The 72,089-nt window shown below is 37.2% G+C and overlaps 3 pseudogenes; all 3 read right to left on the reverse strand.

Annotated features, from left to right (window-relative positions):
• Positions 1 to 7,027: 7,027 nt before the first annotated feature.
• Positions 7,028 to 9,807, reverse strand: LOC143587925 (AT-rich interactive domain-containing protein 1-like; annotated as a pseudogene).
• Positions 9,808 to 17,744: 7,937 nt separating this feature from the next.
• Positions 17,745 to 25,143, reverse strand: LOC143587926 (ubiquitin-conjugating enzyme E2 5-like; annotated as a pseudogene).
• Positions 25,144 to 25,381: 238 nt separating this feature from the next.
• Positions 25,382 to 57,607, reverse strand: LOC143587927 (ubiquitin-conjugating enzyme E2 5-like; annotated as a pseudogene).
• Between the last annotated feature and the right edge of the window lie 14,482 nt (positions 57,608 to 72,089).

Consider the following 72,089-nt stretch of genomic DNA (forward strand, 5'->3'; position numbering starts at 1 on the left):
GTTTGACGGTTGAATTGATACCGGCATTGCCACCGACGAAAGAAGAGTGAAACTCCTGTAACAAACGGTTTCAGATATCCGAAATTGGTGGCACCAATAGCTTCCCATGAATATAAACAAGACCCTCACGGAACTGATGATGAGGAAAACTTGAAGGATCAGCCTTTATATCTTGAATTAATTGCCGACCCGTAACATCATTAGCAAAGTACGAGCGTAGCTCATTCAGCCAGGTAGCCGTTGGATAAGAAAAAGCCAATATCGATGGATATTGACTCGGCTAAGTGCATCAACCACATTATTTTCTTTGCTCGGTTTGAAATGAATTTCAAAATAGTATCCCATCAACTTGGTGACCCATTTTTGTTGCTCCGGGGTTTGGATGGTTTGGGTGAGGATATGTTTTAGGTTGTGGTGGTTGGTATAGATTCGGAATTGACGACCAAGGAGGTATTGTCGCCACTTTATCACTGCTTTGGTTATGGCATAAAGTTCCTTGGTGTATGTTGATTGTGCTTGCATTGTGGGACACAACATTTTGCTAAAAAAGGAAATGGGTTTATTGTTTTGGGAAAGAATAGGGTGATGAGTTTTCATGTGGGACTTGAGAGAGTTAAATGCTAGGTTGGCTTCGAGGTACCAAGCGAACTCTTTGTCTTTCTAAAGGTTGATGAGGGGAGATGCAAGCCGAGCGTAACCTGGAACAAAACGGCGATAATAGCCAGTTAGACCCAAGAAAGCTCGTAAGGTAGTTAAAGAATATGGTGGCGGCCACTGTTGGATGGCTTGGATTTTATCCGGTTCCGGAGCAACCCCGGAGTTCGAGATTTTGTGGCCTAAGAATGAAATCTCTTGAACACCAAAAACACATTTTGAGGCCTTAGCATGATACTGGTTGTTGATAAGGGTATTGAAAACAAACTCGAGATGCTCCTAATGGTCAGCTTGAGTGGAACTATATATCAAAATGTCATCAAAGAAAACTAAGACAAATTGACATAGTACCTTATGAAAGCACCAATGATAGGTAATCCTTAGAGGGGATTAGGCTCCAAGCAATAGAGAGAAAAGAGAGAACACTTTGGGACAATTTTCTTCCTTTTTTTCATTATGCAAAACAGGATTTAAACATGCACTAAATCAATGGCTTAACCACCCATGATCCTTATTTTATGCCACTACCACTAAACATGCAACCACTAAGTTAGGAACATGGAAATCATACAAGACTAGGCAAAAAACTAATTAAAGAACAATAAATAAAACAGTAAACGATGTCTTTATGTCTGGAAACGGGCCGGTCTGTTAATCTCTCGTTTGGGTCGGATCTGGTGTAGTGCGAGCCTGGTCCGTATCACTAAGGTTATCCAATGTGTTACATGTATTGAATAGAATAAGTTAAAAAAATAGAAAGTAGAATCCATGATGATCTAAAAAATCGTAAAGTGCAATGAATTTCAATGAATTTCATTAAGTGCGTTTTAATAAACTGTTAAAACCTGACTAGCACAATGCGGAAGTGTAAAACGGGAATGTAACAGACACCTTTGGTATCAACAACATTGTTTATAAAGAAACATTACAAACTAATTTACAATATATTACGTTGATCTATCTTTGTTAACAAACTAGGTCTTACAACAAAATATGTTCATTAAACTATTCTATTCGTACTAATAACCTTGCGCCTATTCACATAGCATCAAGCACGTTCCATGATAGATAGCACGAAATCACTTTACTCCAACTTTGGTAATCCTGAAAAGCAGTTTAAAAATGGGTCAACTACTGGAGTTGGTGAGTTTCACGAGTTTCAAGAAAACAGTTATGAATATTCACAATTTAACACTTGTAAGTATGATATAAATATGCATGTATGTAAATGATGTAATTATGCTAAGCTACAGTGAAGCCTTGACTGTATGTGCTGCGTGCATCCCTTCCGCCCACAACATGCCCCGTTAGCTATGTCTAACACTACACAGCCTGTGTTGTATAAATATGGTCATGTGCAAACGGTGCTATGTGAAACGGCAACCAGGTCGATTCCGTTTGGGTTTGTCAAACCAATAGTACTATTCACAAGCCACCGGCTCGAAGTTAATCACTGTGTTAGTGGGGACTTTCATGTGTTAGTACTTAGATAATTCACATAATTACAGGTTTTAGATAAGTATACATAATCAAACATGCATTTCACCCCAAAAGTTCGTAAAACAGTTCAGAAGTGGGGTCAGGAAACTCACTGTTTAGTATATAATCAGCACTGTGTCAACTTGCGGTTTGTTCAATTCGCTATCACTAGTTCCTATAATCAATATTATAATAATATTAATATAATCTCAATAATAAACTGGGCTGTATATCTAATCTGGGTATAGTTGGAACGCCCAGAAAGTGTCAATAGGCTAGGTTGTGATGTTGTTCAATGTCTAATACTTAAAACCGAACTTGGCTCAGTTTCCCCGTTTTCCCAGCTGGGCCAAGTTGTTCGTTTATACGTTCAGAAAAAAGTTATGGGAAAGTAAGCTTGGGTAAGTGTGTTGGTCAATAAAATGATTAAGTTATAAAGAAAGATCACATATTGGGGTTCTGGATTCACTATGGGGCCCGTTTCCGTTTATTCAGTTTGATTTGAGGAGAAACGCGCACAATCTATCCAGATTGTCCAGGTTTCTCATAAAAAGTTCGTTTTTACTTAATTGATCCAAAAATATGATTTTTGATCACTCTTGGTGTTCTGATATTCCCGCAGGTTCGTTAATCATGAATTTGCCGGTTTTTATCATAATTGAATTTGTTTAAATTCCAAATTAGCATAATTAATTAAACATTAATCATTAAATTATGAAAATTTAGCCACTTATCAAATAAAAATGTAGATTTTTTATAAAAATATTTTTGGAATTATTTACTGGATTATTAATTTATAAAAATTCATTTTACCTGCTATATTTAGCCTGAAAATCGTCAGTTTATCCCAAACGATTTCCAAAAATCTCAAAAAAATTCCTGGATGCTCAAATTATATCCCAAAACCATCTGTATGAATTCTAGAATGTAACAACCTTGCTCAATATTCTTTTCGGGCCTAAACGACTATAAAAATTCAATTAAATGCGAATGCATAAAACCTACTTAGGCTTTTCCAAATGTGCCCAAATTTAATGTGTGATCAAAATATACAAAATCTGAGTTCCCCAAATATTTTTATAATTTTCCAAGCAAATTAACTATTTTTCCCAAATAAACGTCCTAATTCGGTAATAAATTCGCCAAATATTCTCGGATGATCAAAAAATTACCAAATTTGAACAGGGACTGAATGATATGGTCCCTGATGTCCCTGCAAAATTTCATAACCTAAATATATGTGCATCACAATCGAATCCTAAACAGCCCGTAATCGAGTGTTTCGGTATTACCTTAGCGGTTTCGGTTCGTTTTCGCCTTTCTAATAAGGTTTTCGGGTTCTTGTGCTCCTATGCAAGCTAGATAAAGGTCCTATATCACAAACCAAGCAAATTTCATCAACGTAACAGCCCTTTAACTTAGGGTTTCGACTAGGGTGTAAAAACGAACTTTTGAACCGTATAAATGCCGTTTCAACCCTCTAATCCGTGTTTATGGCCAAAAAAACTATCAAACCAGGTTCCTTACCATGTGTATGATCAAAACATGTTTATGGACCATTTTTAGGATTTTTAAATGGTTAGGAATGATTTTTGGCAATTAAACCATGTTTTTATGATATTAAAACATGGTTAAAACTAGTTAAACATGATGAGTTTAGTATAAATTACCTAGGTTTTTGAGAGGAACTTTGAAGGCAAGCTGATTTTGGGTTTACTTCTGAAACAAGAGTCTTAAAAAATATCTTGTATTGTTTAATTTATAAATGAAACCTCAAGGGGGGGGGTTCCCCTTGCTTGTGGTCGAACCAACATTTAGGCCCTCCCTTGGGTCCAATTTAGCCCATATATCAGATTTTACAAGCCCACATGCGAAAGCCCAAATCCAATTTTATTTCAGGTTCGATTTTTGGCACGAAAAACATATCGGGTGCGTTAAACAGTGCGAAAACGAGTGTTTTTCGGCTAGTTTTTGTGTAAATTCATAAAAACATACTATACGTTTGTAAAAATCGAAAATATTTTCACGAATCACTTACAACATTTCAAATAAGTGTTTGGTAAATCTTTTTCGTCTTAACGGATGATACAATGCTTGGTTTCCGACTATCTTTCGCGTTAAACTCTATAGCGGGTAGTTAAACGAGCATGTTTTCGTTTAACGTGTTTGCTATGGAACTAAGGCTATAAAACTAATATTTTAGCTTATATTAAACGTATATCACTTATAGATGGTCCCCCGGGATATCTGGGTTATAACCCGACCCGTTCGGTTAATCGTTCGTTCGTTACGTAAAAAGCGTTTATTTGCTTAATCGATAAATACGTACTGAGGTGTACCTTGTTTTGGCTCAAATGTCACATAAACATGTATAACCAGTTTTAAGTAATAATAAACAACAAAAACCGTATAACCATATGTGTGTAGTGTGTCAATAATAGGGGTGTATATGGGTCGGGTTGGTGCGGTTTTGAACCAAACTCATAACGATAACTGATATGCCGGTTAATGGATAATCATAACCATAAATGACCCGTTATGGTGGTTTCGGTTAATCGGTTTTGAATGTTATAGTGAGTCGGTTATGGGTCGGTTAACCATAACCAATGTAAGTGGGTCTAAAAATTTGGTACCAATTATTACAAAAAACGGCATGACATAATCCAACAATGTATATAATCAATAATATTAATACCAAATATTTAAAAAATGACATTATATAATCCAACAATTATATTCAACTTAATTTTATAACAAACGTAGAACCAAAAACATCAAAATAGTATAATCCAACAATATGTTTGGTGGAAGTTAATCGCAAACATATTTTTGGTTAAATAAATTGGTCTGTTCGGTTATGGTGGTTTTGGATATATATTTAACCAAAACCGACCCATATACGGCGGTTTTTAAGAATTCATTAAACGACCCATCAGTTATGTCAATCATCGGTTAAAATCGGTTTAGTTATGTTGGTTATGGCGGTTAAGTTACTCACCCCTAGTCAATAATATAGTGGAGGAGGAAGAGAGACAGTTATGCCATTATCTATTGCCTTATGTATCACATGTAAAGCAATATGTACATGCATTATTTAGTTCTGGTTCTCTGCCTACTAAGAGGAAGGGGGAGCCCTCGGGATGGAGGATTGCAATGCTTGCCACATCAACAAAATGGTACGAAGAATTTCAGAAGGTCGGTGTGGAGAACCCGACCTAAAGGTAAAAATGTAAAGAAAAGGAGAAGATTTCGGGGAAAAGGGAGAGCGGGAACACCGCCCCTCATGCGATAATGTTCAAAATTTCCTTCCGAATGAAAGTCCTTGAAGGGCACTCGGTGTGACCCTAATTGTTTCTATAATAAAAGAACATCTTAATATATATTGAGTTAGATCACTTAGTATTTGTGGTATAATGCAGCGAGGGGTTGGGTCGGTCAATGATAGATCATTTATGTTTCGTTCTGAACCTCCATTTTTATTTTCACCCTTGTTACTTTTTGTGTTTTATTAACTTGTAGCTTTGTTCCTGTTTTTGTGAGTCTATTGAAACGGATTATGTTTCGTCGTTTTTATTCCTTTATTACTAATGAAGTACTTTTAATATATTTTTTTGTCGTTCAATATACACACATATAATATATATAATAACTTCTACATATAAAGTTTCGTAAAGCATAATTACCAAGTGCCACAGATAATCTTACCGTCTCCTAATCTCATACAAGATTATGAGGATATCGCACGAGGTAGTGGTAATCCTACTTTTATGTGTAGTTATAATTTTTGTTCCATGCACATCTAATACCCATTGGATACCCTTTACTCATTACCTATCAGTTCGCAGGTATCATATATATCCCCGCTTATGGTATAGAGTGGTTAAAAATTACCTGTTGAAATGCTCATTGGCCATTGCCCACAATCATTTATTTGAAAAGCCAGGTTTAAATTTCAAATACCCAACCATATTCTAATAATTCTACAATATTAATAATTTCAACTTTCTAAGGATTCAACATATTATTTGGGAATATGTTTTTAGCATTATACATTATATAATATATTCAATATAGATACCAGTAAGCGAGTCCAATTGATCATACAAGTATCACTTAATACCATACGGGGGAAGGTTCATGTGCATTTTAGTCTTAACATGAGAACGTAGGAAATAATATAAATTTATAAAAAAAACTGAGAATGTAAGAACCAATACCAACTACAATACCAATCCACATAAACAATTATTTATAATAACAAAGGAAAAACCTAAAATTACAACAAAAGAATCAAAATCAAGAACAAAATAATAGCAACAAATACTTATATCAGGAAAAGAAAAAATCTAATAACAACAAGAAAATATAAATAAGTAAATACTTATAACGCCTCATAATCGAAAATTAGCAAATACGAATAAAAAATAACAGCAAACACTTATAAAAATAAACCTAATAATAACAACAAATTAATTCTCACTCTTTTTTCATGTTAAAAATAAAATGTATTTGATCATGTTCCTATATATTCAAACCTGTATTTTTCTTAAACTAATTTGATATCTAAATACCTATCTTAATACATTGTTAAAATAGTCCTTGTGGTTGGACTCTAGTTTTGCCATCTATACAGTTATGGTTCACAAAACATGTAACAAAAGACTAGGCTAACTAATCCTCAAATGCTGCTAAGATGTTGTAATTATCAAAGAACCAAAAGCAACAAAACCAGCATTATCTTCTCCATGTACATTCATAACATAAAACTTTCAAAACACTTAACCCTAGTATTTCCTTGTTTCCGGTCAAACTTCGAGTCAACAATCTTGTTAACAAAACCGCATAGAAACATGAAAAAACAAGCAACATGCACAAAAAAAAACCTCGAACAGCATCATCTCCCGTTTAAATGCGCCTTCTTCGGAGAACAAAAGATGGATTCAGGATCATTGCTGCTCGCCTCATTTCCAACTTTGTCAATCTAATCATCGTCACTATCAATGTTGCTTGGATCGGATCGGTTCTGGTGGGCCCTACGCCTATTAACATACACATTTAAATAGTAACTAACCAAATCCTTCTTGCTTTTGTGCTTGAATAGCTCGTTAGATCGTCCCAAAAGGTTATACCCGCAGACGGAGGGTTTGACTTTATTATATGCTCAAACAGTTTTTCTTCATTAGGTTTCCAATTAAGAGCAACACTCTCACCCATATCATCAAACTTCCATTTATAAAAAGCGGACCCCACTTCATGTTTGACCCGGTTTTGTTTTTCGGAGACATGAAACCACACGCATTCTAACGACCCCGGAAACTGGCAACCACACGAATCTTGCCTTCCTTTCCCGATTCTTTCAAGCTCGATTAAACTACTTCTCGGTTCGCTTTTATCTAGAGGCCAAACTGGGGTCCCGAGCCATTTGGTGTCGGGTTCATAAGTCTGTTCGGTCCACTCGGGTACTTTGGCTTGAAAATGGCGACCCAATGGGATCCGTTTACGCTTTAACTTGTAACCCCAGAAAGAATCTTCATCCTCTCGGTCACTCCGGCTCCCGGTGGATGATGACTCAGAGGAATCCTGAGGCTTCGGTTTTCTTGGAGGGCTTGCGGGTCGAGTCTCTTTGGCAGAAATGAGCTGGAATTAACCATTGCATTAGGGCTGTTCACGGTCCAGTTTAGCCGGTTCTAATAGATTCTCTCGGTCAAACCATTAACTACAGTATTTGGAAAAACCAAACCAAACTAGTTGGATCGGCTGGACCAAACCAGTTGCCGGTTTGGGCCAGTGTTTTATATATATCACAAGTCAACTTAAATCTTATAAATTCAATGGAATTGTATACTTAAAAAAAAAAAGAACGTTTTACCCTAAGTATTAAAGAATTAAAATAAAAAAGGTAAAAAAAGTTATAGCATAAATTCAGTTAAATTAATAATCTATACGTACTGTAATAAAGATTACTTATACGTATAATAATTTTTATATTCATATGCATGAAAACTTTTTATGCTTTTATTTAAAAAATATATAAAAAAGATTTAAAAGATAAATTTTAATATCTTGGTTGGTTCGACTTACATCGAGAGTTCTAAACCTGTAAACCAAATCATGAAACCCGGTTTTTCAAAAGGTAAAACAAATGGTTAACTCCAAACCTATGCAGTCGACATCGCCGAGATATCAGTGATATATCGGTTATTGGTCCCTTGGCGAAATATCAATCAAAATATCGGTCAGAATATTGGTACTGAAAATATCAACAATATTGACCGATTTTTGACTGATATTTGACCAATATATTACTTATATTCCCGATATCTATGTTTTAAGTCTTAATTATCAATATTTGGAGTTCAATGTTAGTGTTTTAAGTCTTAATCAATTCTTACTTACCACGATTGTTAGTGCTATGAAATTTGCAAAAGGTTAATTTGTTAATGGTAGGAGACTATACTAAATTATTAGTGTTAAAATGCTATATATATGAATTTTACATGATAATAAAATTACCGATATCACACTGCCATAACCGATATCTCAGATATCGGTCCTTAACCGATATCCGATATTTTTCCGCATTAACTGCTTAGCTCCAAACCCAGCCAAACCGACCAACTTAGCTCAGTTTGGACTGTTCATGTGGTTTTGGCGGATTTTAAGAAGCCGTACATTACACCGGATAGCAATATCCATCACTATACACATAGTTTAGTTCAGACAAAAAATTGATTTCTCAATAGCAATCAAATCAGTTTCAGAACTTTAATGCCAGCAGATGAAACTAACCGAATACGTAAGGTAATGTTATTCTTCCCGGTTTAGGTTCGGTTCTGGATCTAAAGAAAACTACCTTAAGCATTACAGATAATGTTTTCTACACATGACTATCAGAACAGTTTCTCAATTTTCAACATTAATCATATTAGTTGCACTATAAATTAAAGTGAACATACAATGACCAAATATAAAGTACAAACTAAACGCAAGTGCACAGTAAGAAACAATATATAAGCATAAAGCATATTAATATCTAGTCCATCAAGAACATATAGAAATTCCAAATTGCATCAAACAGTAAAGTTTCAGTAGTTCAGATAACAAGATTCATATATAAGCTATTGAAAAAAGATAACTAAAAATGCCTGCCACTTAAGTTTGATCTTCGGGTCAACATTAGTCTGCAAAAGTCGTGCCTCTCGAGCCGAAAGAACCTGCTTCCACACATGTTCACCTCCATAAGTCTTCCATTTTGACCTTTCAGGCAACGACCCAATAGCAAGATCACACGGGTCTTTTGACATGCGCTTAACTCAATCCAACATTGGCAAATAACGTTCTCGTGTCCTCTTTCGACTCAACTCGGTTTCTTCTTTGGTATCAAACCATCTTTAACACCTAATCCTTCAACCGACCTGACACAACTCTGTGAATCTTTAACATCCAGCCCTCTCTCCAAAAACTCCTTGTAATCTTTCATATCAGCATCCGGAAAAAACATTATAGAATCAGAAACTTTCATCTCAACATCTGAAAAAAACTTTCAGAACACGATGATTCGCTAACTAAATCTTTATCCTTAACAGTTTTCAAAAACATGTTGGTAATTTCCAACTTATTAGGGTTGTCACGTGTAGGTGACCGGATTAGACTTATTGGGCCTATGGAATTCATTAATGATGTAATGGGTTTATGGAGTTAAAATTGGGCTTTTATATTTGGGCTTTACTTGTTGGCCAAGTTAGGGTCTCCCTATAAATACATAGCTATGTTAGGGTTATGGAATTGTGAGGAAGATTATTGTATTTAAGTTTTGTGCTAGTTTCTTGAGTATAATAATACGTGAGGTTTACCCTAAATATTGTGTGCTCGTTTGTGTTTCCATTATCAATCGTTCTTGAATTGGTATCAGAGTAAGGTTGAAGAAGCAGCCGATCAACAGTTCCGTCACCTAAATATTGCCGTCCACAAAAGGGTTTGTCAAGAAAGTACCATCGGCTTAATAGTTTTGTCTTTTCTGGATTTGATTAAAGTATCGAATCTTTATTTTTAAATTGATTGCATTCATTGTTGGCAATCATCAATTCATCACCAGTGGTATTAAAATTTAAATATTGCATACTTATTTTGGCAATATCAATCAATCATTGTTCAAGTCGAGAAGGGTTTGAACCCAGTTTTGGGTTTGACGAATTGGTAACATTATTATTTAGCGGATCGAGCTTTGGGGGTTTAACGGAGATTAATGGGTGATAAAGAAACAATGAAGACGAGCGGGAACCCTAATGCATTCCAAAGTCCCATGCTTACCTCTACCAATTACACTGTATGGGCTATTCGAATGAAGGTACTCTTGAATGTGCATAAGGTTTGGGATACCATTGATCCGGGTGCAATCAATGATGATAAAAACAACATCGCGATTGCGTTGATTTATCAGTTGATCCCGGAAGCAACAATCATGCAAGTGGGTAATCTTGATTCGGCCAAGGAGATTTGGAACGCGATTAAGACGCGTAATCTAGGGGCTGATCGGTTAAGGAGGCAAGACTGCAAACTCCCATGAACGAGTTTGATGGTATGAGGATGAAAGAGACGGAGACCATTGATGAGTTTGTGGTTAAACTCTTGTGTACGGCGTCGAAGGCGGCAAGTTTAGCAGAGATGATAGGACGTTCCCCAAACGGGTACTGTCGGGTCGGGTGAATTCAATAATAGACGCCTGTTGGCGTTCCAGCCTTCCTTCGCCTTTCATGGACACATATCTTTCCGGCTAAGGAATGGGAAGATCAAGACCCCAAGCACTACACTTAGATTTATTAGATTTGTTGCTAAAATATTGGTATTAAACCCGAAACTCCCGGCGGATGGCCAGTGGCCCAAAGAAACGAAAGAATCAACGAAAGTTTCGTAAGGGGACTGGAGCAGGCTACCATGAGACAAAAGATCTTCTTTCTAAAGAGATTCGATTCGGAACTATTATATGTCTAAGGTTCAATATTGAAAAAATTTCAAAGGTTTTTCCCTGACTTTGTCCGTGTCAACAAACAATTCGAAATAGAGTTTTCCGAAAAAACCTGCTAGTGGAGGAAGACCTCCTAGGGATAAGAGACATAGGGCTAAAGGGAGAGCCAAAAAAGGATCTTTCGTGTATAATCCTGCATAATCTCGAATGTTCTCAGTTCCGGTACGTAGACCAAATAAGACAATGCAAGCAAAAGTTCCTAGATTCATGGAGATATAGAACAGCATGAGGAAACTAAGATGGTCAAGATGTTTCTTTCAAGTCTACCCCGAAGGAAGTTTATTCAAATTGTTGCATCCTTTGAACAAACTTTGGATCTCAAAACTGTTGGGTTTGAAGACGTGGTGGGACATTTAAAAGCTTACGAGGAGCGGATTCGGGAAGAAGACATGCATTCCGAAACGCAAGGTAAGTTTATGTTTCAAAAGTCTGAATCCTCAAGTAGTCGGTACAATGATCATGAGTCCACTCGTGGAGGTCGTGGACGTGGAGGAGGGCGAGGATGAGGTGGTCGCGGGTCGGGTCAAAATTGTGGTCATTAAGAAAACGCCATGAACCGAGGAAACCGTGAACATAAGGGCAAAACCCGGGACCTCTCAAAGGTTCTATGTTATTGATGTGATGAGTTTGGACACTTTGTCCACAAGTGTCCCAACCGAAAACAAAAAGTTTAAGGCAAAGTAAAGTTAGCTGAAGCATCCGAGACAAGGGATCCATCACTGTTTATGATTAAGAGTGTTCAGGAAACGGTGTTCTTGAATGAAAAGAAGGTTATACCTGGAAACTATGAGTCCAAAGATGGCGATGAATGGTATTTGGACAACTGCGCGAGTAACCACATGACAGGTAACATATCTTTCTTTTTTGAACTTAACAATCGTGTTACGGGAAAGGTTAAGCTTGGTGATGACTATTATGTTGATATAAGCGGTAAGGGGCCGATTTTATTTAGGGCTAAAAGTGGTGAACATCGTTTGCTTACGGATGTTTATTTTATACCGAGTCTTTGAAGCAATATTATTAGTCTCGGCCAAGCCTCAGAACACGGGTGTGATATTCATATAAAAGATAACTACCTTACGATGCATGATGGGCAAGGCAGTTTGTTGATGATGGTGACTCGTTCCCCTAATCGGTTATACCGGATTCAATTAAAGATTGGTAAACTGGTTAGTCTACTTAGCCGAATTGAAGAAACAAGTTGGTTATGGCATGCTAGGCTTGGTCACTTGAACTTTGAGTCATTAAAGCTAATGGCTAGGAGGGATATGGTTGAAGGAATCCGTGGCGTTACCCATGAAAAAAAGTTATGTGAATCTTGTTTGGTCGGGAAGCAAACGAGGCAATCCTTTCCTAATTCGGCAGCGTTTAGGGCAACTCAGCACTTAAAACTTGTGCACAGTGATTTGTGTGGACCGATTACCCCTCTAACAATAGCGGGTAACGAGTACGTGTTTGTTTTAATCGATGATTACTCACGACTTGTTTGGATGTATTTGTTGAATGCTAAAGATGAGGCGTTTGAAGCTTTTAAGAAGTTTAAGGAATTGGTTGAAAGTGATGACAGGAAAAAGATCGAGACGTTTCGTACCGACCGAGGTGGTGAGTTTACCTCACATGAGTTCAACTAGTTTTCTGACATGGAAGGCATTCGAAGACATCTAACGGCACCATACACACCTCAACAAAACGGGGTGGTTAAAAGACGGAACCGAACTTTATTAGAGATGACATGAAGTATGTTAAAAGCAATGGGTGTTCCGAATTACTTATGGGGTGAGGCAATCCAACATGCAACATAAATCGAGAATCGGATTCCTACTCGTGCCCTAAAGGATAAAATGCCATACGATATCCTAAAACAAAAGAAACCGAATATTGCTCATCTTAAAGTATTTGGTTTTGTGGCGTATGCAAAGATAGTGGGCACTCACTTGAAGAAGCTCGACGATCGTTCAAGAAGTTTAGTGCATATCGGAGTCAAGGCCGGGTCCAAATCTTACCGTTTGTTCAATCCAAATACCCAGAATGTTGTGATAGCTCGTGATGTGGTTTTTGACAAGAAGAAGACGTGGGTTTGATCTAATTCGGGTCAAACCAATGAAGAAATGGAGCTAGCACCGGGTATATTTTGGGTTGATTAAAATGGGGTTATTGATACCGGAGTTTGGCAAGTTGTAACCGAGCCTATGGGAAGCAACAACATTAGCGACAAAAATTCAGTTTTGTCGCCAAATTCAGCTACAGAATCAGCGACAGCTTCTGTCGCTAATTTAGACAGCCCATTAGCACCTTTAGCGACAGATTCTGATTCTCTGGTCGTTAATTCCAACAACTCAGCAGTGGGTACTGTATGGAGGCGTTTGGTTTCTAAGGTGGCTATGAAAGGGGTTGGCAAAGAAATGACCAAATACCTTAATGATTTCCAGTTTGGGGTTGGTGTGTCGGGTGGTGCGGTGGCCATATTACATAGCGCCATCAGGGTATTGAGTGAGCGCCACACTGATGGGTCTCTTGCAATGCTTACAGTTGATTTTTCTAATGCATTTAATATGGTGGATAGATCAGCTTTACTTCATGAGGTAAGGATCAGATGCCCTTCTATTTCCTTGTGGGTGGAATTTTTATATGGGCAGCCATCAAGACTATATCTTGGGGATGATAATATTTGGTCCACCACAGGGGTTCAACAAGGAGACCCATTGGGACCACTCCTTTTTTCCCTGGTTTTACACCCCCTTGTGCATCAGATTCGAGACAATTGCAAACTTCTTCTTCATGCCTGGTATCTTGATGATGGGACAGTCATTGGAGATTCAATGGAGGTGGCTAAAGTGCTGGATATCATTAAGGTGACGGGTCCAACTTTGGGTCTTGAACTGAATATTAAGAAAACTGAGCTATTTTGGCCTTCTTGTGATGGTACGAAGTCTCGTGACGGTTTATTCCCTGCTGACATCGGGAGACCATTATTAGGGGTGAAGCTTCTTGGGGGAGCTGTTAGTAAAGACACCGGGTTTATTAAGGGTTTGGCAAAGAAGAGAGCTACTAATGCTGTTGATTTGATGCGTCTTCTCCCAAAACTTGGTGACCCGCAGAGTGAGTTACTTTTGCTTCGATCATGTATAGGTATTGCTAAACTTTTCTTCGGTTTGAGAACATGCCAACCTGTACACATGATGGAGGCAGCGGTGTTTTTTGACAAGGAATTGCGTGAGGCGATCGAGGAAATTGTAGTTTGTGGAGGTCCTTTCTTTGGAGACCTCCAATGGCGACTTGCTTCCTTACCCATTAAGAATGGGGGTTTGGGGTTGTATTCGGCAGTAGACGCTTTCTCTTATGCGTTTGTGGCCTCGAGAGCCCAATCGTGGGTGCTTCAGGATCAAATTTTGCGAGACAGTGGTATATGTGGGATGGATTTTGATTATTCTTGTGCTCTGGCTTGTCTTCGTGATATGATTCCAAGCTTCGATTTTAGCAGTTTCTCTAACAAAGAGACCGCCCCCTCTAAAGCCCAGCATGCATTGGCGAGCACTCTTTTTAGTAAAATTGTTCACGACATGGAGTCACACTTTAACATGACAAGCAGACAAAAAGCCATTTTTGAGTGTCTACAAGCACCACATGCTCAAGATTTTCTTCTTTCTATCCCTATAGATGGGTTAGGCCAGCATATGTATCCAATGGAGTATCGTAGTATCCTTAAGTATCGCCTTATGATTCCTCTATTTCCGGTTGATGAGATATGTCCTGTTTGTCGTAAAGCGTGTTTAGACTCATATGGGGAGAACGCGGTGCACTGTAAAGAGCTCCAGGGGTTCAAGTATCGACACGATCTGGTTAGGGATGTGCTCTTTTATATAATCAGGCGAGCTGGAATTTCTGTTAAGAAAGAAGCACCTGTGAATTTCCTGACTGACCCGTCAGAGGGAAGATCATCTCTTCGACCGGCTGACATTTTGGTGTTTGGATGGATAGGAGGGAAACACGTGTGTGTGGATTTAACAGGGGTTTCTCCTTTGGTGGGCTTAGGGAGTAGTGGTTTCGCGGTCGGTCAAGCCGCATTAAAAGCTGCTTCAGGTAAGGTGGCAAAACATGAAAAGGCGTGTCTTGACAACCAACATGTATTTATTCCTTTTGCTTTTGACACTTTTGGTTTCCTCGCGCCTGAAGCTGTGGAGCTACTTACCCGTGTTCATCGGGTCATGCATAGTAATGTTATGTCTCCAAGATCAGCAAATATAGTTTTTAAAAGATTGGGTTTTGCGATTCAAAAGGGGGTAGCGGCGCAGCTTGTTGCCCGCTTGCCTTCTGTTTCGATGTAATCCAAAAGACATTAATCACCTTTATTTTTATATTAAGATAACTCAGCAACCTCTTTAGTGACACCAGCAGCAACTGGTTTAGCGAAAGCAGCACTTGACGAACCAGAAATTACCCTATGAAGATCTACATGTGTTCCGATTGCACCGGTTAAGTTCAATGATTATGTTCTATGTTCGGAAATGGAGGAGATCGAACTTCTTTTGTTAGAAGAAGGTGAACCAAAGAATTTTTGTGAAACAAAATCCAAGCCAGAGTGGATAAAGGCTATGCAAACGGAACTCAAATCCATTAAACGAAACAACACGTAGAAGTTGACTGAGTTACCGAGAGGAGCTAATGCTATCGGATTGAAGTGGGTTTTCAAGGTGAAAAGAAATGCAGATGGTTCAATTAATAAATATAAAGCAAGATTCGTGGCAAAGGGTTATGTGTAACAACCCGGAGTTGATTTTGACGAGGTCTTTGCTCCGGTGGAAAGGCTTGAAACCGTGCGTATGCTCATTGCCATTGCAGCTACTAAAGGATGGCAATTACATCATTTAGATTTAAAGTCGGCTTTTTTACATGGGGATCTACAAGAAGAGGTCTTTTTTTCTCAACCAGATGGGTTTGTTAAACCCGGGGAGGAAAACAAGGTCTACAAGCTAACCAAGGCTTTATACGGTTGAGACAAGCACCGATGGCGTGGAATACCAAGCTTGACGGTATTCTAATGGGTTTGAAATTTGTGAGGTGCTCGAAAGAACAAGCGGTGTATCAGAGATTGATTGGAACCGATATTATTATTGTCGGCGTGTATGTCGATGATTTGGTTGTTACGGGTTCGAACAACGATCACATTAATCAATTCAAACTTGCGATGTCCAAGAAGTTTGAAATGTCTGATTTAGGAATGCTCACTTACTATCTCGGAATCGAAATCTCACAGTCGGAGAATGCGATTCAAATCCATCAAAGTGCTTATGCTCGACGGTTATTGAAAGAAGCCGGGATGGAGGATTGTTATCCTAAAAGTGTACCCATGGATCCTAATGCGAAATTGTTTAAAGCCGAGGATGATGTTGATGCAGATGCAACAGAGTACCGAAAGTTGGTTGGGTGTCTTCATTACTTGCTAAAAACTCGACCTGATTTGGCGTTTTCGGTTGGCATGGTTAGTAGATATATACAAACTCCAAAGAAGTCTCACTTGGCAGTAATTAAACAAATTCTTCAGTTTATTCAAGGAACTGTTGGATAGGATCAGGTATAAACGAGGTGGATCAAAGGAGTTGATCGGGTACAGTGATAGTAGCCATAACATTGATGAAGTTGATGGAAGAAGCACTACCGGTCATTTGTTTTATTATGGGGGAGCCCCGATTTCTTGGTGCTCCCAAAAGCAATGTACCGTAGCACTTTCATCATGCGAGGCTGAGTACATGGCGGCGAGTTCGGCGGCGGGACAAGCTGAATGGTTAGGTGAACTGTTGGCAGAATTGACCGGATGGAAATTGCAAAAAATGGTGTTAATGACTGAAAACACATCGACGATTTCCTTGGTTAAAAATCCTGTTTTTCATAGTCGGAGCAAGCACATAAAGTCCCGATTTCATTATAAACGAGAGTGTGTGGAGCGGAATGAGTTAGCGGTGGAGCATATTAGTGGCAAGGAACAACGAGCTGACATTCTTACGAAAGCACTTGCGAGAATCAAGTTTGACGAGATGAGAAGATTGCTCGGCATTGAAGATCTCCTAGTTTCGAGTCGGAAATTAGGGGGTGATTGTTGGAAATTTCCATCTTATTAGGGTCGTCACATGTAGGTGACCGGGTTAGACTTATTGGGCCTATGGAATTAATTATTGATGTAATGGGTTTATGGGGTTACAATTGGGCTTTTATATTTGGGCTTTACTTGTTGGCCAAGTTAGGGTCTCCCAATAAATACATAGCCATGTTAGGGTTATGGAATTGTGAGAGGAATTATTGTATTTAAATTTTGTGCTAGTTTCTTGATTATAATAATACGTGAGGTTTTCCCAAAATATTGTGTGCTCGTTTGTGTTTCCATTATCAATTCATTCTTGAAAACCACTCATACCCAACTTATTAATAGCAAAAGCAAAATAAGCAGCTGAAATAAAACCATAAAGTTTTCAAACAATCTTTATTACTAAACTTGTAATTTCAATATCTTCATTAGTGATATGATTCATGCAGCTAAAGTCACTATGGCCTTTGTACAAACCATAGGAGCAAACCTGATTAAACGAGCTAGCTATGGGTCAATAGGGCCTAAATTCGTTGCTTCATCTATAGAATCTGCTCATCTTCACTAACCTCACCATCGCTTGTTTCCTCAGGGTTTACCACACTCACATCCTTCGGCTTTGCGTATCTTTCGCAATACTCTTTAATAAAATTTCACAATAGTAAGTACAATATTAGTTCTGATTATTTACAAATATATAAAATAAGAATGGCATACCTCTGACTCTTTGTTCATATGTGGCTATCTCACCACTTAACATAATAGTAGCAGCTTCTTCGTTTAATGGGTCATAAGGATTCTGGTCAATCAAGAGTTGCGGCAGGAAAATTTCGAACACATGAACCAAGTCTACAAAACATAAAAACGAAAGTTGCTTTAGCATCTTGCTAGTTTGCCGTTTTTAATGAAAGTTGTCGTTTGGTAAATAAATTAAAAGGGTCTACAAAACCAGACTGTTATCCTTAAACAATATAGCGTTATTAACAAACAATGTGTTTTCTATAATTAACCAACTTACCAAACATTGGACTCCATCGTTGATTAAGCACATCTAAACAAACTGTTCCGGACCTGAAAAAAGTTTATAAAGTTAAATGTCATATTTTAATTTCATTAATAAATTAATGTCTCATGATTACATGAAAGGGAAAAGAAAGGACTTAATGTTCATCAATGTTTGGCTGGTAAATCTTGTTAACAAAACCAACTGAAGGCGACGAGTACGGGTAATTCTCTGGAAGCTCCACATATTCCAATGACCTCCACTGTAAGGACCTGCAGCATTTGTATTCATCGAAAGTTAAAACCGAAAATACAAACTATTTACAAATATTAATAACATGAGTGTAGTTATAAAAACCATAATAGCTGCAATAATAATGTATATTTTAAGTATAGCATTTGTCACATAGATATGAACATATCCCAAATCGACCTGTTCATAAATTTTGCTGTTCTTTACCATATTTGGATCATGATACGAAAAATATAAACAAATTAATTAATAAAAACACAACCAAAAATATCACGCGCTCATCATGACAATGTGCATTTACTTTAAGAAGTAGCGGTGAGGATTTTCGAGGACTTGATTCAATGAGTAATCATTTAAACCAATCTCCAAAACTAGATACACATATAACCGATTTAAAATCAAATCAAGATAATATTGTATAACAATTAAGATTTAAAAAAATCATAATTATGATAGATCTTTCTAGTGGTAAAGAAAAAAAAAACAAGTTCCCTATGATCATAAAAGTAAAAATTATCACAAAGTTCAGTAAATTAAATATGTATGACACATCCTTGCTCATATTTCACCATAATTGCGATTAGAGGGATGTTTGGATGTGCATTTAAACCGATGATTACCATTTTTGAATATAAACATAACCAAGCATCCCACTTTTGAATCAAACAAGAAACAAAAAGTTGATTTGGAGCTTAGTGAATTTACTGTTTGGAGGTACCTTCATAAGCACTTTAAACTTTTTAATTACATCCTCGATTAGTTCGACTTCGTAGTCTTTCATCAATCTGAAATTAAATTAATCCAGTAAGAAAAAAAAAAACAATTTAAGAAAATAATGAAGAAGAAACAACTTTTAACAATTATAATTTTGATTTTAAAAAATAGAAGTAGACAACTAACAGTTTCGTGAGGTCTGACTCGTACGTCTCATTAGAGAAGACATAATTTTCTTACAAATTTCTGTGAATTTCTCAGTATTTTTGAAAAATATTCAAGTGAAAAATGTGTTTAAAACCAGGAGATATATATAGGCCTTCATTAATGGGAAAGCACACAACTTGTCAACTATTTTATTTAATTCTTTTATTTTAATTTTTTTTTGAAAAAAACAATGCTTTCTGTTTTGAAAAGTGTTAAGTATGGAAATTATTAGAATCTTTTTGTAAAATTATAGCTTTGAATAAAGCCCTAGAACATCAGTTGAGACAAAAATAGTTGAAGGTTGGACCGTTGACTCGTATCCTTGTCAACTATACCGATTCGAGATAAGTTTTACATCAGTTGACTCATATCCTTCTTCCAATCAAAAGCCCTAAAATATCGGTTTGAAACCCAGGAACAAACGTAATGGCGTTAATTGTTTTCTAATGGAGGATCACTGAGAAAAACATAGTTGAAAGGTTGGACCGTTTGTTGATAGTGATTTCTAAAGTTAGGATTATTATCAGCCAAGACACAAAAGATGGGATTATTTAATTTCAATTTGCCTAAATAAAATAGAAGACTATTTTTTTCTATTTTTATTGAACTTTTTTATGAAAAATAATTTGGATGTAAAGAAAATAAAATCGTAAATAAATTAATCTTAAATTGATTTAAGATAATAATAAGTTAAAATGTGTTAATAATATAAATGTTGGTATAAATAACAAAAATAAATTGCGTTGAAAATTAATACTTTAACCGTCTTACACATCATCAAGTTTGAATTTAAAGCAGACATTAAGTCCGTAAAACCTGACAATATAAGGTATGATATTATTCGATATATTCTATATGATATGATATGCATATTACAAATGTAGATATATACATTCAACAGTTACACCTAGGTCGTCTTCGAGCATATATGCAATACATCGACTTTTTGTAATGCATATGTACAATAGTATGTAGTTTGATATATGCTTTGGTTTTGAATATCAAGTAAATGTAATATGGTCAATCAACAATAACCTAGGTAATATAATAATAAGGTATAATTTAATTATTTTTGTCTATTATTATATAAATGATAATGCTGATCATATATAAATACATATATTTAGTCTTACATTATGCGGATGAACCCTAACTTATAAAACATATTTCTTTATTATGGTGACAAACCATTTATCTAAGTTGAAAGCTCGTAGATATCATCCATATGTCTCTAACCAGTCACCTGAAACATATTAAAAATATTTGATCAACAAGAAATAATAGTGAGTACATTCATTTGTAGATGACACTTTTTTATAGTTATGGCATTAAGGTTTTTACATCTCCCTACTTACATATTAATGAAAGGTACTTGTCACTAGATCGTATATGTGACTTTAATCATATTAATTATTGGCTAACACTTGTCCAATAAGTAACATGCAATAGCCCATTAGACAAGTCTTGTATACAAAACCCTAAAATACCAGTAGTAAAACCCGGTAATATAAGGTATGATAATATTCGATATATTCTATATGATATAATATATGGATTACAAATGTAGATATATACATTCAACGGTAAGCCCATGGTCGTCTTCAAGAATCCCCTAAAAGTTCGCTTTTTTAATTATGTGATAAATAATTTGGTAATTCTATTAATCGGGTTGAATTTCCTAAGCCCAATACGAACCAAAGCAAAACATCAACACAATATTAAAATGACTCTTATAAAACATAAAAGAAAGTTCATATCTAATAAAAAAATAAATAATAAAAAACCCACTAATGTGAATCGAAACGAAGATCTTTGGTTAGCACTCTTTCCATTAAACTAAGAAATAATTTAGTGGGCTTTGTTATAAAACAAATTATAATATGTATATATATATACATATATTTATATCTTTGGTTGGCAATTGTTAAGTTTGATGCGTTAATCGATCGGATGACTAACCGAATCAGTTTGTACAGCCCTAGGGGGGTTTAAGGGCTGTGGGAAAATTATTTTTTTGATGCTCGGGGCTGTTTTGGTTGGTGCTTGGTCAATCGAGTCGGCGGTGCGCGAAGTTTCGTTTAAATGTTAAATTGAGAGTTGTAAAAAGGAACTGTCAACCCTATCAACTCGGGCGACATAATTATGATGAATGAAAAGATTAAAATGGGAATTTGGTCCATTTGGGGCTGATTCGTTTAACAACTGGTTTTAAGGTTTATTACGCGCGTATTCGACTCGATTTGATTACCGGCGGGTGAGTTGTGCATCATGGTTAGCCCCGGCGATAATCGTAGGGTGGATTTGGTTAGTTGAAAGGTTTTAGGGGCTGAAGTGAAGTAATTGGGTTTGGGTTGGGCCTCGGCCCAAGTTTTTGGGCCTTGGGCCAAGTGTTGGGCCTTGGGCCAAAGTATTGGGCCTTGGGCCAGTGGTTGGGCCTTGGGCCAAGTTGTTGGGTCTTGGGCCAGAGTGTTGGGCTTGAACGACCCATTAGGCAAGAGTGTTCTTATGGTCTAGTTTAGTAACGAGTTGTGTATAATTTACAGGCCCTTGCTTGTGATTGTGCACTTAGGGATTTCCTAGCTCGTTGCAGGTGTTCGATTGATTCAGGTGAGTTCCTGATGCCCTTTTTACTCTTTTTACGTTTTGGGCTAGCATACACACCGAAATCAAATTTTAAACGATTTTACCCGTTACAACTATTTGAATGGTATTACTTGGTCTCACTCGTGATTGTGCATTTTGAAAGTTATATTTGAATTATTTTACATGCTTTAGGATATTTTAGACTTGTTTATGGTCTTGCATCCTTTAAGGTTACATACATTATTGATGGTCTAGACTCGAGGATGTTAATAGACTTGATTGAAATTGAATACGAGTAGACCTACTTACTTGGTTCACGTTGGGACGTTTATATATATATGTATGGAGGTATGTATGTATGAGTATGTGTTACCTTATAGCCTACGGTTGTGTGATGATATTTAGTTCCTCGTGACTAAGAATGATGTGAGTAGGCTTATTGATGTGTGTGTGCATGGTGATCACGTCCGGGTCAAATATATTACTCGGGTTTTCAAATCCCGTGGTGGAGAGGCCCGTGTGGCGTGATCATCATTCTGGCGGGTCAAATATATTACTCGGGTTTTAAAATCCCGTGGTGAAGAGGCCCGTTGAATGTTGAGCCGTGATCGGGTCAAATATATTACTCGGGATGTATCGTGGTGGAGAGGCCCGTATCACGTGCTTGGATGTTTAAGCTGTGACCGAGTCAAATATATTACTCGGGTTTGACTCATGGTGGAGAGGCTCGTGTCACATGCTTAGGTCTTACCGCGTCCGGGTCCAATATATTACTCGAGTCTTGACTCGTGGTGGAGAGGCCCGTGTACGTGTGTTTGAAGATGAATGTATTATTTGGTGAATTATATTAATTATTTTATTATTATCCTCTCTATTGTTTAGAACTATAATTTTGAGATAAAGTATGAAATATTGTTTATGAAAACTTGAACTCGCTCAGCTCAAGCTGACTTTGTGTGTATGTTAGTTTGACTTTCAGGTTAAAAAGTGGATGCTACCGCTTGGACGTGCTGGATGCTACTCGGGAGGTTGAAGGCATTTCTGGTCAAGGATTTCAAATAAAACGAATATTTTATTTATAATTGGTTTTGGACACATGTACCTGTGTTTTGGGACTTTTAATACTTAAACTTTCCGCTGTTATTTATTCTAAACTGGTTTTAAATACAAAGAATTGTTGGGTTTTAAATTTTTGTGAATTTTGGATGTGATTACCAACTGTAGGATTCCTGGGATTCTGGGTCTTACAGATTAAGGGGAATTGACGGGTTAATTCGACTCTAAACTGTTTAAGGGCGTATTGGTCAACAACTTTGACCGATCGTTTTCTGTCACTTTTGGTCGGAACCGACTTTCAGTCTAGAAAACTTCTATTTTTGTTTTTAGATTATAAGACTACTGACCAAAACCCAACTTCCAACTCACTGTTCGGATTCTGGTCAGTATCAGCTCGCTTAAACGTTATATATCTCATAACCGGAGTTCTAGACATCCACTTGGATCGATTCCAGCGGCTATGTTCTCGGTTTTAACTATGTTTATTTTCTCAAAGTTTCAGGTCTGTTTGGTTTATCTCAGATGACGCGTTAAAGAACGATTTACTTGTTTGTTATCATTTTATTTTTATTTCTCGCACACTCGCCTAAGCAATAAGGTGAGATATCATTCCTCTCCTATTTTACTGATTTTTACAACTTTTGTGGGCATATTCGTATGTAATTAAAATTTTTATATTCTATATAGTATATACGCACAAACTCGCAAATATAAATATTGTGTGTATTTCAATTAAATGCTAATTGTTACTTGTTTAAGTGTTTAATTTATCTCATTCGGAGAGGTCCATCATATTCCCATTATAGTATAATCATGCGCCGTCTTAGTAACCAAAGCCCGATTCGCATGGCGATGGTCAACCGACACTCACATTTGTATGCTAGTCATAGTAGCCAATGCCCGATTCGTAAAGCAAAGGTCAACTGACACATTATTTGCTCACGGTTTGATTGGATTATTACTCATATTATTTTGTTTGCTCATATGTCATTTACCATTTATCATTTATCATTTATTATTTATTACATATATGCTAGTGTCAAAACTGGTGATTATCTCACTCAATATGTGTTGTTGACAAATTCTATGTTTATTTTCTCGCATATGCAGGTTATCAGTTGATTTGAAGCTAAGGTGAAGAACGCATAAAAAGACCTTAGACATTAAAATAAAGAATATTTGCTCTATTTCTCTTAGTTTTGGAATTATTAATTGTTTTGAATTATTGTTGTCATGTTTGAAAACGCGTGCACTTTATTTTAATTTTGAAATAAATAAATTAATTAGATATTGTCATGTTTTATATTGTATGATAGTACTTTGTAAGCTCTGAACCAACCGTTCGCATCCCGGCATTTTCGCCTTAGGTTGGGGTGTGACATTAATACACTTACCTTCGGTGATAAGTGTATGCTATATGAATGGCTTGTGATTGATATATGAATGGTGTAGAAATGTAGAAAAGGTTAGAAGTATGTATATATTAAGATGTACAAATGATGTATGATGAATTTCATGTAGTGTGTTTTAATAAACATGTATAACCAGTTTTAAGTAATAATATACAACAAAAACCGTATAATCGTATGTGTGTAATGTGTCAATAATATCATGGAGGAGGAAGAGAGACGGTTATGCGATTATCTATAACCTTATGTATCACATGTAAAGCAATATGTGCATGTGTTAATTTGTTCTTACGGTTCTCTACTTACTAGGAGGAGGAGGAACCCTCGGGAGGGAAGATCGCTATGCTTGCCACATCAACAAAATGATACAAAGAATTTCATAAGGTCGGTGTGGAGAACCCGACCTGAAGGTAAAAATGTAAAGAAAAGGAGAAGATTTCGGGGAAAAGGGAATAGGGAGAGCGAGAACACCGCCCCTCATGCGATAATGATCAAAATTTCCTCCCGGATGAAAGTCCTTGAAGGGCACTCAATGTGACCCTAATTGTTTCTATAATAAAAGAACATCTTAATATATATTGAGTTAGATCACTTAATATTTGTGGTATAATACAGCGAGTGGTTGGGTCGGTCAATGATAGATCGTTTACCTTTCGTTCTGAACCTCCTTTTTTATTCTCATCGTTGTTACTTTTTGTGTTTTATTAACCTGTAGCTTTATTCATGTTTTTGTGAGTCTATTGAATGGGTTATGTTTCGTCCTTTATTACTAATGAAGTGTTTTTAATATTATTTTTTTTCGTTCAATATACACACATATAATATATATAACTTCTACATATACTTAAAATTTCGTAAGGCATAATTACCAAGTGCCACACTATACAAACCATAGGAGCCAACCCGATCAAACGGGCTAGCTATGGGTCAACAGGGCCCGAAGTCGTTGCTTCATCTGCAGAATCCGCTTCATCTTAACTAACCTCACCATCGCTTGTTTCCTCAGGGTTAACCACACCCACATCCTCCGGCTTTGCGTATCTTTCGTAGTACTCTTTAAAAAAATTTCACAATAGTAAGTACAATATTAGTTCTGATTATTTAGAAATATATAAAATAAGAATGGCTAAATAAGAATGGCATACCTTTGACTCTTTGTTCATATGTGGCTATTTCACCGCTTAACATAAGATTAGCAGCTTCTTCGTTTAATGGGTCATAAGAATTCGGGTCAATCAAGAGTTGCGGTAGGAAAATTTTGAACACATGAACCAAGTATACAAAGCATAAAAACGAAAGTTGCTTTAGCATTTTGCTAGTTTGCCGTTTTTAATGAAAGTTGTCGTTTCGTAAAAAAAAAAATAAAAAGGGTATACAAAACCAGATTGTTATCCTTAAACAATATGGCATCATTAACAAACAATGTGTTTTCTATAATTAACCGCCTTATCAAACATTGGACTCCAGCGTTGATTAAGCACATCAAAACAAACTGTTCCAGACTTGAAAAAAGTTTATAAAGTTAAATGTCATATTTTAATTTCTTTAATAAATTAATGTCTCATGATTACATGAAAGGGAAAAGAAAGGACTTACCGTTCATCAATTTTTGGGTGGTAAATCTTGTTAACAGAACCAACTGAAGGTGACGAGTACGGGTAATTCTCTGGAAGCTCCACATAGACCTTTCAGTGACCTCCATTGTAAGGACCTGCAGCATTTCAATTCATTGAAAGTTAAGACCGAAAATACAAAACTATTTACAAATATTAATACCATGAGTATAGTTATAAAAACACTAACAGCTACAATAAGTATAGCATTTGTCACATAGATATGAACATATCCCGATCACTTTCTTTTCTTTACCATATTTGGATCATGATACGAAAAATATAAGCAAATTAATTAAAAAAACACAACCGAAATATCTCGCGCTGACCATGACAATGTGCATTTACTTTAAGAAGTAGCGGTGAGGATTTTCGAGGACTCGATTCAATGAGTAATCATTTAAACCAATCTTCAAAATTAGATACACATTTAACCGATTTAAAATCAAATCAAGATAATATTGTATAACAATTAAGATTGAAAAAAAATCATAATTATGATAGATCTTTCTAGTGATAAAGAAAAAAAAAAGTTCTCTATGACATAAAAGTAAAAATTGTCACAAAGTTCAGTAAATTAAATATGTATGACACATCCTTGCTCATTATTTCACCATAACTGCGATTAGAGGGATGTTTGGATGTGCATTTAAACCGATGATTACCATTTTTGAATATAAACATAACCAAGCATCCCACTTTTGAATCAAATAAGAAACAAAAAGTTGATTTGGAGTTTAGTGAATTTACTGTTTGGAGGTCCCTTCATAAGCACTTTAAACTTTTTAATTCCATCCTCGATTAGTTCGACTTCGTAGTCTTTCATCAATCTGAAATTAAAATTAATTCAGTAAGAAAAAAAACAATTTAGGAAAATAATGAAGAAGAAACAATTCTAACAATTGTAATTTGATATTAAAAAATAGAAGTAAACAACTATCAGTTTCGTGAGGTCTGAATACCTACGTCTCATTTGAGAACACATAATTTTCTTACAAACTTCTGTGAATTTCTCAGTATTTTTTCAAAATATTCAAGTGAAAAATGTGTATAAAAGCAGAAGATATATATAGGCCTTCATTAATGGGAAAGCACACAACTTGTAAACTATTTTATTTAATTCTTTTATTTTGAAATTTTTTTGTAAAAAACAATGGTTTCGGTTTTGAAAAAGTGTTAAGTACGGAAATGATTAGAATCTTTTTGTAAATTTATAGCTTTAAATAAAGTACTAAAACATCAGTTTGAGACAAAAATAGTTGAAGGTTGGACCGTTGACTCGTATCCTTGCCAACTATGTCGTTTCGAGATAAGTTTTACATCAGTTGACTCGTCTCATTCTTCCAATCAAAAGCCCTAAAACATCGGTCTGACACTCAGAAACAGACGTAACGACGTTAATTGTTTTCTAACGGAGGACCACTAAGAAAAAAATTGTTGAAAGGTTGGACCGTTTGTTGATAGTGATTTTTAAAGTTGGGATTATTATCGACCAATACACAAAAGATCGGATTATTTATTTTCAAATTGCCTAAATAAAATAGAAGACTATTTTTTTCTATTTTCATTGAACTTTTTTATGAAAAATACACTTGGATGTAAAGAAAATAAAATCATAAATAAATTAATCATAAACTGATTTAAGATAATAATAAGTTAAAATGTGTTAATAATATAAATGTTGGTATAAATAACAAAAATAAATTGCGTTGAAAATTAATACTTTAACCATCTTACACGACATCAAGTTTGAATTTAAAGCAGACGTTAAGACCGTAAAACCCGACAATATAAGGTATGGTATTATTCGATATATTCTATATGATATAATATGCAGATTACAAATGTAGATATATACATTTAACAGTTACACCTAGGTCGTCTTCAAGCATATATGCAATACATCGACTCTTTGTAATGCATGTGTACAATAGTGTGTATTTTAATATGTGCTTTAGTTTTGAATAGCAAGTAAATGTAATATGGTCAATCAACAATAACCTAGGTAATATAATAATAAGGTACAATTTAATTATTTTGATCTGTTATTATATAAATGATAATGATGATCATATATAAATACATATATTATTCTTACATTATAGGGATGAACCCTAATTTATAAAATATATTTCTTTATTCTGGTGACAAACAATTTATCTAAGTTGAAAGCCCGCAGACATCATCCATATGTCTCTAACCAGTCACTTGAAACATATTTAAAATTATTTGATTAACAAGAAATACTAGTGAGTACATTCATTTGTAGATGACACTTCTTTACAGTTATGGCATTAAGTTGTTTTTACATCTCTCTACTTACAAATTACCGAAAAGTACTTGTCACTAGATCATATCTATGACTTTGATCATATTACTTATTGGCTAACACTTGTCCAATAAGTAACGTGTAATAACCCATTAGACAAGTCTTGTATACAAAATCCTAAAATAACAGTAGTAAACCACGGGAATATAAGGTATGATAATATTCGATATATTCTATATGATATAATATATGGATTACAAATGTAGATATATACATTCAACGATAAGACCAGGGTCGTCTCCGAGAATCCCCTAAAAGTTTGGGGCCCGAGACCAGCAAAAAAAACCTCTAAAATCACTTTTTAAATTATGTGATAAATAATTTGACAATTCTATTAATCGGGTTGAATTTCCTAAGCCCAATACAAACCAAAGCAAAACAACAACAATATTAAAATGACCCTTATAAAACATAAAAGAAAAGAATGTTTATATTGTAGCAAACCTGATTTTGTGCCTAATTTTTTTTCTTTAAATGTTATCTATTTAGTATTTGATTTACAAAGAACTATTAGATTGAAGAAAACTAGGAAAACAATAAATACAATTTGGAACCCGTTGCACTCAAAATCGCACTGTTGGGAAAGCCCACACAATTACTAAACCCACTAAAAATATTTACCTTACAACATTTATTTAATTAATGTATGTGCATATAAAACAAATACAAAACAAATCTACCTAATTTCAAATTATGTAATCGTATCAAAATATATACATACTTAAATAACACATGTTTCTGAGTTTGTTTATTTGATATATATGTATGCATACATATAGTATTATTTTAAAGTTTAAACAAATTTCCAAACAACTTATAAATGTTCATATACATATTATTTTGTATAATCACTTAGTTTATATAAAGATGTGTATTAACTACACTAATTTTATAAAAAACACAAGTGTAATAGACTTATTTTATAAAAACTCCATAATATCTTGTTAAGATTCTCTATTAACACGAGATGAACCAACCCTATAACAAGTGACTCTCACTCTCTTGTCCTCTCTCCTACTCCAAATCATATACATACAAATGTATACTTATTATTTTTCAACTCAATTTCTTTGTACAAGATTAAACTCAAATATCATATTGGTTAACTCAAAATCCCTGCATCAAACCTCCCCTGTAAGGCCCCGAACCCCAGAAACCCCACAGTTGGTATACATTCAGAACACTCGTAAAAATAATTAAACTTAAAAACAATTATTTTCATTAAAATAACATCATAGAGTATAATTCGGCGGAAAACGTAAATAAATGAATGAGTTCCCAAAACCCGGGAATTTTGCCCAAAACCAAAATTAAGTATAACTTTTATAAGTCTTTTGAAATAAAATGTTCATAAACAATTCTTCATTCCAGTATGCCATTCATCGTCCAAGTAGCACCGTGCACGTCCAAGCGATAAGGCATCCTCTTCCTAACCTGAAACTCACACTAACATGCACACAAAGTCAGCTTAAGCTGAGTGAGTTCAAGTTTTAAATAAGTAACAAAAGTCTTAATAATCATTCAAACGGTTTTAAAACAGTAAACGGAAGTACATCGGTTATGTCACCACATTCAAATAAATAATCATCCTTACGTATGAGCATCTCTATACGTGCATTCCTATATATATATATATATATATATATATATATATATATATATATATATATATATATATATATAAAACAATCAATAATAACATTCAAGGCCGAGAAAACGTACAACCCAAACACGTGACATTCATCGCATGCAAACACAAAGTAGGCATACGCAACATTCAGTAGTCGAGACGACTACAACATTCGCCAAATATTGGCCATTTTAATACACACACACACACACACACACACACACACACACACACACACACACACACACACACACACACACATACATACATTCTTTAACATTCCAAGGCGCAATACTAGCAAGCCTATGTAAAATCGTTTAAAACATTTCATCAAGCAAAATCGCTTAGGTGTGCATGCTAGCCCAAAACTTAAAAAGATTTAAACGGGGCATCAAGAACTCACCTGAAATCAGTCGAACACTTGCAACGAGCTAGGAAATCCCTAAGTGCACAATCACAAGCAAGGGCCTGTAAAGTATACACAACGTGTTACTAAACAAGACCGTAAGAACACTCTTTGTTGGTGCATGATGTCAGTAGTTCAGTATCGAGTGTCTGTAATCGTGTTAGTTAGATTTGAGTTTTGTATGTAAGCGAAGTTGCTAACAAGTTCGCCTATATGGGCGAACTTGTTAGACAAGCGAAGTTAGGGACAACTTCGCCTGAACATGCCAGGCGAAGTTGTCGTGTCTATATAAGCTGTTTGTTTACGGCTTATTGATTTATTAAGAGTTTAGTTTATTCGTGTATTCGAGTCAGAGAGTTTTGTATTCAGTGATCATAGTATCATGTGTTTACGGTTGGAATACAACGTGTGTTTGATTATCGTATCGTGTGTTAGCTCGTATTGTTTTCTATACTCGTAACGTCTTACGTAGGGATTCCGCACCTACGTAGAACGCGATATCTCGTGTAGATCCGGCTGGGAACCTACAATTGGTATCAGAGCTTTTGCTCGATTGTGTGGTTCGGGATTATCACGCCGGTGTAGAAATCGTTCCGTTCGACTATTCGCGGGACGAGTTTTCTCAGTTTTTGTGCTATACTCATCTCCTACAATCATAAACAACCCATAACACCTTCACAAACCTCGAAAAACCCAGAAATCTAATCTGCAGAAAGTTCGTGTTCATCAGGCGAAGTTGCCGTCACTGTTAGTAGGGTTTCGGCGAAGATATAAGGTTAAGCGAAGTTATCCACAACTTCGCCTACCTCCCAAGTTCGCTCAACTTAAGCGAAGTTATTCTCAAGTTCGCCAATCCGGCGAATTTAAGAAAGTGAGCGAAGTTACAAATTCACGCGAAGTTAAGTTTTAAGCGAAGTTATCCACAACTTCGCCTACAGTGCTGTTTGAAAATAAAATTTTTGATTTTCGGATTTCTTTGAGTTTTGTGAAAGATGTCTTCGATAAACATTACCGAACTGGTAAAGATGGAAGTAGAAGCGGGTTCGGTTACAAAGGCACCTAAGATGCTTAAGAAAACTGATTATGTAGCGTGGAAAGTTCGTTTTGAACAATATGTCAAGTATCAAGATGCTAAGATGTGGGTGTGCATACAAGACGGTTACATTCCACCTACTGCTGAGTATGAGGGTCGTGATCAGATCAAGAAATACAAAGAGATGGAAGAAGAGGAGAAGAAAATGTATGAGGCCGAAAGCAAAGCTCATGCAGCAATTACAATGGCTCTTCCACAAGAGATACTTCACACCTTCCGAAAGTATAAAACTGCTAGAGAGCTTTGGGAAGCACTTGAGAACCGGTTTGAGGGAAATGTGGGAATTCGTGCCTCGAAAATTAAACTTCTAAAAACTCAATTCTCGGTCTTCAAGTATCTGAAGAATGAATCACTTGATGTTATCATCACTAGATATTATCATCTGATGACTGAACTCAGCAACTATTCAATTGTTTACAAAGAAGATGAGATTGTTGAAAAGCTTCTTGATGCTCTCCCACCGAAATGGGAGATGTATACTGTGTTGATGAGAGAAGACAAAGACTTTGCTGACTATGACCTGGAGACAGCAGTTAACAAGCTAAGAACGTTTGAACTGAACATGGTACGAAAGGAGACACCTACCGATCAGGTTCAAGATTCGGGTATGTATGGTGCAAAGATTAACTCAGGATCAAGTTCGAAAACTGAATCATCTGCTTATTACTCTAAGGGAGAGTCAGGCGCTAACTCAACACACGAGGGACATGTATCTCTCAACATGAACGGTTATGTGTGCTTTGTAGCTAGAGGATCAAATGCTTCTCAACCTCAAGCGACCAAGAGTAGTTTTTCCCCAAGTGTGTCAAACAACAACTACTCGAAGATGCCCATGAGTGTTAAATCTGCTGAACAGCAGTTTGCTCTCTATGCATCTTTTATTGCTTCGTATGAGAATTACATTCAGGGTAAGATTGTTGATCCTGCAATTTTGGATGAAGACTATGATCAGATCGATGCTGATGATCTGGAGGAGATGGATCTGCAGTGGCAGATGGCTATGATTGTCAGAAGGGTTAAGAGGTTCATGAAGAAGACTGGCAGGAAGTTTGTCGGAGAGAGGCCAGGGTTTGATAAGTCGAAGGTTCGCTGTTACAACTGTCAGCAGAATGGCCACTTTGCAAAAGAATGCAAAAATGAACGTGTAGAACGCAGTCAAAACAGATCTACACAGCAGAGTGGTAGTGGTAATGACTATAGAGCCATGATTTCCAGACAGAACGAGGAGTACAACTGGAATCTGCATGTTGAAGAAGTATTTGAACAGGCCAATTTGGCAAAAATCGAAACTGCAGATAGTGAGAAGGGAACTGGCGAAAATGAAGCTTACATGGCAGATGTGGCAGACCAGCTCACCGAGGTAAGTACCGAACTCCCTTGTACTAAGTGTGAACATCTGTCTGAACAACTGACAACTATAACTGATCAGTTTGTTAGTTTGGATGCGCAATTTAAAACTTTAAAAGAAGATCATCATTTCACAAAAGCTAGAGAAAATAGTTACAAAGTAAAAATTAAAGCTAGTGAGAAAGATATTAAAAGTCTTAAAGCAAAGCTTGCTGAAAAAATTCAAGTGATTGATCTTAGCTATGAAGTTCTAGAAGAGAAAACCAAACTAATAGCTGAAAGGGAAAAACAGATAGCTGATCACCAGGTAAAAGTGGTGGAACTTAACAGGAAACTTGAGCAATTCAGAAATTCCTCCGCTATACTTGATCACCTCGTTAGTGATCAAGGTTCCCCAAAAAGGGGAGGAATTGGTTATCATGAAGTTCCACCACCTTTCAATCATAATTACACTTATGATCCTAGTAATCAGAAATCTGTTGATGTTGACTATGGTCAGACAGTTCCAGTTCAAGTTACTATTAAAGAACCAGAAGTTAGTGAGCCTGTTGCAAGTGTTAAGATTTCTATTCCGAGTCCTGTCTCATCTAACTCAGACAAGTCTTCTGAGTCGAGTGAGACAAAACAAGAGGAAGTGTTACCAAAAAGTGGAGAGAAAAATAAAACACCTGAAAAGAAGTCTCCACTAAACCCGTATGTCCCACCATATGTGAGACAAACGGGCAGTAATACAGCCTCAACATCTAAGACAACTTTTGATAAGAAAGTTGGACACAGGATTTGTTTTAGATGTAATCAATTAGGACACCTTGTTGCTGATTGCCCTCTGAAGCAGAAATTCAGAGGTGTGAGGACTTCAAAATCTGAGAAAAGAACTAACGTTAATCAATATAATGGTAAAAATGAAAACCCATCAAATTTCAGAAAATGGACTAATCAAGGTTTTCAAAGAAATAGATCTTAGTTTTTCACTGCTAACAACCAAACCTTAAGTAATAATTCTTTTAATTCACGAAGGTTTGGATGGCCTCATAGTCAATCCACAAGAAGGTATCCTGTTAGGACTCACAGAAATTATTATGATACTAACTTTGGACAACCAAGGTACGGAATATATCGACCCAAGACCAATCGGTCTTGGGTCCCCAGATTTTAATCATCTGCTTTAATCGTGCAGGAACAGTTAAACAGGGCTGCCAACAATCAATGGGTTGTGGATAGCGGCTGTTCCCGGCACATGACGGGTAACAAGAAATTGTTACACGACTTGAAACCTGTTCAAGGAGGAAGAGTGAGTTTCGCAGGAGAGAGCGGTGGAAGGATTACAGGAATAAGGACGGTGTCAAATGGAAAGATGACTTTGGAGAAAGTAAATTTTGTTGAAGAACTGAAGCACAATCTGCTGAGTGTTTCGCAGATTTGTGACAAAGACTACACCGTACATTTTACAAAGAATGAAGCGATTGTGTTGTATCCTGGTTTTAAGATACCAGAGGATTGGATTGTTATGAAGACTCCAAGAGTGAAGAATACGTATATCATGGACATGAGGTCTACTGAGATGGCCACAGAAGAATCGTGTCTTCTGTCAAAAGCAACTGAATCGGAGTTCGAGTTGTGGTATAGGAGAATGGGGCACATTCATCTTCGGAAAATGAACTACCTTGTAAAAAATGGGCTTATGCTGGGTGTTCCCTTGAAGAATTTCAACTTTGAAGACAAATGCTTATCATGCAAAAAGGTAAAGCAACACAAGAAATCCCATCACACCAAGAAGGTCAATTCAATTGTCAGTACCCTAGAATTACTTCACATGGATCTCTTCGGTCCCGTGAATGTAAGAAGTCTAGGAGGAACATCTTACTGCTTGGTGATCACTGATGATTTCTCTCGATATTCCTGGGTATATTTTTTGAAGTCAAAGGATGAAACAGTGCAGATGGTAAAGAATTTGATTACCAAGGTTGAGAATATCATGGGGAAACGGGTTAAATTCATCAGGAGTGACAATGGAACTGAGTTCAAGAACTATGAGATGGAGATCTTCTGCTTACAGAAGGGGATAGAACACCAATACAGCGCACCGTATACTCCGCAACAAAATGGAGTGGCTGAGAGGCAGAACAGAACTTTAATTGAAGGAGCCAGAACCATGCTGGCTGATTCGAAACTTCCCGTGGTGTTCTGGGCTGAAGCTGTTGCAACAGCCTGTTATATCCTTAATAGAGTGTTAACTGTTAAAAGATTAAATAAAACCTGTTATGAACTTATGCATGGGAGAAAGCCCAACTTGAGTGGTCTTGAACCATTCGGGTCCCCATGTTCGATATTAAAGACCAATTCTAAATTTGGTGAAGTAGCCGACAAAGGAATCTTAGTCGGATACGTTGTTGGGACTCCCAACAGACGGGTCTTTAATACATCGAACAGCAAGGTTGAGGTGGTGTGTAACACTGATATCACAAGTTACAAATCACCAAAACCAAGCTCGGGACCCGCTGGGGTTTTCGACTATGATAGACTTTTTAAATCTTTTAACATACCTTATCTGGATTTTGCAGAAGTTGAGGAAAGAATTGCTACGAAGATGATATGCGATGAGGAAGACACTTTGGTGCAACGACCACAGTATGATGAATGTCAGCCTTCCTCGTCAAATGCTGTCAATACCCCTGCTGCCTCTACTGAAGAGGAATTCATCAATCCATTTCACTCTCAACATCAATCACCCATTGATGAGCTATCTTCGAACTTGGAAGATAATCTGAATGTCAGTTCGGTTCCGACTACGAGAATTCACAAAGATCATCCTTTGGAGAACGTGATAGGTGATCTGTCCGCTGGTGTACAAACAAGAAAAAGCTTGAATGAGCACACCTGTGTTTACACATGCATTAAAGACACGGGCATTATCAACGAATGCTTGTACACCTGCTTCATCAGCCAGATTGAACCAAAGAACTATCAAATGGCTCTTAAGGACAGCTCGTGGGTCGAAGCCATGCAGGAAGAGTTAGCTCAGTTTAAGAAAATGGAAGTATGGAATTTGGTTGAAAAACCGAAGAATGTGCATGCGATAGGCACGAAATGGATCTTCAAATGTAAGAGAGATGAGAAAGGGATTGTTATCTGGAACAAGGCGAGGCTGGTTGTTAAAGTCTTTAATCAGCAAGAGGGGATTGAATACAATGAAGTGTTTGCTCCTGTGGCAAGATTGGAAGCCATTCGGCTGTTTTTGGCATTTGCTGCTCATAAGGAGATGAAGGTCTTTCAGTTGGATGTGAAGAGTGCGTTCCTAAACGGTAAAGTCGACGAGGTTGTGTATGTTGAGCAACCTCCGGGTTTTCCTGACCCTGACTTTCCCGATCACGTGTACAAGCTAAGTAAAGCGCTGTATGGACTACATCAGTCACCTTGTGCCTGGTATTCAACCTTATCGGATTACTTGCTTGAGAATGAGTTTGAAAGAGGTAAGATTGATAGCACATTGTTCTTCAAGAGAAAGGGTAGCGACTTTCTGCTGGTGCAAGTCTACGTGGACGACATTATCTTTGCTGCATCAAAGGTCGCCATGTGTCAGGAGTTTGAGGCCGTCATGAAGAAGAGATTTGAAATGAGTGCTATGGGTGAACTAATTTTCTTTTTAGGATTGCAGGTTGATCAGAAGAAAGACGGGATGTTCATTCATCAGACGAAGTATGTCCATGATGTTCTCAAACGCTCCTAGATGGAGGACAGCACTCCATATGATACTCCAGTCTGCGTCAATCACAAATTGGGTGCTGATTCAGACAACGATGCAGACGTGGACCCAACCCAATATCGGGTAATTATAGGTTCTTTAATGTACTTAACTGCTTCTAGGCCTGATATAATGTTTGCTGTTTGTCTTTGTGCACGCTTTCAGGCAAACCCAAAAGAATCTCATTTGAAGGGTGCGAAGAGGATACTGCGGTATCTCAAAGGCAAGCCGAAGCTGGGGTTGTGGTACTCGAGAGGAGGAGACTTGGAGCTAGTCGCTTACACAGATTCTGATTATGGAGGGTGCAATCAGAGTCGGAAGTCTACAACTGGTGGATGTCAGTTTCTTGGTGGCAGACTAGTGTCGTGGCAATGCAAGAAGCAGACCTCAGTCGTAATTTCAACCTGTGAAGCAGAATACATGGCAGCATCCAACTGCTGCTCCCAGGTTCTTTAGATTCAACAACAGTTGCGCGATTATGGTCTGAATTTCTCATTTACTCCTATTTGCATTGATAACACTGCTGCTATCTCAGTAACTAACAATCCCGTAAAGCACAGTAAAACTAAACATATTGACATTGGTCATCATTTTATACGGGATTGTGCTGAGAAGAAACTGATTGTGCTCGAAAAGGTTGACACGTTAGATAATTTCGCTGACTTGTTCACGAAAGCGTTTGACAAAACTAGATTTCAAAACCTTGTTGAGCTGAATGGGATGATCAATCCCGAGTAACCATGTCATATGTTTGTGTTTGAATTAAAAAAAAAAAAAAAACGTCACCATCGCTTAAAATTATGTCGGTTGCCTTAGTTTGAATGACATATCTTCGGATATGTTTGGTCCTCATTTCTACTTGTAGAATATGAGGATAGCCATTAACCAGATGACTGAAAGTGACCGGGGCGGTTTATGATGTGGTTTCATTCTTTCGCTGAAAATTAGTCGATCATACTTAGTTAGAAGGACACATACTAGTATGTGGTCGGTCCAGCTGATCCATTGGATCTTCGGGATAGCCGTTTCCCTGAAGACTTTGATTTGGTCGGGGCGATTGATGTTAAATTTTTTCTTTTCGGGAGATGAAATTATTTTTCAAGTCTATTACTTCGTAAGAAGTACCTTTACTATGGTTAACAGAAAATTGATCCAACCTTTGAAAGTGATAGATATACTGATTCTATGTGCTTAACTAGTGAAGTTATTAGGCCTAAAAGACTTTAGAACAGTCATTGTATATCATGGTAGCTTTTTTTGGTGCGTAAAAGTAGAAGTGATACTAACTAAATCTACTCGATTTTATGTGGAAACTCCTTAAGAGTTGTGCATGTCTTCATACATATCTTTCCGAATGATAGGCAGAAAAGCGATTACCCAGTCATACACGAGCCCGTGAATGTTCTGATTCCCGTGAAGATAGCGTGTTAAGACGCTGCAGTGATCCAGATTCGGGACTTGCAGTTGTTTTCTACGTGAAGTTGTGTATATACATGTTAAATAAAAATAATAAAAAAAAAAATTTCTAGAGTTCATAATGTTAATGATTATCAATCAAGACGCAAGAAGGTGAATAGGAAGCAGAGTCTAAGATCGAAGAGTAATTGTTACTTAATCAGACCCTACGGGTCGAGGTCAATTCGGGGTGACTTGGGGAAAGCCAAATACGCTTTGAGAATAGATAGGAGGCATCATAATCTGAGTTGTTGCCCACTTAAGTTTTGAGCTTAATTGAACCTAACCCGTATCACATAAACAATGAAAACCATTTTAAGTATATTACCTGCTTACAACCTGTTTCTTTATGTCATAATACAGCTGAACATGGATCTATGTGACAGTCACGTAATTAGTATGATCCTGTTCGGATCTTTTCTAAAACATGGTAGTCCCTGTCGAGACTGAAATTTGATCCCGTGTACTTTAATTTTTTAAATTTTTGTTACTTTTGTAATTGTTTGATTTTATACCTGGTTACTTGGTCTTGATCGTATCATTTAACGCTTTAAAGGATGTTTTAAAACTTTATTGAAAATTGTTCAAAGTATAGGGGTTTGTTTTGTAAATACCGGCGAACTTGTTCATAACTTCGCCTGGAATAGGCGAAGTTATCGATAACTTCGCCTGTACTAACTTTGACCCTATATAAAGAAGTTTTAAGGTCAGACGATTTATTAATTTCCAAAAACCAGCGAACTTACTGTCAACCTTAGCGAACTTATCGATCTAAAGCGTCTATGTTCTTATTTCGATTCCAATCCTTGATTCAAGGTGTGTAGGGTTCGATTATCATATTATCATTGTCTATTGAGGTTAATCATCGGTCGTTTCGACTCGATAAACGACCTCGTTCTTTCGAACCTTAAACACCCGATTTCAAACTTGTTATTACGTGATAGTAAACTACTTGAACGTCTAAAACTTCATAAAATCATGTGTTACGGAGTCCTCGATCTCCAAAATCATCATCTACACGTCGTTCCATTAACCTATCTGTTGCCGATTCGAATTCGGCGAAGTTACAGTTTAGGCGAAGTTATCCGTAACTTCGCCTGAGGTTTAACTTCACCTGATTATTAATTTTTAAAACAGTTTATGAGGCGATGTTGTGGTTAGGCGAAGTTATCATTAACGTCGCCTGGACCTTTGTACTTAACAGTTATCAGACGAAGTTCAAGTTGAAGCGAAGTTGTTTCCCAACTTCGCCCCACCTTTAACTTCGCCTGTATAGAATAGATCACAACTTCGCTCATGGTAACAGGCGAACTTGTGATTCGCTTTGACGTTTATCTAACTTAACCTGTTTGTTGCAGATATGGCTGCTGTTGCTGGAGCAGGTGGTGCAGGCAGTGATGACGGAGGTGATAACCAGAGGCAGTTATTCCCGGGTCACAACATGTACATAACATTAGACCCGGAGGCGAGCGGAGTTGATGATTTCCGCGAAATCATCACATTTCTGTTACGCTCGCGGATATTCCATGCGATTACAACAACTCTACCGATATCCTTGCCCAACATTGAGGATTTTTGGCAGACTGTGGAATATGACTGTAGAGTCGAACCCCCGGTGATGCGCGCAACAGTCAACAATCAGATTGTTCAGTTCTCTTCTGAACAAATCCGGGCGGCTTTACGATTTGGAAATGAGACAAGGGATGACCCAACAGAGTTTGTAGCTCCTTTCCGTGATGGAGCGTTTTTGAGAATGGGATACTCTGGTCCCTTGGGGGATACGCAGAGGAGGAAAGGATTTTTACTTGACCAGTGGCGCTTTCTCATACATGTTATGATTGTTTGCATGTCAGGGAGAAAGGCGGGCACTGATGGCATGGGCGCGACCATGCAGTCAACAATGACTGCTCTGACTTACAACAAGCGATACAGCTTTAGTCAGATGGTCTTTTATGAGATTGATCGTCAAAGAAGAGCGATGGCGCGTGAGCGATTTATCATGTATCCAAGATTTCTTCAAATGATCTTTAATCATGTTGCTCCAACGCTTCCTCAGCGCCGTCCGATCCGATACGTTGAGAGTGTGAATAAACGGATCTTCGCCCAATGTAGATCCTCCAGTGCGAGGAGCAAACCTGAGCTCCGTCCTCGGCATACTCCACTGTTTGGGTACTTAATCAACCCGGGGTATGTACCTGCTCGTGGGGACGAGTTTAGGGACTCGGCACCACAACTGGCAGGAGCACCTCAAGCTATACATGCTGCACCTGTTGTGTCACCGGAGGAGAACGTGGACCTTGATGCAGAATTTGGTGGTCAAGGCTTCTTTGATATGGATCGGGTGGATCCAGAGGAAAACGTACAGGTATCGGTAGCCCAAGTGTCGACTGTGAATGTTACTAGGATAGCTGCTACAGTGGCTGGTTCTGATTCTGATGATGAAGTGGCAGAGGCAAGAAGGATTATGGTAACTCGAGAAAGACTACATGGGAAAAGAAAGAGAACAGATGATGACAGCGAGTCAGATTATGAGGAAGAGGTACAACAGTTGATCCGGAGGTTAAGAAGGGAACGGATAGGTGCAGGATCGGGAGCCGGTGAGAGCTCTAGGGTGGTACGTTTCACTCCACCAGCACTATCCGGTATGACAGTGGTTCCCTCATCATTACAGGTTACAAGGCCAAGCGCTACGGATGTTCCCGTGGTAGCTACCTCATCTGCATTTGGCCTCCCACCCACTACTTTCCAACTTTCGGCTCCTGAGATCGTTCGTTGCCGCCTCCGACTGTTACTCCATCGGAGGTCGTGGCACAATTTATCGAGTCGACTGTTGTGGCCACTGCAGGGTTATCGGTGACGATACCACCTGCGGTTACGTCTATTTCTACTTATGAGGTCCCGGTGACATCGGAAATCCCTCCTCAGTACACTCAAGATATATCACATATGAGGTTCGATTTCGATGCAACCCTATCAGACTCTGAACGAATAGCAGCACTTGAACGGGTCGTGGCAGAGCAGTCAAGGATTAATCTTATCCAGACCCAGGCTATTCAGCGCCTAGTTGCAGAGAATCAGATGCAGTCGTCCCTGCTGGTAGAACATGGAAAAATCATAGATGCTTTCAAGGAGTTCTTGGCATCTCAGGGGGAGACGAGCTGTAAAGGCGATGAGTTGAGGACCAAGAGACGAAATGATAGAGACGATGATCCCAATGCATCGAAAGATGCAGGTGGTGAGTTGCCAAGAACTGATTAAGCTCTTGGAACTTCCACAACTCAGGGGGAGTCGACAACTGCAGCTGGTGATGATGATGTGGTGGTAGTGGACGTAGAGGAGATGGATGATGGTTTGGTTGGTGATGATGATGTACTACCGAGTGATGTGATAGAGAAGATTGGAGAAGAGATTGTTATTGATAATGAGATAGAAGAAGGAGAGATAGTAGAAGAGAATGTGGAGCATGAGATACCAGATGTTGAGAAGATAGATATGAGTCAACAGATTGGAAGTGATAAGACTGAATGGGAAGAACAGCCTAGATGGAAAGAAGGCTATGCTCAGTGGTTCGTCAAAACGAAGAAACCGGCGGTCCCTACAATGTTTAAGAAGAGTTACAACATTAAAGGCTATGCTGAAGTGAAGAAAGGGATTATTTGCTGGATATATGATGAGCAGTTGAGGCTCTTCGTGATTAAAAGGTATGACGGTGTTCAGTACTTTAGAAGGATGTTGAGATCATTGAATACACTGCCAGAATGTGAAGTGAAAGACTTAGCCAGATTGGGATTGATAAACAGAAGTGACGATAATATGGCTAGAGTCATTGGGAAGATTGTGTGGAAAGAAAGTATAAAAGAGAAGAAATTTGAGCTGTTGAAACCACAAAAGGGAAAACTTGTTGAAGACAAGGATAGAGGTTTAAGAGCTGATGGAAAACCTTGGATGATTATGAAGTATAAACCGATCCGATGTTTGAAAGAAGTACCGATGAAATTAATGCCCAAGGATGTGCTTAAAGACCTGAAGTGGTGGTATGTAGATTGTGAGACAGCTGAGGCAGTGATGGAAGACGAGGATGAACAAGAGGTGCTAAGAGTTTATGATCCGATGCACTTGGTAAACTTATCGCAAGCTGATTTGCAGGTGTTGAATGATAAGAAGATATTTTATATTCCTGCTTGGAAAGACGAAGCGAGGAAATATCAAAGAGTTGTCTCGGTTTGTGTTCGAGAAGGAGTGCATGCTTGAAGATAGAAGATTGAAGATTACTAGACACGTGTTTGAAGCTAAAGAGATGAAGCTACTGCCAAGGGGGAGTCTGTTGGTGCATGATGTCAGTAGCTCAGTGTCGAGTGTCTGTAATCGTGTTAGTTAGATTTGAGTTTTGTATGTACGCGAAGTTGCTAACAAGTTCGCTTATATGGGCGAACTTGTTAGACAAGCGAAGTTAGGGACAACTTCGCCTGAACATGCCAGGCGAAGTTGTCGTGTCTATATAAGATGTTTGTTTACGGCTTATTGATTTATTAAGAGTTTAGTTTATTCGTGTATTCGAGTCAGAGAGTTTTGTATTCAGTGATCATAGTATCACGTGTTTACGGTTGGAATACAACGTGTGTTTGATTATCGTATCGTGTGTTAGCTCGTATTGTTTTCTATACTCGTAACGTCTTACGTAAGGATTCCGCACCTACGTAGAACGCGATATCTTGTGTAGATCCGGCTGGGAACCTACACTCTTGCCTAATGGGTCGTTCGAGCCCAACAACTTGGCCCAAGGCCCAACACTTGGCCCAAGGCCCAACAACTTGGCCCAAGACCCAACAATTTTGCCTGAGGACCAACACTTGGCCCAAGGCCCAACACTTAGCCCAAGGCCCAACACTTGGCCCGAGGCCCAACACTTGGCCCGAGGCCCAACGACCTTCAATTAACTAAATCCACCCTACGATTAAGGTCGGGGCTTACCATGATGCACCACTCGCTCATCGGCAATCAAATCGAGTCGAATACGCGCGTAATAAACCTTAAAACAAATTGTTAAACGAATCAGCCCCAAATGGGCCAAATTCCCATTTTAATCTTTTCATTCATCATAATTACGTCACCCGAGTTGATAGGGTTGACGGTTCCTTTTTACAACTCTCAATTTAACATTTAAACGAAAATTCGCGCACCGCCGACTCGATTGACCAAGCACCAACCAAAACAGCCCCGAGCATCAAAAAATAATTTTCACACAGCCCTTAGACTCCCCTAGGGCCATGCAAACTGATTCGGTTGGTCATCCAACCGATTAACGCATCAAACTCAACAATTTACAATTCTACACCCGATAAACCCTAGTTTTCGAACTAAAATCGAATGACCGACCTAAACACCTCCAATGGCCACGAAATTTTAATATGATGTAAATGCCATACCTGGGGATCTTTCTACACCGGAAACTCCAATTTTTATCCACGGGAAGTGGATCAATTACACCTTGGCCGAAAATATGTCCAACGAAAAGTTCCAGCAAAATTGAGCATCAAACGATTAGGGGTGAACAAAAAGAGTGTTGGGGATTGTAGTACATACCTTGAACTAATTCTAGGAGCTTGGAATTGATCAAAAAGTCGAAGCAAGGAAGGGAGGGGGGCTGGTCTCTTGGCCGATCGGACAGCAGCTGCTACTAGGGTTTATTTTATTTTTTTTATTAGTGTTATATTATAAAACATTTTCCTTCTAGCCCCCGGAATTTAATATTAATGCAACTTGGAAGAAATGTTAAGCGATTAGACGTACCGGGATGACGTAAAGGCTTCCGAGAAAAGTTGGATAAATCCCGAGAATTATACATACTCTACAAGCTTTAATTCTTGAAACCAGAATTAACGGGCGTTACAAGTCCACCCCCTTACAATGGGATTCGTCCCTGAATCCCGATGCGACAGGAACAACTGCGGATAATGCTTCATCATCTCGTCTTTGGACTCCCAAGTGGTCTCGGAACCCCTACGGTGTTTCCACTGCACCTTCACCTGTCTAACCACCTTATTCCTCAAACGCCTCTCCTGACAATCAAGAATAGCAATCGGTTGTTCAACGTAGTTCAGCTTACTATCGAGTTCAATATCATCGAGAGGCACATGGGCCTCTTCATCCGCTAAGCATTTCCTCAGATGGGACACGTGAAAAGTCGGATGAATCCCCGCGAGCTCCTCGGGCAATTCCAACCTATATGCTACCTCACCGACTCGGGCCAATATACGGAACGGACCAATAAACCTCGGACTGAGCTTCCCCCTCTTAAGAAAACGAATAATGCCCTTCCAGGGAGAAACTTTTAACATAACCCGATCCCCAGCCTCAAACACAATAGGCCTTCCCCTTTTATCTACGTAAGACTTCTGACGATCCTGCGCGGCCTTCATAAATGTTTAATCTTGTCGAGTTTCTCAGTCGTAGCCTCGACCACCTCCAAACTACCCAACTGCTTCTGACCAATGGAACCCCAACAGACTGGAGTCCTACAGCTCCTACCATACAACATCTCAAACGGTGGCATCACAATCGTGGCGTGATAACTGTTATTATACGAGAACTCTACCAACGGTAAGTGACGGTCCCAACTACCACCAAAGTCGATAACACAAGCCCGCAACATATCCTCGAGAGTCTGAATGGTCCTCTCGGACTGACCATCCATCTGCGGATGATAAGCAGTACTGATGAGGAGTTTTGTGCCCATCTCCTCGTGAAACATTTTCCAAAACCTGGAGGTGAAACGCGTATCCCTATCCGAAACAATAGATACCGGAACCCCGTGCCTAGAGACAATCTCACGAATAAACACATCGGCCAGCTGCTCAGAATTAAAAGTCTCTCGAATCGGCAAGAAGTGAGCGCTCTTGGTCAGTCTATCCATGATTACCCAAATGGTGTCATAATTACCCCTAGGAGTACGAGGCAGTTTAGTCACGAAATCCATAGTAAGATGCTCCCATTTCCACTCAGGTATTTCCAACGGCTGAAGTTTCCAAAACGGCTTCTGATGCTCGGCCTTAACTTGTAGACACGTCAAACACTTGCTCACGTACTGAGCCACCTCAAATTTCATCGCAGGCCACCAATAATTTTTCTTCAAGTCTTGGTACATCTTGGTTGCGCCCGGGTGAATAGAGTAGCGCGACTTGTGTGCCTCATCCAAAATTTTATCTCTGAATCCCCCATACTTCGGTACCCATAAACGGCCATCCTTATACTTCACCCTGTCACCGACGTCTTCCAACAATTTCTCCTGACCCCAAACACGTTCGGACATAATCCATTCCACCTGCAAAACCTCATTTTGAACGCTGGCTATTTGCTTCAAAATATCGGGTTTAAGGATGAGCTGGTAAGATTTTACATGAATCGGCTTCGGTTTCTCCTTCCGGCTCAACGCGTCAGCCACCACGTTAGCCTTACCTGGGTGGTACATAATATCCAAATCATAATCCTTAATCTACTCCAACCATCGACGCTGACGCATATTCAGTTCCTTTTGTTCAAAGAAATATTTTAAACTCTTATGATCGGTATAGATAACACAGGGAACACCGTACAAATAATGCCGCCACAACTTAAGCGCAAACACAACGGCCGCAAGCTCCAAATCGTGAGTAGGATAATTCGCCTCGTGAGGCTTCAACTGCCGTGAGGCATAAGCGATGACTCGACCTCACTGCATCAAAACACACCCAAGCCCCTGGTAAGAGGCATCAGAATACACTACCAAATCATCGGTGCCATCAGGTAAAGCTAAAATCGGGGCATGCGTCAATATGTTCTTCAACTCGAGAAAAGCCTCCTCCTGTTCCGTACCCCAAAAGAACTTAACACTCTTCTTAGTCAACTTGGTCAGTGAAGAAGCAATTTTCGAAAAATCGGGAATAAAGCGGCGGTAATACCCCGCCAAACCCAGAAAACTACGGATTTTAGATGGAGACTTAGGAGACTCCCATTCATTCACGGCTTCCACCTTTGCAGGGTCAACCAGAATACAACTTGGTTAATAACATGACCCAAGAATTGAACCTCACGCAACCAGAAGGAACACTTAGAAAATTTCGCATACAGTTTGTTCTTCCGCAGAGCCTCCAACACTTCCAAGAGATGACCGGCGTGATCGGATTCACTTTTATAGTACACAAGAATGTTGTCGATGAACACAATAACCGGACGATCGAGCATCGGTCTACAACCTGGTTCATAAGATCCATGAACGCAGCCGGTGCGTTGGTCAAACCGAAAGACATCACCAGAAATTCATAATGTCCACAATGAGTGCCGAAGGCAGTCTTAGGAATATCTTCCTCCCGAATCTTCAGCTGATGATACCCGAACCTAAGGTCGATCTTCGAGAACCAACTAGCCCCTTGGAGCTGATCAAATAAGTCGTCGATCCTCGGAAGCGGGTACCCATTTTTATTAGTGAGCTTATTCAACTCACGGTAGTCAATGGACATTCGCATGCTACCGCCCTTCTTCTTAACTAACAAGACCGGGGCACCCCAAGGCGAGATGCTCGGTCGAATAAAGCCCTTATCAAGCAAGTCTTCATTTCATTCGGCGCTAAGTTGTTCGAGCCCAACAACTTAGCCCAAGGCCCAAACACTTTGCCCGAGGCCCAACAACTTTGCCCGAGGCCCAACACTTGGCCCGAGGCCCAACAACATTCAATTAACCAAATCCACCCTACTATTACGGTCGGGGCTAACCATGATGCACCACTTGCCTGTCGGCAATCAAATCGAGTCAAATACGCGCGTAATAAACCTTAAAACAAATTGTTAAATGAATCATCCCCAAATGGGCCAAATTCCCATTTTAATCTTTTCATTCATCATAATTACATCACCCGAGTTGATAGGGTTGACGGTTCCTTTTTACAACTCTCAATTTAACATTTAAACGAAAATTCGCGCGCCGCCGACTCGATTGACCAAGCACCAACCAAAACAGCCCCGAGCATCAAAAAAATAATTTTCCCATAGCCCTTAGACTCCCCTAGGGCCATGAAAACTGATTCGGTTGGTCATCCAACCGATTAATGCATCAAACTCAACAGTTTACAATTCTACACCCGATAAACCCTAGTTTTCGAACTAAAATCGAATGACCGACCTAAACACCTCCAATGGCCACGAAATTTTAATATGATGTAAATGCCATACCTGGGAGTCTTTCTACACCGGAAACTCTAATTTTTATCCATGGGAAGTGGGTCAATCACACCTTGGCCTAAAATCTGTCCAACGAAAAGTTTCGGCAAAATTGAGCATCAAAAAACGATTAGGGGTGAACAAAAAGAGTGTTGGGGATTGTAGTACATACCTTGAACTACTTCTAGGAGCTTGGAATTGATCAAAAAGTCGAAGCAAGGAAGGGAGGGGGGCTGGTCTCTTGGCCGATCGGACAGCAGCAGCTACTAGGTTTATTTTTTTTTATTAGTGTTATATTATAAAACATTTTCATTCTAGCCCTCGGAATTTAATATTAATGCAACTTGGAAGAAATGTTAAGCGATAAGACGTACCGGGATGATGTAAAGGCTTCCAAGAAACGTCGGATAAATCCCGAGAATTATACATACTCTATAAGCTTTAATTTTTGAAACCGGAATTAACGGGCTTTACATCCCCATATCTTCTAAATATCAAGAAATCTCCCTATATCTCAACCAAATCTTTCACTTAGATTCTACCCGCATTCTAAAGTCAACTTTGTAGACCCAGATCTCCTCCTGAAAGATTCACATCGGCCTCACCTCGTTTTTTCATGATTTTGACCTCCAAATCGACTTAATGTCAATACCGTGCAAGAACTAAAATTGCAGTGATACTTTTACTTTGTCATCCTGTTTAAGGTATCAAACGAACTCTGATTTCGTTGATTCTTTATCCCACTTCCAAGGATTTCATAATGTTTAGTTTGGTTGAATTCCCAGATGCATTTGATGCCCATAAACGACCCGACATCAGCCCGAAAGGGTCACGAGCTCTAGAGGTATAATAGGTGAGTTTGCACTCTTGTTGTTTTGTGAGTTCAAAACACTTTATGCTCATGAAACTCTTCTAAACTCTTGCTAGGATCATAATCCCTCAATCACAGCCAAAACACACCATTGAACCCTTATGATTGGCTGGAATCAATCAAAGGAGAAGCCGTTAAGTAATCCCAGGAAGTTTCATTCTCCTTTTTATCTTTGATTTCAATTCTCGTGTATAATAGCTTTAAATCCATCCTTGGATCCCGACCTAGGAGTCCTCTGATCCTCTTTCGTTTTCTGCTATGTTTTGCCAAGAGGTAGACCCGAAGAAGCACCCTTAAACCGGGTATCACACCTACATACCAATATTATAAGTTTCATGCTCCTAAGTGTATGTTTGGTTTGTAATATCCTTAAATCTCGTTTCCACATAATGTAATCGGCCTCTTGTGACCTTGTTCTCGGCATACTTCAGCCCCACCTAAAGCCCCAGAGCCTCCTTCAACAAGATAAACTAGAAGCTCGACTTGTTTCCTTTGAAATTCATGTCTTCTACTAACTATTGTACTAAGCCTTTATTCTTTCAAATCCCAAGAAATTCACAGATGTTTGGACTCTCTGAAGCCCTCTACTCGTGTGTGAAATCAGCCCTAATACAAGGTACACAAATCCTAACCGAAAACATTCGTTAAATACTTCTATTATTGAGTTTTACACATCATATAGGCACAAATGACATCCATAACAACCAAAACATTATAAACACTAAATTTCCAGTAAGCTAAACACCCTAATCTCTACATAATGATCCTTTGCTTGAAAACCCATTTTGCACAACATTAAAACCGTTAAACCGACATTATGTATGTATGTATATAAAGGATTAAATGTGAAAACCATACAGATTTTACTAAAAAGTGCTAAAAGCATAACTCTTATAGTAAATTTAAAGTATTTTATGGGTTTTAGAAAAAAGAATCACCTTGATTTGATTTACGAGTCAACGACATGGTAAAAACCGAGTTAAACGCGTTAAAAACTCGAAACAAAAGAAAGTTCATATTTACTAGAAATTTTTACACAAACATGGTATTTTCATTAAATTACACTTACAACTATTATAAAATGTTCTCCTAAGTTTTTTTTAATAAACTATACCCTAATTAAACGACTAAGCTTTATAAAACGCGATATATACCTAAACAGGCAACTAGAAACATATATTTTCGAACCACATACATTTTCTTTAAAATAAATAAATCCAAAATATCTATTTTTACAATTTATAAACTGAGATAATTTATATTACTTGAATACCAAAAACTTTATACTCTCTTGCACATTGAATATAATCTCATAACTAAGAAGCTAGTTCATTTTCCAATATCTAAAGTTTTATTCTAAGGATTAATCTAACCCGAAATCATATTATTTAAAATATGTAAATGCCTAAACGTTAGTGTGAATAAGTATAGATATGTAAAAAGTTACTAACATGTTTAGTAAACTGAATCGTTGACCATTATTAGACCGCACTTAGTAATCGAAACTAGAATATCATCATCATTATTGTTGTTATTATTATTAATTAATATATGTGAACTATATATTTAGATATATATCAATCTAGCATGAACCGTAATTATATTCTCATAAGACAAAACTCAAACATTCTAATTAAGAACACTTTGTTCCTTCACATAATGCGATAACCAACCATAACCCTTAATAACCTAAATAAAAACATAACCTTAACCTACTTAGGTCACAAGCACATATAATATGATGCATATTATGTTTAGTGTCATGTTATATGCATTTAGGGATGCCTATCATTTGGAGATGTTTATGACGTAGAATACAAGATTTCTTTAGTATTTTTTTCTTCACGCATAGGCCAAAGTGAGTTCATACGCACTCTTTTTTTTAAATTTTTAGGTGGATACATGCTTCTATATTTTTAAATTTTTGGTGTATTATTAATCAAGACCGACGTTGCTGCAGTGAACAATCCCCGAAACTGTAGCACAATCAGTAACTCCATTAGGAGCCACGAAATATATGGGTAGTACTATATGGGGAAGACCCCGCATATAATGGGCCTATATCATGGACGACCTCCCACTGAATGATATAATGATTATATTGTGACATATATTGTCACAGTTTTGTAACTTATGTTGGCAGACATAAGTAAATTTGACCCATAACAATAAGGGGTTTGGGTAAGGGGTTTATATATTTTAAATGTTCACAGGTCGTGGACACAGGCTTGATTGTGAACTTGCTTAATGTGCACCATACTATTTAGATCATTTTTATATAAATGTTTTCATAATATAAACTCATGAACTCACCAACTTTTTAGTTGATCCAATTATTTTAAGCATGTGTTCAGGTACCTCTTCTCAAGATGTGGAAATATAGAGATTTAGACAGGATCTTGTTTGGAGATAGAAAACCCTTTTTAGAAGACCTACATCGAACCATAGAGATTAACCCAAAGAAGCCATGATGGATAGTAGAACCTATCCCCTAATTAGATGGTAGTTGAATTTCTAGCTTGTAGTTGTATTTGATATTTAATTGTAACATGACCTAGTGTCTTAATATACATTTGTTACCTTATTTCTGCTGTGTTTTGATTGGTATTCAATCGTCACCTTCAGTCCCCTGGTTGGGGTGTGACAGATTGGTATTAGAGCCTGCGTTTTAGCGAATTAGGTTTTCTTGGAGATTCCTAGGCTTTAACCGACAAACCTTGGGACTAGAAAATTAAGACATCCACATTGCTTAGGCTTTGACCTCCTTTTAGTACTTTAAGAAAACCTAATATTCTTAAGCCTTGATTTATAGGATTGATTGTTATGTGACAATATTAGTTGATAAGAGTGTGCATATACTATAGCTTGTTGCACACACAATTAGTTCCATGATGTAACAATTTTGGTTCAAAATAAAACTATAAACACAAAGAACCCACATAATAGGACTACAGTGGGAGATTACTGGAATGCTTTGTGAGGTGAACTAGCAATTACGGTCGCGAACGTAATTGTGACTTTACAGGCACATGAGCATTCTTGGAAATCCTATTGGGTCGCCATATGTTTAAGTTATAACAACAAATTATCAAATACCAATATTAACATATAACTCCTAATAACAACCATTACACTTGACAAAATATATTTTTCCACCAGCTTAATTAATTATTGTATCATCTTGTAATTGACGCCCTCGTCATTGTTTCAACGAGACAATAGTGTATCGACTCACTATGAAGCACAAATCATATTCCAACATCATTACCCCACTAGTTGAACTTCTTAATCCCCTACCGTTTTGATGATCCTGAAGAGATTTTGAAAAAGCCTTTACAAGCATGAGTTAACTCAGAGCAACTAAGACTTATCACGTACGTCATGCCCATCATGACCATATTTCATTAAGGTGGCCCTGGTGAAACAATTTCCTTAACTCTCTACAAGAATTGAAAACCCCCTTCTTTGTTTTCAATTAGCATCAAAGATTTTGAGATAACCCGGAAAGCTGATGTCGACTTAAGCCAACTTACATCTTTTTTTTCATTTTCTTTTATAAAGCTCTCCAAATTATTCATGCGTCTCCCTCGCGAATTCCATCACACTACTTAAATAATTCACGTACTTTGCACATAATTATGTTAAATAAAAAAAAAAGTTATGTATATATTTTTATGATCAAATTAATATTTTGAAAAGCAATAAATCATCATCATCATCATTATTATTATTATTATTATTATTAATCTTAAACTAGATTTATTAATATTAAAGCTATAAATGTAATTATTAATGTTATCTTTTTAACATAAATTTGTTACTTTAACAATTTTATTACTATTATTATTACCAATATTTCTATTAAAACCAATTTGAAATTGTACTATATTTTTACTAACAAAAATAATAAAAGCAACTGCTGAGATTAATACCCTTTTGTGAATCAATTTAGTTTTTAACCATGTTATAACTATGATTCTTTTCCAATAATAGTCATAACTATCTTTATATAAGGACAATGATTTTTTTAATCATTTTCGTTAACAAAATTATCTCTTCTGTTACTATCATCTATATTAGTATTATAATTTTGTTATTAAGCATATATAAAATCTTCCTTGTTGAATAGCAATAAGCTAGATTGAAACCCATAGGACTTTCAAATTGTAACATCCTGGATTTTTCCAAACCCATACTTGGTACTCATGACCCGACTCGTTTTTTGCTCGGGAAATTTTAACACTGAAAAGTTTTACGTTTATCGAGGAATTACTATACAATTTATATTTATATATTTAATATATATATAACTTTAAAGAATATACATTTTTAGCCCAAACTAAACTTTAATCTCATAATGTTTCCATTTCCAATCTATATGGACTGAATTGCAATTTCTGTATAAAACCGTTATAATCCATTAACCAGATCCGTTAACCCATGATCCATGACCCGTTTAGCCATACCCAGGACCCGTTTCTCTTACTTGATGCACAATTCTCGTCATAAACTTGGAATTAAATCGTGTTTATGATTGTTCTTACCTTAACCGGCCTAACAAACCCCATTAATTTAGAAACAAGATCAAATAAAACTCTTAATTGATATCTAGGAACCTACTAACCCTAAAAATCAATTATATAACCTAGGCTTCATAATATTTCAATTGATCTTGTCTGCACCTCCTCCATAGCCCGGCGACTGAAAATCCTAACTCTAATTGTATTAAGTTTGGCCGTAGACCCTTGTTCGGATAGTATTCTGGCCGCCGGCGACGTAGTTCATCGTTGTCCCCGATTTCATAATCATCTGAGGTAATTAGAACGTGTATCCTGTTCGTATAACATCGTTTAACAGTAGCCCTAACTTAATTGTATAAACTCTTAGCGGATTGATCGATTGCATTACCTAGGGTTTATAATCAAAGTGGTATACTTAGTTTTTGTATAAATCAAACTGTTTCCAAACATTAAGCAACTGACACACCAGCCCAGCAGCCCAGTTGGCTGGTGTGTGTTCAAATTCCGGCAGTAGGTCATGGGTTCGAGTCCGAGCAACCTTTTTTTTGGATTATCTTAGTTTTTGATTGTTTTGAATGATTTTTAATAAAATATAATATATTATGGTTAATATTAAATATTAAATAAACAATATTTATTCAAACCGACGTCATAAAGGTTAACGGGTTCATGTCAACTAGTTTCATTACAAGATTTCGTTTATATATATATATATATATATATATATATATATGGATATATATATATATACACGTATGTATATCTTGTTATTAATAATAAATCATTATTATTTTATTAATAACCGAAATTATTATTAAAGTTTCTCGTTGTTAAAGTATCTTTATGAAATTTACTTATATTTATTAGACGTGTATATATTTATATATGTATATATATGTATTATTTTTAAACAAAAACTATAATAAAACATATTAAGAGTGTTAATTATATTTTTGCCAACGAATTTTGTTAAAGAATTTTAAAATATAAATTTCATGTTAATTATACATTTAAATCATTTTATATTTCAACTCATATCTATTCAAAAACTAATTATTCGTAAGTTAGATTATATGATAAACAATGATTTTTTTATAATTAAATAATAACAATAATTATTAGATGTCAATCGTTCAATCCATAACATACCAGTCATAATTGTAACTCAAATTTCATCGAAATCCCAAATTCATTAAACATATTCCGTCATTTATAATTCGTTCATAATATTTTATTATTTAAATAGGATTTTTGTCGGTAATTCTTGAAAGTGCGATTTCCACTTTCTTGACATACTCATTCCCGTTTGACTCAATCGATCAGGTGAGTTTTATCATTCACCTATTTTACTTGATTTTCATAAACGTTTTGGGGACATATGCGTATATAATACTATACATACATCTACCTATTCTAATAAAGTAAAATAAATGGGAACACTTGTCATGTTTTGGTTAATTCTCACAAATTTTTTTCCTCCAAAACTAATATACCCTAATATATGTAATAAATCAATAATTATTCACTTTCATTTTACACTATATTTATATATTTTATAAATATAAATACTAACATATTATTTTACTATATATTTCAAAATACTTGGTAAATTCCAAAAGTCAACAACAAATCATGTTTCTCAAATGAAAATTGTTTCGGGTTTTTTGTAAAAGTTAAATTTGATTTTACGGGTCAAAAGTTGGTAAATAGATTGTTTGGTACAAGTTAACTACATTTTGGTCAAAATTTATTACTGGTCAAAAATAAAAATTTTGAGTATTTTTAAAAGTTTGAGAAAGCAAAATAGATTTATTGTTAAATTTGTTATGAGTTCAAAGTGTTGACTTTAAAATGTCAAAAACTTGAAAGTTAGAATTTTAAACATGATTCGTGTTTCAAGTTTATTTTTAAGGGCATTTTTTGAAATAATCAAAAGGTTCAGGATTTGACAATTTGACTATTTTTCCCTCAACTATAAAATTTTAAGAAAAAATTGCGAACGCTTTCGACATGCCACCCCCATGCCTATCAATGCTTCTAACTTTTATCAAATTTGAAATATTTATGTCAACATTAATTTTTCCTTCAATGGTGATCAAAACGTTATATGGGAAACATGTCATGCAAAACTATGCCCAAATGAAACAAAAGATTCACAAAATTGAATTGGTTAACATGCTATTTTTTATGTTGTCAAGTAGCCCTCTGAAACTTATCAAAATCTTTTTTATGATGTAGTTCAGAAAAACAAAGTTATTGAAGAACATCCATTGCTACAATTTAATATCATACTTTCCTTTGATAGGTGGTAAATTAATAAATATATTAATAAAGGTAATTGTATTTAGGCTGAGTGGTTAGAACTACAATCGTATGAGAAGTTTTATTTTCAAAATTGGTTCATAACCAAAATTCTTTCAATTATACATATATGACACCGAGAATGAATTTTTCAATAGAAAGAAGCATTCTCGGGAACGATTTTGCACGGGCATTTTTTTTATTAAGTTCATTTAAAAAAATCATTTTGTGATATAAATAAAATCAATTTATGTACACATTGTATAGATATAAGCATAGATGTAATACATTTTTTTCCATATACGCTATGTAATTATTTGTTTTACTTATAATTTTATAATTTGAATTATCCCGTGTGTGACACGGGCTCTAAAACTAGTATCTATATATACATACATATCAAAAATAGCAAACATGTAATTGTGTGTGATTAATCAAATCTAATTGTTATGTGCTTATGTGTTATTGTATTCATTCGTTTGACACATCCCCTTGGAGAGGATTCTCATTCTATAGACCACCGCCCGATTCGCTTGGCAACGGTTTAATCAACAACTTACATGCTTATGGTTTGATTTCATTACCGCATTTATTACGTTTTGCTTATTTATTATATTATCCTTATTTTATTGCAAAATTTGTGGTAAACTCACTCAACATGTGTTGTTGACCAAAACTCCATTTTCTATGCATATGCAGGTTGACTGAGTTGAAGGATGGACACTTAGAAAGACCTTAGGGTTATATTGAAGACAAACTTAAATTTAGTTGATTGTATTTATTTATTTGAATTGTATTGTTGTATTTGAATATTGTGTATTATTTGAATTAAATAATTAATTAGATATTGTCACATTTTATGTATGATAGTGTCTTCGAGCTGTGAGCAATCGAATCACGTCCCGGCATTTCCGCCTTAGGTTGGGGTGTCACACAAATCATTACCGAATTATAAGCTAGATTGAACTTGCATCCCTTTCCAACATTATTCGAGACCAACAAACTATGCCCGGATGTTTATCTTTTCTACATACAGCCATATTGACTTCTCCTTTCCATATTTGTTTCTTGACCAATACAAGGCAAGTTACTTTCCATAACCAACTATCCATGAAGACAAACCCGAAACGATGTTAAGTTTAATCGTTAGACATCAACGATCACAACTTTTCCAAATGACCACATACCATAATTGATATCTCTGGAGTTATATAAACGATCTCCTACTCTTCATAATGTGAACGTCATTTCCCATATTGACATCAAATTTCTATTGTTAATGTAATACTTAGTTCAAGAAATATTTTCTTGCATAAACTTGAAACCGACAATTAGGGCCCTTCTACACCAAATATGTGTGTTTAAAGGCTCCAATGTTTAAAGCCTTTATGACGACCGTTGTGATGGATTTGGAACTCTCTATGACCCCGGCCTAGTAGGCTTGACTATAGAGTCACGAATTCATGATTCTGGGTGCTACCGACTAATCTTCAGACATCCAAAAAAATAAGTCTCCTTGAATATTCAATTTCATTTTTCTCATGCTCCATTTAAATTCCTATGATTGTACTCTAAAAGCCAGAAAGTCCTCTATTTGGCAACATCTTGAAGCTTCATTATCTCTCTGTTGAACATTCGATATCTACTTCATGAAGGACTAGCCCTAAACAGATTGAAAAATGACTTTACAACAAATATTATCAACAAGAAAATGAATCAATCGTAGGGGGACATTGTTTTAATAAAATAATTTTTCCATATCATGGCTGCCTACCTCACTAACTAGGCAATTACTATCAACTTCCACATGGGCATTTTGTTCCACGATACGAAAGTTATAAAGACGAGTGTCATTCCAAGATTTGTGTCACTTCTTTAGGTTTACTTATCTTGCACTATTAAGGTCCCCATAAGCTCCCGTTTGACGTATAAAATTAATTACCCCCCCCCCCCAAATACCTCCTCAAATTGTGCTTCCATGATTTTCAAATAGTCCGAATGAACAATCGTGTACTCTAAATTGATAATCTTTTCTTTTGAACTCCAATTTGAAAACATCTGTTCTCTATCGAATCTTCAAGCAGCTAGAAACCGTAATTGTTTTCAATATTTATAATCGTATTAGATAAACATAACCTAAATTAAATTTCTAGGAAGAAATTTCTTTAACATTGGGAGAATGTAACAACCCTGATTTTGGGCCTAATTTTTTTTTCTTTAAATGTTATCTATTTAGTATTTGATTTGCAAAGAACTATTAGATTGAAAAAAACTAGAAAAAAAATAAATACAATTTGGAAGTTTCATCCTTTTTATCTTTGATTTCAATTCTCATGTATAATAGCTTTAAATCCATCCTTGGATCCGACCTAGGAGTCCTCTGATCCTCTCTTGTTTTCTGCTGTGTTTTGCCAAGAGGAAGACTCGAAGAAGCACCCTTAAACTGGGTATCACACCTACATATCAATATTATAAGTTTCATGCTCCTAAGTGTATGTTTGGTTTGTAATATCCTTAAATCTTGTTTCCACATAATGTAATCGGCCTCTTGTGACCCTGTTCTTGGCATACTTCAGCCCCACATAAGGCCCCATAGCCGCCTTTAAAAAGGTAAACCAGAAGCTCGAATTGTTTCCTTTGAAATTCATGTTTTCTACTAACTATTGTACTAAGCCCTTATTCCTTGAAAATCCAAGAAATTCATAGATGTTTAGACTCTCTAAAGCCCTCTACTCGTGTGTGAAATCAGCCCTAATACAAGGTACACGAATCCTAACCAAAAACATTCGTTAAATACGTCTATTATTGAGCTTTACTGTTGAGTCGGATTTTTGATAAGGAAGATTGGAATTTTCTCAACCTCCTCATGAAACGGCTAAGTATGGACTTCGAGTAAGCTTAGACTATCGAGCATGGTTTTACTACTTTGAGCAAGGTCTTCAGAACCCTTGGTGGTTAATTCCTCTAAGTGTTAAGGCTTCGAGCAAGCTACACTTCAACGAGCAAGAGTGTATTTCTATCGAGTATGGATTGCCAATCGAGCAAAAAACTTGATAATTCAAGTTATAACTAAGTGATTCCGAGCACAGGATGTTCGAGCACATGGTGACCAGCATGGATGCAATAAGAAGATGTCATATGTTCAAGCAAGGACTTCGAGCATGGTTCAGTCCCCCGAGAAAGATTTACATCCGAGCATGCTAAAGATTGTTCAATAAGTCTCAAGACAGGATTGAAGGCATTAAGAAGAATGAGCTGGCTCGATGGACTAATTCGAGAAAAGAATGGATTGGTCAAGAGGAATGAAAGCTTGCTGGAGGAGAATATCTTCACTGAAGATATTCTTAGTAAAGTATGCTTGAAGACACTCATCGAGCATACCTAGCATAGTGAGTATGCTCGAGCAAGATGCTTATCATGCTCAAAGACTCTTACACTTGTATTTGTTTTTATCAATCATTATGTAATAATTAGGGATTCTATAAGGAATTTCAGGGTCTATAAATATGATCCTAGGTTTCCATTTAGCGGGCACACACGAAATACGAGAAACATTCTAACGAATATTCATTTTGTCTCCTCGTACAGCCGCCGCCGTTTTCATGAAACCCTAGACATTCCTTTCACTGTTTCATTGAATGATGTATTAAATACAATGAATCTTTACCTTTGAATCTGTCTCTACTGATTATCATTTATTGTTTCGTTTGTTTCTATATCACACCTTCATTCCCATCTATTGGATAACCTGATCTCGCCAGGATATTCAATAGGTCTTTGGGTTATTGAGTCTGTGTGTTCTTGTCAACCTTATTAAGGTTTGCACCAAATTCTCGGTCCTGACAATTGGTATCAAAGCATTGGAAGCTCGCTAAAGGACACGGGACTGAAGGCTAGAGATAAAGCTTGAAGCTTTACTGTGTGTTGACTGCTTGAAAAGTCAAATCTGCTGAAATGGAAGACTAGGAAGTATCTACGAACAAGATTCCAAGACTTCTTGGACAAGAGAACTTCATAAAATGGAAGGTGCATTTTGAAGCAGCTGTGAACTACAACGACCCTTGAAATCTGGACTTCTATCACAGAAGGACAGTATGTTCCTTCTACTGCTGCGAACAACAGTGCCACTATTGAACTGAAAATAAAGAAAAGAGATGACAAAGCTCTATCTATGCTGAAGCTATGTCTATCATGGGAAATACTGACAACTGTCAATCATCACAAAACTGCAAAGGAGATGCATGATGCATTTATTGATATGTTTGAGGGCAATACTGAACTAAGAGACATTAAAAAAGGATAGACTAAAGCAACAGTTGGATAGATTCAAGTTCAAGGAAGGCGAAAGATTGAAGTCTGTGCTGCAGAGATTCATGGTCATTGTAAATGAGATTAGGGCAACTGATTTGCAAATCTCTGACTTTGACCTAAACAAGAAACAATTATCTTCGTTGTCTGGTGAATGGTATACAGCCAGCAAATTTATCAAGGAAATGGCTATTTTCCCAACTTTAAGTTGGATGATGTGTTAGCTTTCCTAAAAGCTGCTGAGCATGAGATGATTGAGAATCACATGATTAGAGAGGATAAGCCCAGTTTCCCAGTGACAAATGCTCTTGTAGCACCAATGGGAAATCTTTATGCCAAGAACCAGCAACAACCAATTATTGAAGAACCAGCTGAAACAAGTTCGGTGTGTGGAGGAAGTTAGTCAAGGTTCAATGTACAAATGATAGAATATGACAACATCTCATCAGCAAGTGGACACCCTCCGTACATGCCAAGCAATGCAAGCCATGGAACAGACTATCAAGCTCTATTTTCTATGTTCACTGATTCATATCATGCCTTTGTGGCCAAGAACCTGATCAACACAAGCATTGTGTAGGAAGATCTTGAGCAAATTGATGTAGATGAATTAGAAGATATGGACATCAAATGGCAGGCTGCAATGTTAGATGTAAGAAGCAAAAGGTTGTACAACAAGACAGGAAGAACAAGCTTCTCTGGACCTAATGATAGAATAGGGTTTGACAAATCAAAAGCAATTTGCTACAACTGTCAGCAACCTGGTCACTTTGCTAGAGAATGCAATCAGCCCAAGCAAGTGGGAAACCAGGTTAATCAAAATCAGTTCTACTAGAATCCAAACCAAAACTTCCAGCATCAGAGAAATCAAATGGCCAATCAAAACCCCTACCAACAACAGAATAGACCCCAACAACAACCTTTCCAACCTCAAAGAAATAACCAACTATAGATTCATAACAACCAGAACAAAGTAAATCCAAATACTGTAAATCAGGTTAGAGACCAAGGGAATGTTGCAGTCACAAGGGTACCACAAGATGGGGAGTTTTACTGGAGCAACCATGCGGCAGAGATGGAAAAAGTAAACGTTGCTTTCATGCCCAAGGTGCAGGACAAAGCAGAATCTTCAAATGCATAGGTACATTCCGATATCTTCTTTTGACTATTGATGAACTTAATCAGGAGATTGGAAAGTGGAAGTCAGAATGTGGTATAAAGGAAGCCTTTCTGAATGTGTGTGAGACTAGTGAGGCAACCTACGAAAACCAGATTAAGGGATTAGAAGAAGATTGCATGCAAGCATACAGAACTCAATCAAGAAGATTGCATGCAAGCATACAGAACTCAATCAGATGTATGCTGATGAGAAGCTTAAGAATACTGAATTGATGATTCAAATGGAATTCCCGAAGAACCTGGTATCTACTGGAAATATAGTTGGATTCGTGGACAAAATGACAGATGAAGAGAAATACAAGAAGGTTCCACCACCTTTTTGTAACAGTTATCCACTAAGAGTAGACAACGAGAGCAGGAATGAGTATTTGAAACAATTTAAGAATGTTTTTGAAGACAGAACTGAGTTTGTAAAACATTATGAAAATGTTGTCGATGAAGAGGGAGAGTTTGTGATGAAGCAAAATGAGAACTCAGAGGAGAAGAAGGTTGCAAAGAAAGATGAAGTGAAGAAGAAATGGAGTGAAGACTCTAATGAGGGGAGTACTTGCAGCTGTGGCAGTACCAGATCATCAAAAGGAAAGAAAAAGAAGAAGGGATCAAGCAAAAAGAGTGATGAAAAGATTCCAATGTTGCCAAAAATAACCCCCAAAATGAAAAAGAACTTTGAGAAGATGAGAAGAGAGCATGTGGTGTTTGATATATGTGATAGACATCAGTAAGAAATCAAAAAAAGGAATGATGTACCTAAGAAGTCCACATATGATCAAACCCATTCGCCAATTTATCTAGTTTTCTCTATTCATGAACTGTTTGATATTGGGGATGTGGATTATGTGCCCATGAGAAGATTTGTTGATGAACCAGAAGGAAGTTCCTCAAGATCACCATCTAAAGTGAAGCCAATTGTGTTTGTCAAGGAGACATATCCTTTAGTGCCTGATGTGAATAGGCCAATCAAAATGGATTTCAACAACTCCTTGTGCCCAAAGACATCCCTAAGCTTTGACTTTCCCAAGCCAAGAGACAGAATCAAAGACAAGCAATTGCTTGTAGATATGGGAAGTTATGCCAAGGTATGGTGCAAAAAATGTGATGCTTATAGTCATCATACAGATTCCTGTTGGCTTGAGGAAGATGAGTTTCTGTGCCAGATGTTGTCTGTGGTTTTGATATGAAAGGATACAAACAGATGTATCAAAGGTATTTGATGAAGAGAAGAACAGCTTAAGTATTGAAGAGAAAAGATCATGTTTGGAGAGAAAATTGAAGCAGGTTCTGAAAATCATAGATGATTCAAAAGAATCAAGCAAACCAGTGAAGAAAAAAACGTCAAATGACAGGAAAAGCCAAAATGAGACCTGGTGTTCTTAATGGTCATGAGAAATTTTTGATAAAGCAAGGGTTTGAACCAAGAGGGTTTCAGTGGAAGACAAAGGAGGAGCTAAATGAGTGGAAAGACTTTGTGGTTGATCATATTGAATAAACAGCATTAAGTCACCAGTCGTGTCAGTTGGGTCAGACTCAAACTCAGATAAAGAATGTGAAGTAGTCTATGAAGATCCACTTCCACTTCCAGTTCCAACTCCTGATGAATCTCCAAGTGAATCTGATTTGCAAATTGATACAGTTTGTGACTCAGAATCTAACTGATTCTCTTATGTATGTTTGTGTAGGAACAGTCCATAAATTGCAATGATCTATGGTATATGGACAGTGGTTGTTCCAGACACATGACTTGTGACAGGGGAGCTCTTGTCAATTATGAAAGAAAGTATGAAGGTCCAGTTGCTTTTGGGAGTGACGAAAATGGAGGGAAGATTGTTGGAAGAGGCACTCTCACCAATGGCAAGGTATCCTTTGAGAATGTGCTGCATGTTGAAGGACTGCAATACAATCTACTCAGCATTTCTCAAGTCTATGATAAAGGGTACAAAGTGGCATTCAATGATGAACACTATCTAATCTTATAGCCTGAATTTATGATTCCAACTGATATGATCATGATGATGGCTCCAAGAAATGTGAACCTCTATGAGCTTAGAATGAATACTGCTACATCTAGAGGTGGTTCATGCTTTGTTTCAAGGGCCACTGAAAATGAGACTAAGTTGTAGCATAGGAAGATGTGTCATGTCAACTTGAAGAATATGAACAATATAGTGAAAGGTGAACATGTTGTTGGCCTTCCAACAAGAGAAGTTAAGCTTGAAGAAAAATGCACATCTTGCCTCAAAGGGAAATAACACAAATCCTCTCATAAAAGCAAACTGACAAATACTGTTGATGAGGTATTGGAACTACTCCACATGGATTTGTTTGGTCCTGTGAGTGTTCCAAGCATTGGAAAGAAAAGATATTGTCTAGTCATCATTTATGACTACTCAAGATTCACCTGGGTTTAATTTTTTTGGGAACAAAGGATGAAACCCCTGAATAGATCAAAGGATGTGTGATCAGAATGGAGAATCAACTTGACAAGAAGGTGAAGGTCATTAGAAGTGACAATGGCACAGAATTCAAGAATGGTTTAATGGAAGAATTCTGCACTTCGAAAGAGATTTTTCAGCAATATAGTGAACCTAGAACTCCTAAGCAGAATGGTGTTGCAGAAAGAAGAAACATGACTTTGATTGAAGCTACAAGAACCATGCTGATGCAAATCTGCCAGTTACATTCTGGGCAGAAGCAATCAACACTGCTTGCTATGTGCAGAACATGATTCTACTGAACAAGACTCAAAATAAGCCTCCATATGAGGTTATCTTCAAAAGAAAGCCATATGTGAAGTTCTTAAAGCCTTTTCGATGTAGATGCTCACTTTTGATTACAAAGGACTATATCAACAAATTTCAGTCAAAATCACTGGAATGCTTCTTTGTGGGGTACTTAACTCTGTCAAAGGCTTACAAAGTCTATGTCAAGGAGCACATGGTAGTCATTGAATCTTCTGATATTATCTTCAATGAAAACCATTTCAATAATGTCGAAGGACCCAAGTGGCTATTTGACCTGGAAAAGATGATCAAATCTTTCAAGATATACAATGAAGACATGGATGACAGCATGTATAGAACAAGTTTTGAAGAAAAAGGAAAACAAAAAGCAACTTGATCTGGACAAACTATGGTCATCAGTTGCTCCTGAAACAAATGGATTTACCTTTGAAAGGAGCAATCAAGGAGCATGTGAGATGGAAGTCACTGGTCATGAAGCAGCAATTGAAGTATCAAATGAAGGACCAGGTGATATGGTGAGTGAATTAGTGCCAAGTCAACAGCAGGCTCAACCTGAAATGACAAATCAATTTGAAGACATGTTCCAGTCTCTGTTTGACTCTCTCTAAATTGGATCCAATGAAGCATCTTCATCTGCAAACTGTCAAACTCAATCAACTGATGAGAATCAAGAAAGACTTGAAAGTGAAGCTGCTGATATAAACATGACAAATCTTGAAACATAAGTGTCAGCACAACAAGTTGTGCAGACTACCACTGTTGAGAGAAATCATCATGCAGAGAATATAATTAGGGACTTGCATGAGAGAGTGACAAGAAGTTCTTCTGAAAGGGCAAACATCTGTCTGTATGCTTGCTTTCTATCCCAAGTTGAACCAAAGAACATTACTCAAGCATTGAAAGACAACAGCTGGGTGGAAGCTATGCAGGAAGAGTTAGCTTAGTTCAGAGACTTACATGTCTAGGATTTGGTTGACAAACCCAGAGGCAAGTATGCAATTGGAACCAAATGGGTGTTCAGAAACAAAAAAGATGAAAGAGGCATTGTCATCAAGAATAAGGAAAGGCTGGTGGTTCTAGGGTGCTTACAAGAACAAGGAGTGGACTTTGAAGAAGTATTTGCTCCAGTTGGAATACTAGAGGCCATCAAAGGATCTCTCTTGCATATGCAGCATCCATGAACATAAAACTCTATCAATTGGATGTGAAATCTGCATTTTTGAATGGAAGGATTGATGAGGAGATGTATGTGACTCAACCTCCAGGATTTGAAGATCCAATCCATCTTAACAAGGTATACAAACTCAGCAAGGCTTTGTATGGACTACATCAAGTTCCTAGATCCTGGTATGATGAGTTGTCAAACCTTTTGTTAGACAATCGTTTCTACAGAGGAGCTATTGGCAAGACATTTTTCTACAAAAGATGGAAGAAGGATCTGCTACTATTACAAGTCTATGTTGATGATATCATATTTGGCTTCACTAATGAACAAATGTGCAAATAGTTTGAGCAAGTAATGAAGTCTAAATACAAGATGAGTTCAATGGGAGAAATGAATTTCTTCCTTGGACATCAAGTGCAACAGAAGGCCGAAGGGATCTTTATCAATCAATCAAAGTATGTCCAAGAGATTCTTAACAAGTTCAAGTGCCAGGATTTCAAGACAGTGTCTACACCAATGGACACACATGAGAAGATGGTACCTGATGAGAAAGGGGAGCCGGTGGACCAGCATGAATATAGGGCCAAGATAGGATCACTTATGTATCTGACATCATCCAACCCAGATATTATGTTTGTTGTGTGTGTATGTGCAAGATTCCAAGCTAACCCAAGGTCTCACACATGCTAGCAGAAAAAGAATTTTCAGATATCTCAAAGGGAAACCAGATTTCGGGATTTTGTATCCAAAGAACCCTTCTTTTGATTTGATGGCCTACACAGACAGTGACTATGATGGCTGCAACATGAGTAGGAAATCAACTTTAGGAGGCTGCCAGTTTCTAGGGAACAGGTTGGTGTCTTGGCAACGCAAGAAGCAGACTACAGTGTCCATCTCAACTACTGAGGCTGAATACATTGCTGCATCCGCTTCCTGTGTATAGGTTCTATGGATTTAGAATCAACTGCTGGATGATGGAATGAATTTCTTACTCACTCCAATTTTAATTGACAATACTGCTGCCATGTTTATTGTTAAGAATCCAGTCCAACAATCTAAGACTAAGCACATTGAAATTAGACATCACTTTATTAGAGACTGTAGTGAAAAAGGCCTAATAGAAATGAAAATGGTAGATACATATGATAATCTGGCTGATTTATTCACCAAACCTTTAGATAAAACCAGGTTTCATTTTCTGTTAATATGCCTAGGTATGATAAATGCTGATGAAATATGATTAATGAAGTTTGCTTAAGTGAGGTGCTTACTGATTATCTTTGTTACTCACTATGAATGTTTACATGATTTACTGCTATGCTTGACTGATTAGTCTGAGTGCATGAATCATGTTTGTGACTGTTTTGTATGATAAATTATCATGAATTTGATATTATTGTTTTCTGTACTTAGATCTGTGCATACATGATACATTTTTGTGATCTAAGTATAATGAGCATGAATCTGTGCTTGATACTGTGTTTGTTGGTCTTCGAGCACAAACAGTGCTACTTGGAAGACTTTTCTAAGTACTTCGAGCACAGATAGCATGACTCAGCTGCTCGAGCATAGAAAAGTGCTCTGAAAATTTTCCAAGTGTTTCAAGAATTATTCTGTGTTTAATGGTGTGTTTTGTTGCTCCCCGAGCACAAACAAACCATACTTGAGAACTTTCAAGTATTTCGAGAACAAAAGTAATGTTTGGCTATTCGAGCATGGACATGTCTTGGAAAGCTTTCTAAGTATTTCTGGCACAAATCCGCTGCTCGAGCACAGTATTAAAGTCATGGACTTTCATGAAGTCTCTCAAGCACAGACTCTGTAATGATAGATCTTAAGGTTGCTCGATAGACTTCAGAGTATGATCAATGGATTTCTGAGCATGCTCGACAGACTTATGTGCTTATCTGAATGAATGTGTTCGATATTGTTGAAATGTGTGTTTGTCAAATGTGCTTAAATTGACAACACTGGTTTCATAATCAATGTTTAAAATGAACTTTCAAAAGAAATGGTTTTGAAACTGTAAAATGTTTATAACTAAGCAACACTGTTTTTTTTTTTTTTTTTTTTTTTTGTGATCTCATATGAGACATGATAAGATTATTCAGTTACAAGCTTTGTGGTTAAAATTGTATCCATCCTTTGGGAAATGATAGAGAATTGTTTAAGATGACTAACCCATGGATTATAAGTCAAAAAGGCTTGAAGTACAGTCATTGGTATTGTATGGTAGCTTTCCATAATCTGTAGCTGCTATATGTGATATAAACCTAAATTCTGCTAAGTCTGATGTGGTGAACCATTAGAAGATAATGTATGTTCTCTAGCATATCTCCCCGAATGATAGGCAGAATGGTAATTATCCAGTCATACACAAGCCTCTTGAAGTATTGGTCATTAGGAAATTATGTATTTATGATTAAGAATAATTCACACAATGTGAATAAATAGATATGTAAAGCTCAAAGTCAACTAAAGAGCTTTAAAAAAATCTGAAAGTTTCAAAAATTTTCTATTTACTTAGAATTTAGAATGTACTGACCATACTTCATTAGGTTTTAGTCAAATTGGGGTGACTTGGAGAAAGCTAAATAAGCCTTGAGAAGATATTAGAGGTAACATGAAAATATAGTGATAACCATTCCTAACTTATGCCTTAATTGAACATTAAAATGTATCACAGAAAAGCAATGAAAATTTTGCTAAGTATACCTACTATCAACCTGGCATAAGTCATAATAACATTGACCATGAAGTGGTGTGAAATTACCGTAAAACAATCTGATCCCATGTTGAGATCTTTCTATAAAATTTTTTTAAGAAATATTCAACTGAAATTTGATCTCTTGTTTCACCTTAAACCAGTTGCTTAGGTCAGCTAAATGTTCTAAATGATTATCTTTTGTGCAAAAATTGTAAAGTAAGCAAAAGTTGTGTGTGAAAATGTCTAAACTGATTGTCATATGATGTGTTGGTTGCCCAGTCTGAATTAAAAAGCATTTAACTATTTCGAGTAAAGAACCTATGCTTGTTTGTGTGATTACATTCCTTCGAGTATGCTATGTGAACTGTTAGATTCATCTATGTATTTCGAGCATGCATGTTACTTTCGAGCATCCTGTATGCACTGAAATTTTGTTAAGTATACGAGCATGCATCTTATTTTCGAGCACCTACTATGATATGATATTAGATATTATGAGTTTTGAGCATGATTGCATGTTGGATACTTAGACCTAAGTATTCGAGCACAAGGAATTGGAAGATACGAGATGTTAAGTATTTCGAGAAAACTTGTGTGCTAGATACCTAGGTGTGTGAGTTCGAACTTAGGAACTTGATAGATATATTTATTAAGTAGTTCGAGAAAACTTGTGTGCTAGACTCTTAGCTTTGAGTGTTCGAGTACAGACATAGGAAGGATAAAATCTGCTAAGACTTTCGAGCATGAATATATTTCGAGCACAACAGGGGGTAGTAATGTAGTAATCTAAGTCATTCGAGCATAGGTTACAACACTTCTAAGAGGTTACATCATGAGCATATGTTTTGTCATGATAGAGTTCTAAGTAATGTCGAGCATAATGCATAGTCGAGTAAGGTTCAGCAATGAGTGTATCTCTAGTATACATAACTGTTAATTTTGCTAAGTATTGTCGAGTACACTTCATGTCGAGCATGATCCTATACTCGAGCAAGTGAGGACTTCAATTTACATTTTGGCTATAAGGCATCGAGCACAAGTGTATTCGAGCAACCTATCTCGAGTATACTGGTTCTTGAGCATCTTAAACATACAAGTATGTCGAGCATAAATTGTACTATGTCCTTAAGTACAGTGGGAGACAGCCGTTCTTTTGGCTGTATGCTCGAGCAAGGGAGGTACATTAAATTTGAATTAAATGACAACTGTTTGCACTAGACGACAAAAAGGTACTGTACTACCCAAACGTTAGGTATAAAAGGGGAACTTAGAAACTTTTTCACAACATTTCACTTCCCTCTCAAAACCTAATTGCAAAAGACTCTTTCTCGCGCATTCCCTGCTTACTCGAATACTTAATCACTGCTCGATTATACTTCGAAAAAATAGCCATTATCTTTGTTTCGACTTTGGTAAGATATCGATACTCGATTATCGTATCACCAATTTCAGAATTAGGGTTTCTAATTGATTATCTTACTAATCGTTTACTTGTCTGTGCAGGTACGCATATTACTACAGAACAGGTTACTTAAGACGCCACTCTTCTCTAACTATCCTCAATTATTGTTTCTGCATCTACTTGTACTCACTATTCTTTTATTTTGCAGAACTGATGGCGATGAAATTCGAAAAGAGACACAATATGTGTGCCCGGTTGGAGGTTGATAATAACAACAGGGAACTTGAGCTCATGCTAAATTTCTTAACTAATTCCAATTTGAGGGTAGCTTTGACTAAGAGCCCAACGACCTACAGGAATCATGTTACTGAATTTTGGGGCTCAGCTACATATGCGGACGATGTGAATGGGAAGAGGATTGAAGCCTCTGTGTTAAATCATGATATTAAAGTTACTGAAGCTTCAATCCGAGCAGCACTACACTTAAACGATAATCATGAAGATCAACCATTATACTCTGTTCCAAGACTGCTGAGAGTATTTCAAGAAACAATGGGTTATGAAGGGGTTGTGAAAGAAGGACAGTTCCAAAAAGGGAGCTTTCCATTGATTTAGAAATTCCTTTTTCATCATGTCATCCAGTCCTTATCTCCAAGGAGAGGGACTTGGATCATACTAAGCAGGGAACTTGCTACTCTCACAGTTGCCATTCTGTACCAACAACCATTCAATGTGTCAAGACTTAATTTCACCTGTTTGGTTTCTAACGTTGAGAAGGCTGTAAACCAACGATTCCTAATGTACCCGAGATTTCTAAATATTCTTATAAGTAGGTATTTGCAGAACCTACAGTAAACAGGAGAAGTACTGGAACTACAAGATCCAAACATATGTCAAAGAATGAAGGATGCCAAGAGCAAATTCACTGAAAATATTGATTGAGATGTTCTCCCATGGCTGCTTGTTCCTGCACTAGGTGCCATTGATGTACCTCAAACTCCAGGAAACAGTGATGATGAAGATGATAATAGTGAAGATGGTGATGACGATGTAGATGCTGGGAATGACGGAGTTGATGATGATGATGATAATCAAGGTGGTGCCACTAGTGATGAGCCTGTTATTGAACAAATTGCTCATGAGGAAGAAATGGTTGAGAATTTGGGTGGCGATGTTGAAGTGAATGAACCTGTGTTGGACCCTGTTGGAAATGAGATGACTATATTCGTTGATGATGATTCTGATGTCAATATGGAGACTCAAGAAGGTGGTAAAGGACCAGAAGTTGAAGCGAATGAGAAGACTGATGAACCAGTTGTGGGTCCAAGCAGCATGGCAACTGAGCAGATAGACGATGATGACTTTATAGCCTCTGTAATATCAAATCTCGCTGAAACTATCCAAAAGATCACTCCACCGGATTCACCACCACCTGAAGAACATCTTGCTGATACTGACTCTTTTGAGGCTGAAGATGCTGATGACAATATCCCTTCCTCCCCTGCCACTATTGAACCTGCATTGTCTAACACTGAACAACTTCATGATACACATACTCCTTCACCACCTCCATCCCCAATACAAGAACCAATCATTTCCTCACCAGTTGTTTCCCCACCAGCCCAAACTACTCAGGATACATATATTCTAACCCCACCAACCTCACCTCCACAACAAACACTACCCATTGTCACCACTCAACCTTCCCAACCCATTACTACAGAACCTGAACCATACAAAATACCCTCACCAGAAACCTCTGCATCTGAACCATCATTAGAACCAGCACCTAAACTTACTCAAGAAACACCACCATCTAGCCCAAATGTCTATGACTTGATTTCAGAAAATGTTACCTTGGAGTTTGAGAACATCATGTTGAGGGAGAAGAATGCATTTCTAGAAAATCATTGAGAAGACTTTTGATGAAGATTCAAACCCTGGAGCACTTTGCAATAGGCTTTGATGAAGATTCAAACCCTGGAGCACTCTGAGGTTGAGAAGACCTTAGATGCACCAAAATAGGTGGAGAATATTGAGAACACAGGAGGATTGAAAATCATTGAAGACCTTTATGCAAGTTTTGATGAAGAAAAAGCTGAAGATGTTGAAACCTCAGAAGCTCCAAAGAAAATAAATGAAGAGCATAAGAGAGATGACAGAGTTGAGGGGGAGTCAGGAGAGAAAGAGACTGAAAATGAAGTCGAGACCCCTGATCAAATTGCAAAAAGCCAATTAAAAGGAAAAGGGGTGGCTCTGACTGATGATGATCTTCATCCAATAGCAAATCATGAAGAAATATCTGGTGATGAAATTCTGGAGAAGGATAATGTAGTGGATGCAGATATAGCAGAAGTTGAATCAGTTCAAAACGTAATAGAATTGATAAATCAAGAAAAAGACATGGTATTGGTTGAAGAAGAGGAAGATGAAATTGATCAAGAAGTGCTTGAGGCACTTATGGAAATGAGGAGGAAGGAGGAGGAAGAAGAAAGAATGAGGAAGGAAGCAGATGATGCTATTAGGGCTACATTGGAGGCATCAAAAGCAACACAAACTGATGAACAAACTCCAATTGCACAAAAAGATGATGAACAAGAGCCCATACAATCTGAGCCAGTAATATCTGAGCCTGTACAAACTGAACCTGAGCATGAAAATCCAGAAATTGAAGCACTAAAAGAATAAGAGCTCGGTTTAGGTCTAATAGCCTATGAAGATGAAACAATTGAGATATCTGCAAGCTCAATGGTGAAGTTGGTTATAATGAAAGATCTTACAGATATCTTGAACAAACCAGAAGTTCATCTTCCTGAGATTTTATCTGTTGCAAGAAAGGCTCAAAAGGATTTTATCAACCTAAGCCATGGTCTGCAATCTGAACCAAGAGTTGAAAAAGTAGTTGAGACTACTGAAACAATTATTCAAGAAGTTGATGAGGATGTTGATGAAGATACTCCTGTGAAGGAACCGATTGTTGAAGAAGTTGCTGATGAAGAACAAGGAACTGTGAATGAAGAACCAATTGTTACTGAATCAACTGAGAATGAAACTGAAGCAAGAGATTCCTTAAAATGAAAAGAAAAGGCCGAACTTGAAACACCCAAGCCAAAAAGACAGAAGTGTGTAAAGGTAAAAGTGTACAAGAGAAGGCAGATTAAATCTGCAGAAGTTGAAAGGGATCAATCGATCAATCTTGAAGAACCAATGATTGGAGCCCTTCACAATCTAGATGAACCAATTGATCTTGATGATGAAGAAGAGAGAGGTTTGAAGGATGATGACAGGGAAAATGAAGACAAAGCCTATTTGTTAAGCATTGATTATGACAAGAAATACGTCGATAGAATGTCAAAAGAAGCAATTGTAAAAGAAGCTGAAGGATGGAGACAGAGGGAATCAAAGAGACAATTTCTGATAAAGGCTGGACACAAACCTGCCTTCCTGAACCTCCAGTCGTTTGACTCAATCAACAAAATCTACAAGAATGCTCTTGTAGATGACATTGCAAACTTTTTTGAAACGGTAAACAAGAAGAAGAGGGTAAGTGATGATACATAATATGAGTTAGTCAAAGCAAAACACAAAGACATTCAATTTCTACAAGTACATGGCTTTGAATACAATTCAT

Source organism: Bidens hawaiensis, unplaced genomic scaffold (assembly GCF_021521415.1).
Source record: "Bidens hawaiensis isolate Kalapana, Puna unplaced genomic scaffold, B.hawaiensis_p1.1 tig00035926_1, whole genome shotgun sequence".
In the NCBI taxonomy this organism is placed as follows: Eukaryota; Viridiplantae; Streptophyta; class Magnoliopsida; order Asterales; family Asteraceae; genus Bidens; species Bidens hawaiensis.